The 71,617-nt window shown below is 46.6% G+C and overlaps 2 protein-coding genes across 2 annotated transcripts; both read left to right on the forward strand.

The window, feature by feature from the left end:
- The first annotated feature begins 6,525 nt into the window (after positions 1 to 6,525).
- On the forward strand, positions 6,526 to 10,917 carry HCAR1 (hydroxycarboxylic acid receptor 1). The gene has a single exon (XM_003932150.4). It carries the CDS (start codon positions 7,057 to 7,059, stop codon positions 8,086 to 8,088), a length of 1,032 nt encoding a protein of 343 aa, XP_003932199.1. The 5' UTR covers positions 6,526 to 7,056; the 3' UTR covers positions 8,089 to 10,917.
- Positions 10,918 to 18,463: 7,546 nt separating this feature from the next.
- Positions 18,464 to 20,527, forward strand: LOC101039174 (hydroxycarboxylic acid receptor 2). Its single transcript, XM_003932151.4, has one exon. It carries the CDS (start codon positions 18,547 to 18,549, stop codon positions 19,627 to 19,629), a length of 1,083 nt encoding a protein of 360 aa, XP_003932200.1. The 5' UTR covers positions 18,464 to 18,546; the 3' UTR covers positions 19,630 to 20,527.
- The last annotated feature ends 51,090 nt before the right edge of the window (positions 20,528 to 71,617 follow it).

A 71,617-nucleotide genomic window follows, 5' to 3' on the forward strand; every position in this document is an offset into this window, starting at 1 on the left:
TGCTACAGTCTTACTTGTCCCATGCTCTTCACTTTGTCTGGAAATGTCTGTTCCTTCTTCTGTTCTCCTAGAAATTTTTCTTTTTTTTTGAGATGGGGTCTCGCTCTGTCACCTGGGCTGGAATGCAGTGGTACAATCTTGCCTCACTGCAACCTCCGCCTCCTGGGTTCAAGCAATTCTCATGCCTCAGCCTCCCGGGTAGCTGGAATTACAGGTGCCCACTACCATGCCAGGGCTGATGTTTGTACTTTTAGCAGAGACAGGGTTTCACCATGTTGCCCAGGTGATCTGTAACTCCTGAGCTCAGTCAGTTACCTTGAACTTCCAAAGTGCTAGGATTACAGGCGTGAGCCACCTCACCTGGCCTAAAGTAAAGTTATACCTATGAAATTAAAATATGTGGCTGGGTGTGGTAGCTCACACCTGTAACCCCAGCACTTTTGGAGGCCAAGGTGGGAGTATCACTTGAGCCTGGGAGTTTGAGACCAGCCTGGGCAAATGGCAAGACCTGTCTCTACAAAAAATAATTTAAAAAACCCAGATAGCTGGGTACAGTGGCACATGCCTATAGTCCCAGCTGCTTGGGAGGCTGAAGCAGGAGAATCACTTGAACCCAGGAGGTTGAGGCTGCAGTGAGCAAAGATTATGCCACTGACACCAGCCTGGGCAACAGAATGGGACCCTGTCTCATACAACAAAATAAAATAAAATATGTGTATACATTACTCTGTATCACCTAATAGCATTTCACTTATGTGTGGTGTGTATGATTCATTTTGGAAAATAATTGCTTTAAACCATGTCATCTATTTGTTTTCCTTTATTGGTATGTATCCTAGGCCCTCCTTATCTGTGGTTTTGCTTTCCGGGGTTTTCAGTTACCTGTGGTCAGCCACGGCCCAAAAATATTCAGTGAAAAACTCCAGAAACAAACATAAGTTTTGTTTGGTTTTTTTTTTTGAGACGGAGTTTCACTCTTGTTACCCAGGCTGGAGTGCAATGGCACGATCTTGGCTCACCGCAACCTCTGCCTCCTGGGTTCAGGCAATTCTCCTGCCTCAGCCTCCGGAGTAACTGGGATTACAGGCACGCACCACTGTGCCCAGCTAAATTTCTGTATTTTTTGTAGAGACGGGGTTTCACCATGTTGACCAGGATGGTCTCGATCTTTTGACCTCGTGATCCACCCGCCTCGGCCTCCCAAAGTGCTGGGATTACAGGCTTGAGCCACTGCGCCCGGCCACAAACGTAAGTTTTAAATGGCACAGCATTCTGAGGAGCATAGTGAAGTCTCCCACCATCCCTACTCGGGATGTGAATCCTCTCTTTCCCAGCATATCTACCCTGTAGACGCTACTCCCCTGGTGGTCACTTAGTAGCTGCCTTGGTTCCCAGATCTGAAACCCACAGGGCACGTAAGCTGGGTGCCGTCAGCAGTTTCAGGCATCCACTGGGGTCTTGGACCGTTTCCCCGGCAAAGAAGGGATGACTACTGTTGCTTGTCTTATTTCTCCGGCTCAACACTCTCCTCCGGGCGACAGATAACTTCTTCCTCATTTTAGATGTCCTGAATTATCTAGAAAAGCACTTTAGAGGTTGCTTCAATAAATATATATGTATTTTGCGACAGGATCTGCTTCTGTTGCCCAGGTTGGTGTTCGGGGGCACAATCTTGGCTCACTGCAACCTCCACTTCTTAGGTTCAAGCGATTCTCCTGCCTCGGCCTCCAAAGTAGCTGGGATTGCAGGTGCCCACAACCATGCCTGGCTAAATGTTGTATTTTTTGTAGAGACAGGGTTTCACCATGTTATCCAGGCTGGTCTCTTAACTCCTGGGCTCAAGAGATCCATTCGCCTCAGCCTCCCAAAGTGCTGGGACTACAGGCATAAGCCACTGCACCCGGATCTTTCCTTTTTTTTTTTTTTTTGAGACGGAGTTTCGCTCTTGTTACCCAGGCTGGAGTGCAATGGCGCGATCTCGGCTCACCGCAACCTCCGCCTCCTGGGTTCAGGCAATTCTCCTGCCTCAGCCTCCTGAGTAGCTGGGATTACAGGCATGTGCCACCATGCCCAGCTAATTTTTTGTATTTTTAGTGGAGACGGGGTTTCACCATGTTGACCAGGTTGGTCTTGATCTCTTGACCTCGTGATCCACCCGCCTCAGCCTCCCAAAGTGCTGGGATTACAGGCTTGAGCCACCGCGCCCGGCTTAATTTTTGTATTTTTAGTAGAGACGAGGTTTTGCCATGTTGGTCAGGTTGGCCGAAAACTCCTGACCTCAAGTGATCCACCTGCCTTGGCCTCCCAAAGTGCTGGGATTACAGGTGTGAGCCACTTCACCTGACCTCACCTCGTCTGTCGATAGTGAGTGTCCTTTGAGACACAAAGGTTTTAAATTTTGATGAAGTCCGATTTATCTATTTGTTCTTCTGTTGCTTGTGTGTTTGGTGTCATATCCAAAAATGATTGCCAGAGTCAGTGTCATTAAGCTTTTACCTATGTTTTCTTCTAAGAGTTTTGTTGTTTTGGCTTTTATATCTAGATCTTGGATCTATTTTGAAATACTTTTTCAATTTATTTATTTATTTATTTATTTTTGAGACAGAGTCTTACTCTTGTTGCCCAGGCTGGAATGCAATGGCATGACCTCGGCTCACTGCAATCTCTGCCTCCCAGCTTCAAGCGATTCTCCTGCCTCAGCCTCCCGAGTAGCTGGGACTACAGGCCCCTGCCACCATGCCTGGCTAATTGTTGTATTTTTAGTAGAGCTGCCGTTTCACCATGTTGACCAGGCTGGTCTCAAACTCCTGACCCCAGGTGATTTGCCCTCCTCAGCCTCTCAAAGTGCTGGAATTACAGGCACCTGGACAATTTTTTTTTTTTTTTTTTTTTTTTGAGACAGAGTTTTACTCTGTGGCTCAGATTGGAGTGCAGTGGTGCAATCTTGGCTCACTGCAACCTCTACCTCCTGAGTTCAAGCAATTATTGTGACTCAGCCTCCAGAGTAGCTGGGACTACAGGCATGCCCCACAATGACTGGCTAATTCCTGTCATTTTAGTAGAGATGGGATTTCACCATGCTGGCCAGGCTGGTCTCAAACTCTTGACCTCAAGTGATCCGCCTGCCTCAGCCTCCCAAAGTCCTGAGATTATAGGGGTGAGTCACTGTGCCAGCCTACATAGATCTAAATTTGATGCACAAAAGAATAGGGCACTGGAGCATGATCTTGAGCAGGAAGTCCAAGAAGAGAGAGGCAGCATATTCCTGAAGCCCTGGGATAGAATAAGATCAGATTGTATGTGAAAAAGCAGTAGATTTTTGGGACAGGCACAGTGGCTCACACCTGTAATCCCAGCACTTTGAGAGGCCGAGGCAGGCATATCACTTGAACCCAGCAGTTCGGGATCAGCCTGGCAAGCATGGCGAAACCCTGTCTCTACAAAAAATACAAAAATTAGCCAGGTGTGGTGGTGCATGCCTGTGGTCTCAGCTACTTGTGAGGCTGAGTTGGAAGGATCCCTTGAGCCCGGGAGGCACAGGTTGCAGTAAGCTGCATTTGGGCCACTGCACTCCAGCCCTAGCGACAGAGCCAGACTCTGTCTCAAAACACACAAACCAAAAAACCAATAGACTTTCAGAGGAATAGATACCAGTTTTTTCTTCCTTAATCCTCTGACTTCCAGCTAATTCTACAGTCTCAAAAAAAAAAAAAAAAAAAAAACAGAGAGAGGAAGGTGATTTAATAAGACAAAGGAGTTAGAAAAGAAAGGCAGGTGTTAGTCATGTGGGGAAAAGGGAAGTATTTGTGTTTACAAGAATCCCAACAGTATCTGGGAATGGAGAATGAAGAATATTTTCCATTTGTTGAAAAATTCGTGCTAAGCAGATGAAGTACTCAGGGTTACCCCTCTAGCCTCATATTGGGGTATGTAGCCTACCATAGTTACCCCTGTTAGATTACGCCTTCTCCCAGAATCACAAAGGCCCACAGAATGAAAGTGTTTACTATGAGCTGTCATGAAAAGTAAGAGTTAGGCTTGGCACGGTGGCTTACACCTGTAATCCCAGCACTTTGAGAGGTCAAGGTGGGTAGATCACTTGAGCCCAGGGGTTTGACACCTGCACAACATGGCAAAACCCCATCTCTACAAAAAAATACAAAAAATTCGCTGGGCATGGTGGCATGCGCCCATAGTCCCAGCCACTCAGGAGGCTAAGGTGAGAGTCTGAGATGTTGGGGCTACAGTGAGCCAAGATCGTGCCACTGCACTCCAGCCTGGGCAATCAGAGCCAAACCCTGTCTCAAAAAAAGAAAAAAAAAAAAAAAAAAGAGAGAGAGAGAAAAGTAGGAGTTAGTCATCCTGGCCAAGAGTATGAACTTTTTCTTCAAAGAACTCCTGGACTGTGGGGAAACTAGAGGTACATGTTTGACAGACATGCTTATTTATTAGAAGTTATGAGACTAGCGAGTAGAGTAGATGGAGGAAAGTGGCAGGAAAATGATACTGGAAAGGTAGGTCTGGAACCTCCTGTGAAGGACCTTGTACATCAATCCAAGGAATCTTTAACCTAGAGCAGAGATAACAAACTGAAAATCCCACGGAGACTAGACATGCTAATGAGGAAAGACAACCAGATGTAAGGCAATAGGGAGTGGTGGGGACTGTGGCAAACAGTAGTGCTCATTCTCTGTCTATGCCAGACAGCCACTCTCAGCTCCAGTTGATTGTTGCCATGTGGGAGTGTTGGTCCAGTGTGGCCAGATCTTCCAGTGTTCAAAGAGACAACAGACATCCAGGTTTTTACAGAATGGCACCAGGTTTTAAAAATATATGGGCCAAGCCAGGCTGGGCTTTGAACCAGATATGGTCCACAGGCCATCATTCTGGCGCCTTGGCAGATTGAAGAGAGCTAGTGAAGATTTTTAAGTGAAAAAAGGTATATGATCATATCTGTGCTTTAGAAAAATCAGATTGCTGCCAGGCACAGTGACTCATCCCTGTAATCCAAGCACTTTGGGAGGCCAAGGTGGATGGACCACCTGAGGTTGGGAGTTTGAGACCAGCTTGATCAACATGGACAAACCCCGTCTCTACTAAAAATGTAAAATTAGCCGGGCATGGTGGCGCATGCCTGTAATCCCAGCTACTCAGGAGGCTGAGGCAGGGGAATCGCTTAACCTGGGAGGTGGAGGTTGTGGTGAGCCAAGATCCTGCCATTGCACTCCAGCCTGGGTAACAAGAGGGCAACCCCATCTCAAAAAAAAAAAAAGAAAAGAAAAGAAAGAAAAATCAGATTGTTATGTGGAAGACGGCTTACAGGAAATAGATGAGAGGAAGGGAAACCAGTTAGGAAATTGTTTCAACAGTTCAGGTGGGAGGTGACCGCAGTCTGTGCTAGGGCGAGGCAGGGGAGAATGTTGGTGGACACATTTGGAGTCCAGCATCCACTGGGAAGAATTTAGCTTCAATGTGCACCTAGAAGACAGATACATTCTTTCAATGCACCCCGTCTTTTCCACCCCATTTTCTTTTTCTTTCTTTTTTTAAATTGAGATGGAGTCTCATTCTGTCGCCAGGCTGGAGGGCAGTGGCGCAGTCTTGGTTCACTGCAACCTCCACCTCCCGGGTTCAAGCGACTCTCCTGCCTCAGCCTCCCGAGTAGCTGGGATTACAGATGCGTGCCACCACACCCGGCTGATTTTGTATATTTTTAGTAGAGATGAGGATTCACCATGTTGGCCAGGCTGGTCTCAAACGCCTGACCTCAAGTGATCCACCCACCTCAGCCTCCCAAAATGCTGGGATCACAGGTGCGAGCCACGGCGCCACACTTTTACCCCATTTTCTAAACTGGAAGCTGAAAGGCACAGGGCAGATTGATAATCCTGAAAGCCAAAGGACAGGACATTTCAGCAAAGACTCCAGTTTTCGGTGCAGTCTAATTTTACTCACGATTGCTTTAGAGATAGATTCCTTAACCAACTCCTCCAGTCCTCATCCGCTCCCAGGGGGCAATTTTAATGGATGGGCTCAGCACATAATTGAAATTTAAAAAGTAAATCTCATGGTGTTTGGCTCTCTCCAGCAGCCAGTGGAAACTCAGAGCTAAATCTTGTGAAAGTTCTAGGCTCTGCTTCCCAGCAGAGGGGGAAACCGGCTCCCAAAGAGGCCGTTTCATGGAGACAGACGTATGAGAAGTGGGCTTTGGATCTATTTCATGGTCTTGCTGCTTGTGCAACTGGCCGCTTGGGTTCACGGAAGGATGCAAAGGGAGGGGAGGTGGGAATGGAGGGGAGGAAAGGTGACTCCCGTCGAGGAATGTGTCTCACACCCATCAAGTATCATGATTAGAACTGTTTTCTCCGCAGACTCTTCCAATTTTTGAACGGGGTATTTTTGGGCACAGGAAATGGCCCGGAGGAGCTGCAGAGCAAAGCCTCCCCTCTCTGGCACCGCTTGGGAGTGCCCCGTGGGATGAGGGAGAGGACGAGGCAGTCAGGCAAAGGTTAGGGGAGGGAAGCAAAGGCAGGGACCCAGAACGACTCCAGCAAATGTTTGGATTTCTCCACCAGGAGGGAGGACAAACAAGCTTTTTTCTTGCCTTCTGGGCAGCTCTGTGTGCTCTCCAGCTCGGACTCCGAGGAGGAAGGGCGAAGCTGAAAATAAAAATTATCTGGAGCTGGACCCAACGGCTCCTCCACTGCACGAAGCTCATCGGAGCCCCGCAGCCCGCCGCCTCCCAGAAATGACCACTTTGGCTAAATTGCATGCATTTCCAAGCTTCGTCCGGCTGCAGGCTTCGCCTCTGGGAGAGGCAGGCGGCTTGTGAGCCGGGCTCCAGAGGCAGGACCTCCCTGGGTCTCTCATTTCCTGGCTGAAGTTTCTCTTCTCGGTGCTGTGGCAGCATCCAACCCACACTCGCAGAACCCGCGTCCTGGGTGATGAGGTCAGACACGCAGCAGCTAGGTGAGTGGTGACGCTCAGATAAGCATCTGTGCCTTTGTGGGGACTCCCTGGGCTGCTCCGCACCCGGACACTCGCTCTGTCCCCGCCATGTACAACGGATCGTGCTGCCACATCGAGGGGGACGCCATCTCCCAGGTGATGCCGCCGCTGCTCATCGTGGCGTTTGTGCTGGGCTTGTTGGGCAATGGGGTCGCCCTGTGTGGTTTCTGCTTCCACATGAAGACCTGGAAGCCAAGCACTGTTTACCTTTTCAACTTGGCCGTGGCTGATTTCCTCCTCATGATCTGCCTGCCTTTTCGGACAGACTATTACCTTAGACGTAGACACTGGGCTTTGGGGGACATTCCCTGCCGGGTGGGGCTCTTCACTTTGGCCATGAACCGGGCCGGGAGCATCGTGTTCCTTACGGTGGTGGCGGTGGACAGGTATTTCAAAGTGGTCCATCCCCACCACGCGGTGAACGCCATCTCCAACCGGAAGGCAGCTGGCATCGTCTGCGCCCTGTGGACCCTGGTCATTCTGGGAACGCTGTATCTTCTGCTGGAGAACCATCTCTGTGTGCAAGACACAGCCGTCTCCTGTGAGAGCTTCATCATGGAGTCCGCCAATGGCTGGCACGACATTATGTTCCAGCTGGAGTTCTTTCTGCCCCTTGGCATCATCTTATTTTGCTCCTTCAAGATCGTTTGGAGCCTGAGGCAGAGGCAGCAGCTGGCCAGACAGGCTCGGATGAAGAGGGCGACCCGATTCATCATGGTGGTGGCGGTTGTGTTCATCACATGCTACCTGCCCAGCGTGTCTGCCAGGCTCTATTTCCTCTGGACAGTGCCCTCGAGTGCCTGCGATCCATCTGTCCATGTGGCCCTGCACGTTACCCTCAGCTTCACCTACATGAACAGCATGCTGGATCCCCTGGTGTATTATTTTTCAAGCCCCTGGTTTCCCAGATTCTACAAGAAGCTCAAAATCTGCAGTCTGAAACCCAAGCAGCCAGGACACTCGAAAACACAAAGGCTGGAAGAGATGCCAGTTTCGAGCTTCGGTTGCAAGAGTTCCATCAGTGTGGCAAATAGTTTCCAAACCCTGTCTGACGGGCAGTGGGATCCCCAAATGCGCTGAGTGGCGCTGAACAAACAGACCCACAGGGTTGAGGAAGACAGAGTGGTGACCTAGAGTTAACTCATGCTAAGGGGTTGGGGGCTTTGAAATTGCCACTCCCCTTTCTTATTGCAAGATGGCTTCACACACATGAGCTGCATCCTTCTCATTCTGTCGGAAATGAAATTCACATAACTGTACCTTTTGGGGAGGTTCCAGTTGATTGAAGTGAGTTGACTGCATTTTATCTGATTACAATGGCAGGGGACTGAATGTGCCTGGAGTGGAGTCCGTGTGTACTGGGAGGGCATTAGGAACCGCACACCCCCTGTGTAATGTTTTTTGTTTGTTTTTGTTTTTGTTTTGAGATGGAGTCTTGCTCTGTCACCCAGGCTGGAGTACAGTGGCATGATCTTGGCCCACTGCAACTTCCGCCTCCTGGGTTCAAGCAATTTTCCTGTCTCAGCCTCCTGAGTAACTGGGATTACAGGCTCCAGCCACCAGGCCCTGTACTGTATTTTTAGTGGAGGCAGGGTTTCACCATGTTGGCCAGGCTAGTCTCAAACTCCTGACCTCAGGTGATCCGTCTGCCTCGGCCTTCCAAAGTGGTGGGATTACTGAAGTGAGCCACTACGCTCCGTCTCCCCCGTGTAATTTTAAACCGCTAAGTAAATGGGTGTATGTGTTTAAATGGGTGATATTCTCCCTCTTAGAGGGTGGAGGGGGACAGTTAGCAGTATTTCCTATGAGGGAGTGGGGGGCAGTTAGCAATACTTCCTATCCTCTGAGCTTAAATCATTTCTCATCTCGGGAAACAGGAACCAGACTAAGTCAATACTTTTTATTTCAGGCCAAATGAGGCTCTTTAGATTGGGATGTATTGATCCTATTAATTTTCATCTTTACTGGGTCCCCTCTTTACATTTCTGTGTGATTGTTGTGACTTCCCAGTAGCCCAAGAAGAACAACAGCAAAACCGTCTGCCCTGACCTTCTTCACGTTTGTGTTTCATAGCCAGGTGCTGAGGGATCTGTTCCCCAGCCCTGGCTTCTCCAGTGCCATATGCTGAGTCCAACACAATTGCTTTTGATGACTTGTTATGTGACTGCGAATTGAAATTATTCATTTATTTCTTCTCCAGGTATTTCCTGAATTTGTATTTGGTGGCAGGCACTATACTGTGTAATTTTTGCCAGAGAGTCATTAGTCAACTCTTGTGTGACAGTGAAGTGTTTTGGGGGCTGGGGACAGAGAATTTAAGAACTGTCATCCTTTTATGGAATATAGTTTCTAGACCTTTTCTGTGTGAATATCAATGTTGTCCTTATTGCAAGTTTCCCTCAGGCACAGGAGTTTCCCAAATTGTACCTGGACCACTCAAAACAGAGGACTCTGTGAAATGACAAGCTGCCCCTACCCTGAATTAGGGGGAAACAGTCCAGGTCAACTCTAGCTCCTTTCTCAAGCTGCAAAGTGGTGAACATGGTTCTCAACTCCTTAGTTTATACTCTCTCAAATGCCCAGGGTACTCTCCCCACTTAAGAACTTTGCCAACTTCTAGTTCTTTGGCCTCAAAACACCCCTGTAAGGCTGGGCGTGGTGGCTCACACCTGTAACCCCAGAACTTTGGGAGACCAAGGCAGGCATATTACTTGAGGTCAGAAGTTTGAAACCAGCCTGGTCAACATGGTGAAATCCCATTTCTACTAAAAATACAAAAATTAGCCAGGTGCGGTGGTGGGCACCTGTAATCCCAGCTATTTGGGAGGCTGAGGCAGGAGAATCGCTTAAACCCGGAAGGTGGAGGTTGCCATGAGCCGAGATTGCACCATTGCACTCCAGCCTGAATGACAGAGTGAGACTCCATCTCAAAAACAAAAAACAAAAAACAAAAAACAACTCTTTAGGCTGTCCCTATTGTTCCTTTTTTCAGAGGCACTGCACAGCCTAGTGATGAAAAATACGGGCCACAGAGTGTTAGATGCATCTAAGTTTGAATCTCAGCTCAAGCATGTACTAGACCTGTGATCTTAAGGCAGATTGTTTTTTCAGACACAGAGTCTCGCTGTATTGCCCAGGCTGGAGTGTGTGCCATACTCATTGCTCACTGCAGCCTCAAACTCCTGGGCTCAAGCAATCCTCCTACCTCAGTCTTCCGAATAGTTGGGAGTATAGCCATGACGAGGTCTCACACACTGTGTTGCCCAGGCTGGTCTCAAACTCATGGCATCAAAAAGTCCTCCCATCTTGGCCTCCCAAAGTATTGGGATTACCTGCATGAGCCACTGCACCCAGCCTGGCAGATTCTACTTAACCACTTGTAGCTTCATTTTTCTCGTCTGTCAAACAGGGATAATTATAATACAACTTCAATGTGTCACTGGGCAGATTAAATGAATGTACATTCCTGAAGCATCGGAACTTTGTTCACTGTTATATACCCAATGCCTAAAAGAGGACCTGCACATAGTAGGTGCTCAGTAAATGTTTGGTAAATGAATGAATGAATGCTAAAGTGCATGTAAAGCCTTAAGTACAGAGCCTGGCAGTAAGTGCTCAATATTATGACTTATGATATTAACACGTTTTACACATAAAGAAACGGAGGCAAAGAAGCAATTTCCTTTGGGGTTTAGAGCCCTTAAGTTGCTGCTCTGTTTTCACGCCTGAATTCCCCTGCCTCTCAGTTACCTGGTGAAGAGGGAAGGCAAGAATTCATATCAGCATTAAAGAGTCATACATCCTCCTGATAGGGATCTGTGAAAACCCACACTTCTGCTTTTAGTTCTATTCTTAGAATTATTCCCCAGACTGCTGCTCTTTTGTTGCTTCATCATAATAAAAATGGATTCTGAAAGCAAACCTGTGTCCTGTATGTGGCTCTAGGTCAAAGGAACCGTGTAACTTTGCCCTCCAAGGGGAAAAAAAAGCTAAAATATCCAGACCTGCATGGCAAGCAGGCAGAGGTTCTCACTAAAAAAAAAACACACACACACACACAAAAACAGCATATACAAACAGAGAGAAAAATCAAACCCAAACTGAAATACAGCCTTGATTCTAAATTTGCTTCCCTTTTTAAGTTCTCAGAATGTGACGAAAAATACATCTTAGCAAGAAGTTTCTTTGGAAGACTTAAAGAAGAAGCGTATAGCTTTGTTGACAATACTTCGTTTAAACTATCTGAAACAGGAACATGAATGATTTACATGTCTTGTTCTCTCTCTCTCTCTCTCTCTCTCTCTCTCTCTCTCTCTTTCTTTCTCTCTCTTTTGGTGAGATGGGGTCTCACTGTGTTGCCCAGGCTGGAGTGCAGTGGTGCAATCATGGCTCACTGCAGCCTTGACTTCTGGGTTCAAGCGATCCTCCCACTTCAAACTCCTTAGTAGCTGGGGCCACAGGTACGCCTCACCATGTCTAGCTAATTTTTCTGTATTATTTGTAGAGATGGGGTCTCACTATGCTGCCCAGGCTCATCTCAAATTCCTGGGTCCAAGCGATTCTTTCTCCTTGTTACTCCTTCTAGAGTCTTTCAGGAAAAGTCACATGAAAGCTGGAAGAGCTATTGGGGGCCAGGTAGTCTATAGGGATGATGTGGAAAAAAGAGGTATCTTTTATTCGTGCTGATCGTGGTAAAACTTTCAGTTTTGGTCTATTCGCAGAATGGGTTTCCTTACCCTTTATTAAAACCAAAATGTTGGACAGGCACAGTGACACTTGTCTGTAATCCCAGCACTTTGGGAGGCCGAGGTGGGCAGATCAGAGGTCAGGAGTTTGAGACCAGCCTGGCCAATACAGTGAAACCTCGTCTCTAGTAAAAATACAAAAAATTAGCCAGGTGTGGTGGCAGGTGCCTGTAATCCCAGCGACTCGGGAGGCTGAGGCAGGAGAATCACTTGAACCTGGGAGGCGGAGGTTGCAGTGAGCCGAGATCGCGCCATTGCACTCCAGACTGGGGGAACAAGGCTCTGTCTCAAAAATAAAATAAAGGCATGGCGCAGTGGCTCACGCCTGTAATCCCAGCACTTTGGGAGGCCGAGGCGGGTGGATCACGAAGTCAAGAGATCGAGACCATCCTGGTCAACATGGTGAAACCCCGTCTCTACTAAAAATACAAAAAATTAGCTGGGCATGGTGGCGTGTGCCTGTAATCCCAGCTACTCAGGAGGCTGAGGCAGGAGAATTGCCTGAACCCGGGAGGCGGAGGTTGCGGTGAGCCGAGATCGCGCCATTGCACTCCAGCCTGGGTAACAAGAGCGAAACTCCATCTCAAAAATAAAATAAAATAAAATAAAATAAAAAATAAAATAAAATATGATAAAATTATAAAATTATAAAATAATCCTGTGGGACCCTGCATTGGTCACTTTCACACAGGGTCCCACAGGAGAATCCAGGGCCCTCACTCCTGTCTTAGAGGATGGGGGAAGGCTTCTCAGAGGAAGTCGCTTGCAAACTTGGCTCTGAAGGATGGACAGGAAGCCACCAGGGACACAGTGGGGAAGGGTATTCCGGGCGGATGTAGAGAGGTGAGAAAGAGCAAACTGGGAAGTGCAGGAAGACCAAGAGAGCAGGAATGAAAAGTCCAGGCTGGGGCTGTGACCACCTGGTAAGAGGTGAAGCCATGAGGTCAGCAGAGGAGTGAAAGGTCTATTGTCTATTCTAACCCTTAATGTGGCAAAAGAGTCACGAATAGACTTTCAGATTTCTTTCTCTCTCTCTCTTTCTCTCTCTCTGTTTTTGTTTTGAGACTGAGTCTTGCACTGTCACCCAGGCTGCAGTGCAGTGGCACGATCTCAGCTCACCGCAACCTCCGCCTCCTAGGTTCAAGTGATTCTCCTGCCTCAGCTTCCCAAGTAGCTGGGATTACAGGCACTCACCACCATGTCTGGCTAATTCTTTGTATTTTTTGTAGAGATGGGGGTTTCACTATGTTGGTCAGGCTAGTCTTGAACAACTGACCTTGTGATCCACCTGCCTCGATCTCCCAAAGTGCTGGGATTACAGATGTGAGCCACCGGGCCGGCCACTTTTGTCATTGTTTTTTTGTTTGTTTGTTTTTTGAGATGGAGTTTCACTCTTGTTGCCCAGGCTGGAGTGCAATGGCACGATCTTGGCTCACTGCAACCTCCACCTCCGGGGTTCAAGCGATTCTGCTGCCTTAGCCTCCCAAGTAGCTGGGACTACAGGCACGTGCCACCACACCTGGCTAATTTTTTGTACTTTTAGTAGAGACGGGGTTTTACCATGTTAGCCAGGATGATCTTGATCTCCTGACCTCATAAACCGCCCGCCTCAGCCTCCCAAAGTGCTGTGATCTGCCCACCTCAGCCTAACAAAGTGCTAGGATTCCAGGCGCGAACCACAGAGCCTGGCCTTTTTTTGTTTTGTTTTGAGACAGGGTCTTGGTCTGTCACCCAGGCTGGAGTACACTGGCATCATCTCGGCTCACTGTAACCTTGAAACCCTGGCCTCCAGCAATCATCCCGCCTCAGCCTCCCAAGTATCTGGGATCACAGGCATGTGCCACCATGCCCAGCTAATTTTGCTATTTTTTTTGGAAGGTTCCCAACTCAATGTTATCCCAACTCGGTGTTATCTACACTCTGCAGTGGTGAGTCTCCCAGAATAGCCCCAATGCACTGTGCCACCTGGTGCTCCCCTGCTTAGGCGGCACTTCCTGGTGGAATGTGGACTGGCTCTGTGATTGGCTTTGCCTGATCGAATCCGGTGGAGGTGATGATCGAGGGTTTGCAAGTTCAGGCATTAAGAAGGTCTGCCTGTGTGCTTCCAGAAGCCCTGAGCATGCCCATTTGCGAAGTCCAGACTACTCCATGAAGAGGTTGTATGTAGATGTCATATAGAGGGGCCACACAGAGAGGCCACAGGGACACCATGTAGAGAGGTGTCAAGGCTCTGTGGAGACAGAGAGAAGCCTGGGTGTCCCAGTGTCCTGCTTAAGCATCTGTATGACTCTACCCCAGCTGCCATCTGAGAATCTCCAAATGAGAAGCGTCTAGCTGAGGCCAGCCAAACCAGAGAACCATGAGAGATGACACAGTGGAGGTTGTGTTAAGCCACTACATTTTTTGGCAATTTGTTATGCAGCAATAGATAATTAAAACAGAAATCCTATGGCTGGGTGTGGTGGCTCACACCTGTAATGCCAGCAGTTTGGGAGGCCGAGGCAGGAGGATCACCTGGGCCTAGGAGTTCGAGACCAGACTGGGCAGCACAGTGAGACCCTATCTCTAGTTAAAGAAAAAATAAATAAATAAAACCAAAAATCCCAGCTTAGTTCAAAGACATGATATAGTTAATTACTTAACCTCTTGAAGCCTCAGTTGCTCAGTCTGTAAAATGGAGATGATGATGATAATAATAACACATCTATCACAGGGTTTTTGTGAGGATTAAAGGAGATCACATATGCAAATCTCTCAGTACAATGCAATACTGTTACTATTAATTTTTACAATGGTGCAATCCAGTTTAGTGGCACATATTCAAGTTGTCATAAGATAACCAGGCATGGAGATTCGACTGGGTGAGTCATAAATTTTAAGTGGAGTTTCTACAAAATGCGGTGGGATTACTGCCTTCGCTCTTGCAATGATTCATTAAACAAGTTTCTGTATAACTCATGCACTCGAAAGAAAAAAAATAGTAAACACATAAAAGAAGGACACAAGCAAGACAACACATGCCCACGGTGCAGTGGGAAGACCGGAAATTCCATCGCAGGCACCAGAATCCAACGAGGCTGCAGTTTAGATTCCGCCCGAGGAGTCACGAACTTTGGTTTAGAATCATGCAGTGTGAGAGCTGGGAGGAAGCTCGAAGATCAGCTAATTCCTCATGAGCACACGAGGAGGTGAGGGGTTGAGGTTTCACAGCTAGATAATGAGAGAGCCAGAACATACCCAGAGCTCCAGGTCATTGTACAAACTTATTTGTGGTTGTTCTTTCCCTTTTTTATTTCATTTTGATACGGAGTCTCGCTCTGTCGCCCAGGCTGGAGTGCAGTAGCGCAGTCTTGGTCACTGCAAGCTCCACCTCCCACGTTCAAGCGATTCTCCTGCCTCAGCCTCCTGAGTAGCTGGAACTCCAGGCACCCAAAACCACACCTGGCTAATTTTTGTATTTTTAGTAGAGATGGGGTTTCACCATATTGGGTAGGCTGGTCTTGAACTGCTGACCTTGTGATCTGCCTACTGCAGCTTCCCAGAGTATGGGGATTACAGGCGTGAGCCACTGTGCCTGGACTATGGTTGTTCTTTTTTTTTTTTTTTTTTTTTTTTTTTTTTTTTGAGACAGAATCTTGCCCTGTTGGCCAGGCTGGAGTGCAGTGGCATGATCTTAGCTCATGCAACCTCCACCTCCCAGGTTAGAGCGATTCTCCTGCCTCAGCCTCCTGAGTAGCTGGGATTATAGGCACGCATCACCATGCCCAGCTAATTTTTTGGATTTTCTTTTTCTTTTTTTTTTTTTTCTGAGGCGGGGTTTCGCTCTTGTTACCCAGGCTTGAGTGCAATGGCACGATCTCGGCTCACAGCAACCTCCGCCTCCTGGGTTCAAGCAATTTTCCTGCCTCAGCCTCCCTAGTAGCTGGGATTACAGGCACGCGCCACCATGCCCAGCTAATTTTTGTATTTTTAGTAGAGACGGGGTTTCACCATGTTGACCAGGATGGTCTCGATCTCTTGACCTCGTGATCCACCCGCCTCGGCCTCCCAAAGTGCTGGGATTTCAGGGTTGAGCCACCGCGCCCGGCCTTTTTGTATTTTCAGTAGAGACGGAGTTTCATTGAGGCTGATCTCAAACTCCTGACCTCGTGATCCACCCGCCTCAGCCTCCCAAAGTGCTGGGATTACAAGCGTGAGCCACTGCACTCAGCCTTGGTTGTTCTTTTCTAATTTTATTCATGACTGTTGTTTAAAGAAAAAAAACCCAAAATATTATGAAATGGGAAACTTGGAAAGGGAGAGTCCCTTGCAAATTTCAGTTTCTAGAAATAACTGCTACTGATTTTTCTGACTCTTAGTTAACAATGGCCCTTAGGATTACTTTATGAATGGTATTGAATGGTGTCCACATTCATTCCAGGAAGGAAGCATAGTATTCACAGGCAGCAAGGACAAGAAACAAATGCCAATCATTTCACTAAAGCCTGAATAGTACAACCTCCATCCCAACCACACTCTGAGCAAGATCTTCAACCCTACAGACAAGGCAATAACATAGTAAGAGGCAGTATAGCAAATGGTTAGGGACACAGGCTTTGAAGTCACTGCCAGATCCAAATCCAAGCTCTGCTCTTTTTTTTTTCTTTTATTTTTGAGACACTGTCTCACTCTATCACCCAGGTGGAGTGCAGTGACGTGATCTTGGCTCACAGTAGGCTCGACTTCCCAAGCTCAGGTGATCCTCCCACCTCAGCCTCCCAAGGGACTACAGATGCCTGCTAGGATGCTTGGCTAATTTTTTTGTATGTTTTGTAGAGACGGGGTTTGGCTATATTGCCAAGGCTGGTCTTGAACTCCTGACTTCAAGTTATCTGCCCGCCTCAGCCTCCCAAAGTGCTAGGATTACAGGCGTGAGCCATCACGCCCGGCCTCAAGCTATGCTCTTATGAGCTAGGTGGCTCTGAATATTTTATCACCCTCTCTGAGCTTCACTTTCCTCATTTTGAAATCAGAATCAGTAATAATAATACCTTCCTATGGGCTACAGTCAGGGTGAAACAGGCTACTGACTGTAAAAGCACTGAGCATGGGGTCCGACACATGACATCTCCATAATGCAGGTGTCATCGCCATCATCTTCTTCATCATCATCATCATCATCTCACTTGGATCATCGTCAGGTACTTGTAGTTCTATAGGAATCTAATATTAGGTCATCCTGACTCTAGTTTACTGTGAAGAGTCTATAAGCTCCTATTATTGAACCTGGGTTTGCAGCTAAAGAAGTACATTTACATTTTATGGCCAACCGTGATGGCTCACACCTGTAATCCCAGGACTTTGGGAGGCCAAGGCAGGCAGATTACTTGAAGTCAGGAGTTAGAGACCAGACTGGCCAACTTGGTGAAACTCTATCTCTACTAAAAATATAAAAATTAGCCAGGCATGGTGGCACATGCCTTTAGTCTCAGCTTCTTGGGAAGTTGAGGCAGGAGAATCACTGGAACCCGGGAGGCGGAGGCTACAGTGAGCTTAAATTGTGCTGTTGAACTCCAGCCAGGGCGACAGAGTGAGACTTCGTCTCAAAAAAAAAAAAAAGAAAAAAAAAATTACGTACTTAGTTGGAGAGGTTTTGTGTTATGGAGACAGAGTATAAGGACTGTCCATACTTTCTGCTCAATTTTGCTGTGAACTTAAAACTACCCTAAAAAATAAAATTCATTAAAAGAAAATCACATACTAAGCTCCCAAGGACATAAAACAAGTTAGAGACTTCATCCAGTTTTTTTGTTTGTTTCAGGGACCTGTGGCCAAGTTTGCTACTGACCAGTTTCCTGGGCCATCTAGAACAGCGAGCTTACGGGGTACTAATCCCATGCTCTATCCTAAGGTACCCCTCTTCATGAAGAACAACACAGAAAAACAAATTTGTAGCACAAACTTGGCACACAAAAAAAATCACATACTTAAAAATAAATCACTTGAGCACAGAAGCATATCAAAATCTAATATAAACAAACAAAAAACCCAACTTATTTTAACATGCCACTGAAACTGGGCTCAAGTTTTTAAACATCTTGTGAAATATTATACTTCAAGCAGGCTTTTTTTTTTTCCTAACTGGAGAAAAATGGCAGCGTTCTGGTGTGGAAAGGCAATCCATGTTTGTACAGAGAGGGGACATAGAAAAAGTGGTCAAATTCAACCTGTCTGTCATCAAACAGGTGACTACTGTCTTCTCAACACTTCCAAAGAAATCGTATGTCTGCTCCTGTTTATGTCGTATGCCTGTTCATTTTTCATGCTAATTCTTAGTGTTTCTGGAAAACCTCACTGTTCGACACAGAAAATTATTCTTGCTATTGCTGTTGTATTATTATATAAGCCAAGCAAATGACAGTGAATTAATTCTGCAATGTTGAGTACTCAATTAGCATACAGGCAACCAGCCTTCCAAAGGGATGTCCTTCATGTTTCGGTAATTTTCAAATGACAGTCGGCTTGCCTAAACTTATCCTTTACATTTAACAAATTTCGTGGGTTCCTGTCTGCCCAGGGGATTTTTATTACTTGTTTATGCAAACAGCAGGTTGCATAAGAGCCTTGCTGGCCTTTTTTTTTTTTTTTTTTAAGGGATTTCGTAGTTTCCTGGTAACCATTCAGTCATCTATTTCAACACCCTGACATGACATAAAGGCAGGCGGTGGAACCACACGTTCACCACTCAGACACACACCTCCTTGCTGGAGCATTCGCCCGGGGAGGCGCCCCGTCAGACCAACTAGCTGCACTCATGAATCGGCAGGACCACTTTCTGGAAATAAACCAGAAGAACTGCTGTGTGTTCCGAGATAAGTTTATTTCCAATGTGTTGCCGCCGGTGTTGGGGCTGGAGTTTATCTTTGGGCTTCTGGGCAATGGCCTTGCCCTGTGGATTTTCTGTTTCCACCTCAAGTCCTGGAAATCCAGCCGGATTTTCCTGTTCAACCTGGCGGTGGCTGACTTTCTCCTGATCATCTGCCTGCCGTTCCTGATGGACAATTATGTGAGGCGTTGGGACTGGAAGTTTGGGGATATCCCTTGCCGGCTGATGCTCTTCATGTTGGCCATGAACCGCCAGGGCAGCATCATCTTCCTCACGGTGGTGGCGGTGGACAGGTATTTCCGGGTGGTCCATCCCCACCATGCCCTCAACAAGATCTCCAATCGGACAGCAGCCATCATCTCTTGCTTTCTGTGGGGGATCACGATTGGCCTGACAGTCCACCTCCTGTACAAGAAGATGCTGATCCCGAACGGCAATGCATATCTGTGCAGCAGCTTCAGCATCTGCCAGAATTTCCGGTGGCACGAAGCCATGTTCCTCCTGGAGTTCTTTCTGCCCCTGGGCATCATCCTGTTCTGCTCAGCCAGAATTATCTGGAGCCTGCGGCAGAGACAAATGGATCGGCACGCCAAGATCAAGAGAGCCATCACCTTCATCACGGTGGTGGCCATCGTCTTTGTCATCTGCTTCCTTCCCAGCGTGGCTGTGCGGATCCGCATCTACTGGCTCCTGCACACTTTGGGCACACAGAATTGTGAAGCGTACCGCTCAGTGGACCTGGCGTTCTTCATCACGCTCAGCTTCACCTACATGAACAGCATGCTGGACCCCCTGGTGTACTACTTCTCCAGCCCATCCTTTCCCAACTTCTTCTCCACTTTGATCAACCGCTGCCTCCGGAGGACGACGACAGGTGAACCGGATAATAACCGCAGCACCAGCGTGGAGCTCACGGGGGATCCAACCACAACCAGAGGCGCCCCAGAGGCCTTAATGGCTGACTCCGGAGAGCCGTGGAGCCCCTCTTATCTGGGCCCAGCGTCTCGTTAAATAACCATGCTAAGAAGGGACATTGTCACCAAGAACCAGGATCTCTGGAGAAACAGGTGGGCTGCTGCATCGAGTGGCGTCACTGGACTCGGCCTAAGGTTTCCTGGAACTTCCAGATTCAGAGAATCCGATTTAGGGAAACTGCGGCAGACGAGTGGGAGGCTGGTTGCAAGGTGTGACCGCAGGAATCTTGGGGGAACAGAGAGTAAAGCTTCTAGGCATCTGAAATTTTTGCTTAATCTCTCATGCTTGCAGGACCAAAGATGGGCACATAGTCAGCATCTCCGCTGAGCAGAGTTGGAGCCAGAGATCCACTTGTGCCTTGTTGGCCTTCTTCCCTCACCTGCCTGAGACTGGGAGGGTTCTCAGCTCCTGGGGTGATATCTAGCCTGCCTGTGGGCTCCAGCAGGGATGAGGGGAGCTGAGATTGGAGGGAGTTATGTTGCTCCTGCAGGGAGCCCAGGCATCATTAAACAAGCCAATAGCAGGTCACCTGGCTTCCGTGGACCAATTCATCTTTCAGCCAAGCATTAGCAGAAATGGACTCAGCGAAGAGACTCACGTGCTTTGGTTAATATCTGTGTTTCCAGTGGGTGTAACAGGGGATTAGCCCCAGAAGGTACTGAGCTAAACAGTATTATGAAAGGAAAGGAAATGGCATTGCTGCTTGTCAACCATCGACTAATCCATTCCTCTCTTGTTTATACTAATTGGAGGGCTGAGCAGTTAAAAGGGCTTCAGGATAGAAAGCTGTTTCCCACCTCTGTTTACTTTTACCATTAACAGGGCAATGTGCTGCTGCCCAATGGTTGGAGGGGGGGTCATTCCTCCCGGTTCATTTGCTTGTGTTCTTTACTTCCCATAAATCTATCATTTCAATAAATTTTGATAGGAGACACAGTCTGGTGTTGCTATGTCTGGGTTATGGTTCACAGAAATGGACTTCTTACTTAAGCAGAGACCTTTATGGGTTGTTAACTATGTCCTGGTAGAAAACTACGCTGCAAAGTAAGAAAGACACACAGACACTGAGCGACATCATGAAACAACTAAGCAGAAATTACACCTGTCTGGACAAAGAAAGAGCTGGCATTAAAAATAATTTGGAAGGATACTACAGATATGACTGCAAGAGCACTTACGTCTTGTTAGAGTTTGGTGAACACTGCTGTTAGTATTTGTGCATTAAAATGGAAATCAAGGCAGGGTGCAGTGGCTCACACCTGTAATCCCAGCACTTTGTGGGGGCTGAGACAGGTGGGTCACCTGAAGTCAGGAGTTTGAGATCAGCCTGGCCAACATGGCAAAACCCTGTTTCTAGTAAAAATACAAGAAAAACTCGCTGGTTGTGGTGGTGGGTACCTGTAGTCCCAGCTACTGGGGAGGCTGGGGGAGGGAAAATTGCTTGAACCGGGGAGGCGGAGGTTGCAGTAAGCCAAGATGGTGCCCCTGCACTCCAGCCTGGGTGACAGAGCAAGATGTCATCTCAAATAATAATAATAATAATAACATGAAAAGGGAATCAAGCCAGACGAATATTTTTCCGTAGAAGGGGGAAGAGTGAGCTTCCTATGGAATGGTTTCAGTTCCCAATTAGAAGAAGAAAAGGAGATGTACTGGTTTGAGCCTGTGATCGGTCCAAGTTTCTGTTACGATTTCATTTCCAACTCTGTCACTCCTTGCTTCTTTGGCAAGACGAGGCTTGCTTCAACTTCCTGACATGAACACAGATAAGAGACAGGCTCCCAGCTCTGGGTAAATGGCAGTCAATGAAGAAAGGTGGACGCTCTGGAATTACTTCCGTGCTTTCAGAGCAGTTTGCTTGTCTGTATCACCAAGCAACATGCAGAAGTAAAAACCCAAAAGCAAGAATCACCTTAAAGAGGAACAGCTGTCAGGGATGAGCTCAGTGGAAAAGAGGGATTCCCCCGGCCTCAGAGGCATGAGTCAGTGGGAAGCCTGGTTGTGAATCTTCGATTCTTTCAGGGGATGAGGTGGTTGGGAGTATTCCACAACTCATGGTCATTCACTGATTCAGGCATTCCATCAGTTTTTTGTTTTTTGAGACAGAGGAGTCTCGCTCTGTCACCCTGGCTGGAGTACAGTGATGTGATCTTGACTCACTGCAGCCTCCACCTCCTGGGTTCAAGCGATTCTCCCACCTGAGCCTCCTGAGTAGCTGGGATTACAGGCACGCACCACCACGCCTGGCTAATTTTTTGGATTTTCAGTAGAGACAGGTTTTCGTCATCTTGCCCAGGCTGGTCCCTAACTCCTGACCCTCAAGTGATCTGCCCACCTCAGCCTCCCAAAGTGCTGGGTTTACAGGTGTGAGCCACTGCACTCGGCCCCATTCCATCAGGTTTATGTATTAAGCACCAGCTGTGTGCCAGGTACTGTTCTGGGTGGTGGAAACAGAACAAGCAACAAGGCAACCACCGTCCTCATCAAGCTGCCTTTTGAGGTGAGGAGGCAGGCAGGAGTCAAAAGGGGCCTTGGGATGGGGATGGGTGTCACGACTCTGGTGATATGAGACAACGGGGATAAAAAGCAACTGGGGCTGGGCTGACTGGGATGGCTTCTATGAGGCATTGACCTTGAGCTGAGCCATGAATGACTAAACAGAGGAAGCAATGCAAAAGTCTGGGGGGGGGCAGACACGCCACGCAGAGGGAATGGTAGGTGCAAAGGCCCCGAGGTGAGAATGAGGTTGGTGAGAGTGTGTTCATTTCCTGTCGCTGGGTGGCTTGGAACAATGGAAATGTGTTCTCTCACAGATCCGGAAGCTAGAAGGGCAGAATCAAGGTGCTGGCAGGGCTGCTTCCATCTGGAGGCTAAGGGAAAACCTGTTTCATGCCTCACTCCGAGCTTCAGGAGACTGTGGGCACTCCTGGATGCTCCTCAGCTTGCAGACACTTCACTCGAATCTCTGCCCCTATCTCCACATGGCGGCCCCCTGTGCGTCCTCGCCTCTTCTTATAGACACCTATCTTTTTATTGGGGGGAGGGTCTGTTTTTGAGGCAGAGTATTGCTCTGTCACCCAGGTTGGAGTGCAACGGAATAATCTTGGCTCACCGCAATCTCGGCCTCTCAGGCTCAAGCAATCCTCCTGCCTCAGCCTCTTGCGGTAGCTAGGATTACAGGCACCTGCCACCGCACCTGGCTAATTTTTGTATTTTTAGCAGAGGGAGGGTTTTGCCATGTTGGCCAGGCTGGTCTTGAACTCCCGACTTCAAGTGATCTGCCCGCCTCAGCCTCCCAAAGTGCTGGGATTACAGTTGTGATCCAGCATGCTTGGCCATAAAGATGCCTGTCTTTACGACCCACCCTAATCCAGGACGCTCTCATCTTGAGATCTTTACCTTAGTTATACCTACAAAGACCCTTATTCCAAATAAGGTCACATTCTAAGGTTTCAGGTGAACATAGCTTTTGGGAATCAGAACTTAACCTACTATAGTTAGGAGCAACACGGCCAGCACTATGAGCGCGGGACCTGCCATACCGTGAAAGACTTGAGATGAAGATCACGCTCTTAAATGAAAAAGTTTCTAAACAGAATATGATCTCCGTTTTCTTTTAAAATGTGTACAACTGTGTACTTGTGCATGGAACCACAGACTGTAAGGACACACACCAGGCCACAGTGGCTTACCCCTGTAATCCCAGCACATTGGGAGACCAAAGCGGGTGGATCACGTGAGCCCAGGAGTTCAACACCAGCCTGGGCAACATAGCCAGATTCCTCTGTACAAAAAATTTAAAATATTTGGCCAGGCATGGTGGCACACACACATGCAGTCCTAGCTACTTGAGAGGCTGTGGTGGGGGGATCACTTAAGCCCAGGAGTTTGAGTCTACAGCGAGCTATGATCAGGCCACTGCACTCCAGCCAGGGCAACAGAGGAGGGGCGGGGCAGTGAGGGTAGGGAAGCCAGGGGGAGGGAAAGGGAGGGAAGGGGAGGTGAGGGGAAAGGAGGGAAAGTGAAGGGAAGGGAAGGGAAGAAAGGAAAGAAAGAGAAGAAAGAAAGAAGGAAAGAAAGAAAGAAAGAGAAAAAGGAAATAAGGAAGGGAGGGAGGGAGGGAGGGAGGGAGAGTCTGATACGTAGGCTGAGCCATCGGAAAGTATCTTCTAGCTAGGTGCAGTGATTTATGCCTGTAATCCCAGCACTTTGGGAGGCCAAGGCAGGTGGATCATGAGGTCAGGAGTTCGAGACCAGCCTGACCAACATGGTGAAACCCCCTGTCTACTAAAAATTAAAAAAAAATTAGCCAGGTGTGGTGGCGCTCGCCTGTAATCCCAGCTACTCTGGAGGCTGAAGCAGGAGAATCACGTGAACCAGGGAGGCGGAGGTTGCAGTGAGCCGAGATCTCACCACTGCACTCCAGGCTGGGCAACAGAGTGAGACTCTGTCACAAAAGAAAAAAAAAAGGAAAGTATCTTCTACATTTGCTGTGTATGTGTTTGTGTGTGTGTGAAAGGAGAGGAAGAGGAAGAGAGAATTTGTGTATGTACATCTGTCTATGTGTCTATGTGTTGAAAAAGGTGGTCATAATCATATATGCATCTATTTTGCATTACCGCCTTTAAACCTATCTTGCAGCTGTTTCTTTTGGGGGGCTGCCACTTCTTGGGGTCATGAAGTTCATGAGTTCACTCTCTGCTTTGTAGAGCAGGACTTCCTCACAGCTGTTCTCAACAATCTCTTTCCAGCATCAAGAGATTATCCCTAAGACTAGAGCCATAAAATCGGGGGTGCAAGATCATGTTCATTTCTGATTCTCTGAGCCGCCTTCCCTTTCCAGGTTCATTCGCTTACTTGCCCCACGATGCCTTACCTGGAGTGAGGGTGAAACCGCCTTTGCAAAAAATATAACTGAGAAAATTGTGATGTGAAATAGATCCGAACCGACTCCATCTTGCTTCTAACCTCCAAGGTGTCCTCGTTCCTTCCTGGGTACAGACCAAACTAACTTTGGGAGGAACTTATTTGTAGTTTAACTTTGAGTCAAAGACTGTAACAGCCCTTTCCCAAAACAAACCCCTTTCCTGCCTGAAGACTAGAGTGCCTTTGCAGGACTAACACATTAGCTACAAGTTTAGAAATTATGGTTTAGAAGCCATGCAGCCTCTGGCTGCAAGATTCTGCCCATTCCCAAATTGCTCCTGGGAATAACATCACTGTTGCAAAACCTAAAATCAGTGCCTTAGATATTTTGCAGACCCTGCGTTCTGATGCACAGCTGGCACCACCCAGACCAGCAATCTGGCTCAACCAGTTCCTTCCTCTCACCCAGGAACAGAAGACAGCAAGAAAACTCACTTTGACCCCTATGATTTCATCTCCAACTCGACCAATCAGTACTCCCCACTTCGCAAGCCCCTACCCGCCAAATTAGCCTTAACAACCCTGATCCCCAAATTCTCTGATTTTAGCAATAATAAAACCCCCGTCTCCTATCCAGACAGCCCTGTATGAATTAAACTTTCTCTATTGCAGTTTCCCCCCTTGTTTTTCTTTTGAAACCGAGTTTCACAGGCTGGAGTTCAATGCCATGATCTCGGCTCACTGCAGCTTCTGCCTCCCGGGTTCAAGCTATTCTCCTGCCTCAGCCTCCTGAGTAGCTGGGATTACAGCCATGCGCCACCATACCCAGCTAATTTTATAATTTTAGTAGAGACGGGGTTTCATCGTGTTGGCCAGGCTGGTCTCAAACTCTTGACCTCTGTTTTTGGCTAGATGCTTTCAGGTCATAAACATGGATTCTGTGACTTTTGTAATTGTTCTTCCATGATACAGTTTGGATCTGTGCTCCTGCCCAGATCTCGCATTGCAGTGTAATCCCCAGCGCTGGAGGATGGTCCTGGCGGGAGGTGATTGGATCATGTGGGTGGTTTCTCATGGTTTAAATCCATCCTGCTTCATGCTGTCATTGTGATAGTGAGTTTTGAGTTTTTTTTGTAGGGAGTTCTCATGAGATCTGGTAGTTTAAAAGTGTGTGGCACCTCCCTCTCCCTCTTCCTCCTGCTCTACGCATGTAAGACATGCCTGCTTCTCCTTTGCCTGCTATCACGATTGTAAGTTTCCTGAAGCCTCCTCAGAAGCAGAAGCTGCTGTACAGCCTGTACGCTTCCTGTACAGCCTGCAGAACCATGAGCCAATTAAACCTCTTTTCTTTATAAGTTATCCAGTCTCAGGTATTTCTTTATAACAGTGCAAGAATGCACTAATACATTCGACTTACCTGCTTTAGAGCCCTGAGACTCTGGATAAGGCCTGGGGACGTGTGGAGTTAGCCACGCCTCCTAGCTATGCTGGAAAGAGTCAGACTTTATCTACAGTCTGTGCTGTGGCCTAGGCTTTGCACCTGGTACGTTATTAACGTTGTTTACACTAAAAATAAAAATTATGTGCTCGTGGTAAAAACGCATGGGAATATGGATTTTAAAAAAACTAATTTAGGCCGGGCGCGGTGGCTCAAGCTTGTAATCCCAGCACTTTGGGAGGCCGAGGCGGGTGGATCACGAGGTCAAGAGATCGAGACCATCCTGGTCAACATGGTGAAACCCCGTCTCTACTAAAAATACAAAAAATTAGCTGGTCATGGTGGCTCGTGCCTGTAATCCCAGCTACTTAGGAGGCTGAGGCAGGAGAATTGCCTGAACCCAGGAGGCGGAGGTTGCGGTGAGCCGAGGTCGCGCCATTGCACTCCAGCCTGGGTAACAAAAGCGAAACTCCGCCTCAAAAAAAAACCAAAAAAACAAAAAAACTAATTTAATCTAATTTAGAGAGTTTAAGGATTATTTTCGGTTAAAAGAAAGACAAAATAAAATGGAAAGTTGACCAGGCACAAGTGGCTCACACCTGTAATCCCAGTACTTTGGGAGGCAGAGGTGGGTGGATCACCTGAGGTCAGGAGTTCGAGACCAGGCTGGCCAACATGGTCAAACTCTGTCTCTACCAAAAATACAAAAAAATTAACTGGGCTTGGTGGCAGGTGTCTGTAATCCCAGCTACTTGGGAGGCTGAGACAGGAGAATTGCTTGAACCCAGGAGGCAGAGATTGCAGTGACCTGAGATCATGCCATTGGATTCCAGCCTGGGTGACAAGAGCAAAACTCTGTCTCTAAAACAAACAAACAAAATGGAAAATTTATGTTGTAGAAGGTTTATGAGACATTAGCTAGGCTAGGTGAAATGTGGTGAAACCCCGTCTCTACAAAAAATACAAAAGAATTAGCCAGGTATGGTGGTGTGTGCTTGCAGTCCCAGCTACTTGGGGGCTGAAGAGGGAGGATCACTTGAGCCCAGGAGACAGAGGGGGCAGTGAGCTGGGATTGTGCCACTGCACTCCAGCCTAGGTGACAAAGTGAGACACTGTCTCAAAAAAAAAAGTTATGAAAATCCTACATTATGGTCAAACTAAAATTGGATAAATTCACAAAATTTTATTAAAACTAGCTTTAGCACTAAAGATGCACTAGTGCAAAGATAAAATTCAGTTTTCTCTTATGAAAAAGATTTTTATATAATATTGAGTGACAATAAAAGATTTTTATTTGCCTTTTGAGTAAACTACAAAAAAAAGGAGGGCAAAGAAAAGAGACAGATTCAGCTGGTCTCATGCTACCTTCGTTGGGTCTTGTTTGGAAAGCTGAGTCTCCTATCAGAGTAAAAGTTTTTCCCCTTTTAAAATGTTTTAGTCGGCCGGGCGCGGTGGCTCAAGCCTGTAATCCCAGCACTTTGGGAGGCCGAGGCGGGTGGATCACGAGGTCAAGAGATCGAGACCATCCTGGTCAACATGGTGAAACCCCGTCTCTACTAAAAATACTAAAAAAATTAGCTGGGCATGGTGGCGCGTGCCTGTAATCCCAGCCACTCAGGAGGCTGAGGCAGGAGAAGTAATAGAATAGATCACAACGCTTAAATCCAGACATTATTCCTCATGGCTGCAGGTATTTCTGGTTTGATCCTGTTTTAGGACTCACATGCGAAAAGGTTTTCTGGTTTTGCTCATCAGAATATCTTTTAACCAGATTCTCCTTTGTCTGCTCCTGACTCAACTTATCTCAACTCCCCCATTCAGGAGTCTCTGGGTCTGGGATCAAAGCCATCCCGTATAGTGGCATTTGCTTTGCAAATGTCCCCACAGTTAAACCATTATCTAGGGTACAAGGCAGTCATGCAAGTAAAGAAAAGGTTAAAGCTATTCTTAAAGAATCATAAAAGTTAAGAGCAGAAACTGGTTGCTGGTAGGGAGTCACTCGGTCTAGCAGCACCACATAGTTTAGGCCCAAACGATACCGTGGTTGATATTAGAAACTGATCATCCATCTTTCAGTTCCTTCTTCTCGATAGCTCGACTGCCTCCAGCAGGAAACTGTGTTTGGGATCAAACTCACTGTATAGTGAGACCCGCGCCTTTTGGGGGTCTCACACGGGAATGTCTCCCACACCCGACCCTTTGCCTAGCTCCTAACCATGAATGTGACTCAAGCTCTGAACGCCTGTGCCTCCCAGATTCTCACCAGGGAGAACCCGTTGGTTCACATCACTCTTAATTAAAGGGGTCATGAAGGCAATAGTTGCACTGCAGCTGCATAAAGGGTTTTTGTTTGTTTGTTTGCTTGCTTGCTTGTTTGTTTTTGTTTGAGATGGAGTCTCAATCTGTCACCAGGCTGGAGGGCAGTGGCACGATCTTGGCTCACTGCAACCTCTGCCTCCTGGGTTCAAGCAATTCTCCTGCCTCAGCCTCCTGAGTAACTGGAATTACAGGCGCCCAGCACCACATCTGGCTAATTTTTGTATTTTTAATAGAGACCGGGTTTCACCATGTTGGCCAGGCTGGTCTCGAACTACTGACCTCAGGTGATCCGACCACCTCAGCCTCCCAAAGTGCTGGATTACAGGCATCAGCCACCACGCCTGGCTATAAAGGGTATTTTATTTATCATTTGTTTTCATGCTATTACTGGGGGCCACAGGGGAAGGGGCCTCCTCCCTAACAACAGAGGGTCTCACAGCTTGGGCCCGGGGGGTCCTGGGGTGGCTGGGCAGGTGGGAATGTCCCCATCCTCTTGCAAGGGCACTGGGTGGCTGTGGGGTGGGGCCTGGTGAACCGCGGTGGCACAGGGGTGCAGGCGTGGGCCCACAGAACTATAGGAGGCCCCAGAAGGTGCAGGGCACAGCTAGCTCGGCTCCTTGGCCCAGGACATTCCTAGGAAGGCAGAGTCTCTAGGCCAGGCGTCCCCAAACTACGGCCCACAGGCCGCATGTGACCCCCTGAGGACATTTATCCGGCCCCCCGCCACACTTCAGGAAGGGGCACCTCTTTCATTGGTGGTCAGTGAGAGGAGCACAGTATGTGGCAGCCCTCCAACGGTCTGAGGGACAGTGAACTGGCCCCCTGTATAAAAAGTTTGGGGACGCCTGCTCTAGGCCATCTTGGTCTCGGTGGTCACACAAGAGTATTTTTTCAGCTACTGTTTGTGCGAAGACATGCTATCTGTCAAGCGTTCCTTGGATAACGTATTAGATCACCCTCTATTTCACGAGCATGTTTGGGCTTTCAGTGGAGTCTATCTCAATTCTCTTGCTTCCAAAATTATAGGTGGCTCACATCTGTAATCCCAGCACTTTGGGAGGCTGAGGCAGGAGGATCACCTGAGGCCAGGAGTTCAGCACTTTTTTTTTCTTCTTGAGATGCAGTTTTACTCTGACACCCACGCTGGAGTGCAGTGGCGTGATCTCAGTTTACTGCAACCTCCGCCTTCCAGGCTCAGATGTTCCTCACCCCAGTCTCCTGAGCAGCTGGGACTACAGGCACACGCCACTGAGCCCAGCTAATTTTTGTATTTTTTGTAGAAACAGGATTCAGCTTTGCTGCCTGGGCTGGTCTTGAACTCCTGGGCTCAAGCAATTTGACTGCTTCAGCCTCCCAAAGTGCTGAAATTACAGGTGTGAGCCACTGAGCCTGGCCTGGAGTTTGAGATTAGCCTGGGCAACAGAGCAAGACCCCTCCTCTACCAAAAAAAAATTTAAAAAATTAGCCAAGCATGGTGGCAGGCACTGGTGATTCCAGCCACTTGGGAGGCTGAAGTGGGAGGATTGCTTGAGCCTGGGAGGTTGAGGCTGCAGTGAGCTGTGATCAAGCTACTGAACTTTAGCCGGGGTCACAGAGCCAGACTCTCTCTCAAAAATCATTAAATAAATAAGCAAATGATCTGCCATGCCCTGAAACTATAGTCTCCAAAGAACAGAGGCAATTAATCGACTTTCAGGAAGCAATGGGGTCCATTCTGCCCCAGCTCCATTCATCTGTGGACCTCTGGATACGTGTTCTGGAGCTCCTTGGAAGGTCTTCCTGGAGAATTAAAGTCTCTGCTACTTGTATGTTGCTTAATAAGCTCAGGGCAAAGAAATGCTCCTTGGCAGGTTTGGTTGAAGCTGGTACCTGGCTGTGAAGTTCTGTTCGCTGCTTCTTATCTGCTATGACAGAAGAGACAGGTATTTGGCAATCAGTGCTGGATGATCTTTGGGCTCAAATTTAACATTTGGCCACCCTCCGTCTCTTCAGGGAGAAGGAGTTTGTGTGTGGCATTTCAAACATCAGGGCCTGACCTATAGTCTACAATCTCACGGCCCTGTCCCATGAAAGGCAAGCACTTGTGGGCTCTTAACAAATACTGATAACCTGGAGCTCTTGCCACACCCAGGCGAGGATTTACACCCATCAACAGGTGCGAGGAACAGGATGTTCACACTGCAACTCTGAAAAGAAGAGAAAGTGACTGACCAACTGGTCCTCAGGTTGAAAAACAGTTGGTTTCTTAACAAAATACGTCATAAGCCATGCACAGTGGCTCACACCTGTAATCCGAGCACTTTGGGAGACCAAGGTGGGTGGATCACTTCAAGTCAGGAGTTTGAGACCAGCCTGACCAACGTGGTAAAACACCATCTCTAATTTAAAAAATAAAAAATTAGCCAGGCACAGTGGCGCATGCCTGTAATCCCAGCTACTTAGGAGGCTGAAGCAGGAGAATCGCTTGAACCCAGGAGGTGGAGGTTGCAGTGAGCCAAGATCGCACCATTGCACTGCAGGCTGGGGAACAAGAGAGAAACTCCGTCTCATAAAAAAAAAAAAAAATTAAATTAAATTAAAAAAAGGAAAATGATGTTGCCTGGTTTGGATTTTGGTAAAGCAACATGAATGCAAACATATACACACAGTTAGAGAGATGCTGTATTCATCATTTGACAGCCATCAATTATGATTTTTTAAAAATTTTTAATTAATTTATTTTTATTTTTTTGGAGATGGGATCTCACTGTGTTGCCCAAGCTGGTCTCGAATTCCTGGGCTTAAGCAGTCCTCCTGCCTTGGCCTCTCAAAGTGCTGGGATTACAAGTGTGAGCCACCACACCCAGCCATCATCAATTATGATATCTAAGATTGACTCCGTGGTGTCTGTGAGACACAGCTCTAAGTGTTTTTCATAGATGATCTCATTTAATCATCTCAATAACATTATAGGCTAGGTGCTATTTCTGACTTCATAGATAAGGGAATTGAAGCCCAGAAAGTTTGAAGAACTTGTCCAAGTTAATACAACTGGCGAATGATGAGCCAGGTGAACAAATGCAGGCAATCCGACTCCAGAGTCTTTGCTTTTCAAGTTCTGGGAACATGCAAAGTGAGAGACAGGCAACTTGAACTAAAAAAAAGTAGGGTAAATACTTTGACCTGCTTGGAGTCAGTATTTCCAGCACTTCCCAGGCTGCCCTAGGCTGTACAGGCTGTTCATTAGGCCCCTCCCAAGCCGAGACTGTGATCATATACTTAAGCTGCCTGGCTCGATGCCTAGAACTTAGTGGATACTGTGTTCCTTCTCCAAATCTCACTGAAGGTTGACCCTTTTCTTCCTTGTTAAAGTTCTTATCTTTCTAAAGAAGGTACCACTTCATAAGGAGGCAGATCAAAGATGGTCATTGTGGCTGGGCACAGTGACTCACGCCTGTAATCCCAGCACTTTGGGAGGCCAAGGTAGGTGAATCACCTGAGGTCAGGAGTTCAAGACCAGCCATCATGGCAAAATCCCATCTCTACTAAAAATACAAAAATTAGCAGGGCATGGTGGTACGCACCTGTAATCCCAGCTACTCAGGAGGCTGAGGCAGGAGACTCGCTCGAACCCAGGAAGCAGAGATTGCAGTGAGCCAAAATGTGTCACTGTACTCCAGCCTGGGCAACGAAAGCAAAACTCCATCTCAAAAAAAAAAAAAAAAAAAAAAAGGATGACCATAGCAACATTGTTACAGTTAAAAAAACAAGAAACAAGGGAAATGCCCATTAGTAGGGGAACAGATACAGGTGCCAGGTGCTCACTGGAATACTCTACAGCAGTGAAGAAAAAGGAACCAGAGTTATTTGCATCAACAGGACTGAAACTAGAGCATAATATCTAGAAAAAAGGCGAGTTACCAGAGGATACATGAAATCTGGTAACATCTCTATAAATACTTGAAACATGAAACAAAGCCATACATTGTTTTTGGAAACATCAACACGTAATAACACATACAAATGGATGGATGAGAAGAACGTACACTAAACTTCAAGACAGAAATTACTTTTGCAGAGGAATCCCAGGGAGCAGCATGGAATGGAGGGAGGCTGCAGCTGTATCTGTAACACTTTCACTTTTTTCTTTTTTTTTGGTTTCTTGTTTGTTTGCTTGTTTTGAGACAGAGTCTCGCTGTCACCGAGGCTGGAGTGCAGTGGCAAGATCACAGCTCACTGCAGCTTCAACCTCCCAGGGTTAGGTGATCCTCCCACCTCAGCCTCCCAAGTAGCTGGGACTACAGGGGTTTTGCCATGCTGGCTATGCTGGTCTGGAACTCCTGGGTTCAAGCGAGCCACAGAGGCAGGCAGATCACTTGTAAGTGAGCCACTGAGCACAGTGCTGCTTAGTTTTTTGTTGTTGTTGTTGTTGTTTTTTGAGATGGAGTCCCACTTTGCTGCCCAGGTTGGAGTACAGTGGCATGATCTTGGCTAACTTCAACCTCTGCCTCCCAGGTTCAAGTGAGTCTCCTGCCTCAGCCTCCTGAGTAGCTGGGACTACAGGTGCTCGGCTAATTTTTGTTTTTAATAGAGACGGGGTTTCACCATATTGGCCAGGCTGGTCTTGAATTCCTGACCTCAGGTGATCCACCCACTTCCAGCTCCCAAAATGCTGGAATTACAGGCGTGAGCCACCATGGCTGGCTGCTTAGTTTTAAGAGAATGTTCTGCAAATGTCCTTCAATGGATGAATAGTTAAACAAACTGGTACGTCCATAGCATGGGATCCTACTTAGCAATATAAAAGAAACAAATTATTGACTTATTGATACAGGCAACAACGTGAATGGAACTTTTTTTTTTTGAAACAGAGTTTCACTCTTGTTGCTCAGGCTGGAGTGCAGTGGTGTGATCTCGGCTCACGGCAAACTTTGCCTCCTGGGCTCAAGCAGATCTCTTGCCTCAGCCTCCCGAGTAGCTGGGATTACATGTGCCCACCACCATACCTGGCTATTTTTTTGTATTTTTAGAGATGGGGTTTCACCACGTTGGCCAGGGTGATTACAAACTCCTCAGGTGACCCACTCGCCTCGGCCTCCCAAAGTCCTGAGATTACAGCACCTCGCCCAGCCATACTTGGATGGATCTTAAAACATTGAATTATGCTGAGTGGAGACAGGTGTGGTGGCTCATGCCTGTAATCCCAGCACTTTGAGAGGCCAAGGCAGGTGGGTTACCAGAGGTCAGGAGTTTGAGACCAGCCTGGCCAACATAGTGAAACGCCGTCCCTACTAAACACACTAAAAAAATTAGCTGGGCATGGTGGTGCGTGCCTGTAATCCCAGCTACTCCGGAGGCTGAGACAAGAGAGTCGCTCGAACAGGGAAGGCAGAAGTTACAGTGAGCCAAGACTGTGCCACTGCACACTAGTCTAGGTGACAGAGTAAGACATTGTCTCAAAAAAAAAAAAAAAATTGAGTGGGGAAAAAACAAGCTTTTTTTTTGGTCTCACTCTGTCACCCAGGCTGGAGTGCAGTGGCACCATGATGGCATTTTTGTAGAGATGGGGTTTTGCCATATTGCCCAGGCTGGAAAAAAAGGTTAATTTCAAGAAGTTACTTACTATCTAATTTTACTTACATAATATTCTTAAAAAGGTAAAATTACAGAGATGAAGAAGAACCCCAGTATCTCAGAATGTGACTGTATTTGGAGGCAGGGACTTTAAAGGGTAACTGAGTTAAACTGAGGTCATTAGGGTGGGTCCTAATCCAGAATGACTGATGTCCTTATGAGAAGAGAGCCAGGACACAGACACACCCAGAGGGATGACCAAATGAGGACACAGAGAGAAGATGGCCATCTACAAACCGAGGAGAGAGGCCTCAGAAGAAACCACGCTACCAACAACTGACTGCAGACCTGGAGCCTTCAGAGCTGTGGGAAAGCCCATTTCTATGGATTAAGCCCCTCGGTCTGCAGAACCGTGCTACGGCCTGAGCTGACTCTTACAGCATCTGACCATCTTCCTTAAATGTCTCTGTCAGCCAGAGACATTTAAGACATCAGTTTCAGAGCTCAGCTGGAATACCATATGTGTTTATTTAAAAACCACTTATTACCTATAAATCTGAATCGAATTTTACATAAAGCCTTCTGTGCTACACAGCAGAGAAATTCAACTTTAGAATAAGTAGAATAACATTAAGGACAGATTGACTTTTCATAGGCAAACATTGCCCAACTGCCGCTTCGCTCTCCATTGACCTTCCGTTTAATGATGGAAACAAATCACAGAATCCATTAAAAAACGACATCTTGGCCAGGCGCGGTGGCTCAAGCCTGTAATCCCAGCACTTTGGGAGGCCGAGGCGGGTGGATCACGAGGTCAAGAGATCAAGACCATCCTGGTCAACATGGTGAAACCCCGTCTCTACTAAAAAAAATACAAAACATTAGCTGGGCATGGTGGCACGTGCCTGTAATCCCAGCTACTCAGGAGGCTGAGGCAGAAGAATTGCCTGAACCCAGGAGGCAGAGGTTGCGGTGAGCCGAGATCGCGCCATTGCACTCCAGCCTGGGTAACAAGAGCGAAACTCCGTCTCCGACATCTTTTTGGCCAGGCGAGGTGGCTCACACTCGTAATCCCAGCACTTTGGGAGGCCAAGGCAGGAGCATCCCTTGAGTTCAGGAATTTGAGACCTGTTCAGCCTAGGTGACAGAGTGACAGCCTGTCTCAATGAAATGAAATGAAATAATTTAAAAATTTTAAAAGAGAATTAGAGAGAAAAAAATCCCACTGGTCTCTAGTGTTCTCACAGAGGCCGAACACTGATGTTTTAGTCAAAATTTCAGGCCAGGCTCATCATGCCTGTTATCACAACACTTTGAGAGACTGAGGTGAGAGGATTGCCTGAGCCCAGGAGGTCGAGGCTACAGTGAGCTATGATTGTACCACTGCACTCTGGCCTGGTAGACAGAGTGAAACCTGACTCCTGGCCAAAAAAATTTTTTTTAATGTTTTAAATTATTTTTTCTTTTCCCCTGTTGTTCATGAGCTGTCTCAATTTTTTTTTTTTTTTTTTTTTTTTTTTTTTTTTTTTTTTTTTGAGACGGAGTTTCGCTCTAGTCACCCAAGCTGGACTGCAGTGGCATGATCTTGGCTCACTGCAACCTCCACCTCCCGGGTTCAAGTGATTCTCCTGCCTCAGCCTCCTGAGTAGCTGGGACTCTAGGTGTGTGCCACCATGCCCAGCTAATTTTCGTATTTTTAGTAGAGATGAGGTTTCACCCTGTTGGCCAGGATGATCTTGATCTCTTGACCTCGTGATCTACCTGCCTCGGCTTCCCAAAGTGCTGGGATTACAGGTGTGAGCCGCCACACCCGGTCTTGAATTATGTTTCTTTTCTGCCTCAAAACCCTTCAATTAACAAAAATAACAAAAAGTTCAAATCCCTCAGCATGGCTTTCACTCTCAGGCTACATGGACTATTCACTTGCTGGCTGGCAGAAGTGAAGAAAAATGGCCTTTGGAATTAGATGTCCCTGGGTTGAAATTCTTTCTTGACCACTCATTGGGTGGGTTCGGAGAACCCAAAGGGAATGAGAGAGGGTTATGACTATTTCAGCTCTTAGAGCTTCTGATTTTTTTTCATTGAGATCTTAATTTACCTACTATAAAATTCACTCTTAAGCAAAACTGGGGCTGGTGGCTCATGCCTGTAATCCTGGAACTTTGGGAGGCTGAGGCAGGTGGATCACTTGAGGTCAGAATTTCAAGACTGGTCTGGCCAATATGGTGAAACCCTGTCTCTACTAAAAATACAAAAATTAGCTGGGCATGGTGGTGTGTGCCTGTAGTCTCAGCTACCAGCTACGCAGGAAGCTAAGGCACAAGAATTGCTGAACCCAGGAGGCAGAGGTTGCAGTGAGCTGAGATTGCACCACTGCACTCCAGCCTGGGTGACAGGGTGCGACTGTCTCAAAATGAAAACTAAAACAAAACAAAAGGTCATGTTTGCCTATAGAACACTTTCTTCCATGCAGGAGACTTTCTCTTAGACACATGCCTGGAGGGTCTGGAAGGGACAGGACTGGGCTCACGAATTCAATCGTCTGCCAATCCTCTGCAGGTCTCTCTCGCCAAGGGCTAAGCCAAAATTTCCCCTGTCATCCTATCATCACCACTGCCTGTGGTCAGTCCTCTGTTACCAACAAAGTGAAACAGAATGCAATCGAGGGGAACCAGCTCATTGTGAAAGGAAAGCCTGAGAAACCCCAAGAGTGATGGATCCACAAATTCTGGTGGCCACAGGGACGTCCCCAGTGTCTGGCTACACGCTGGCCGTGATGACCAGGTGTCCTTGGGTAGGTGACGGCTCCAAATGCAGAACGGAGTCCTAGTGACCCAAGTGGTTCTTTGAAAAACCAAGACACGACACAGTTCCCCCAGGACCACGCCACTGAGCTCCCAATCACAATTCAGCTGAGGACACTGTCTTGGACCACCCGGGCCGCCATGACACACAGTGCTTTGGACTGCGTGGCTTACAAACAACAGAAGTGCATTTCCCACGCTTTTGGAGGCTGGAAGTCCAAGATCAAGGCAGCCGCAGATTCAGCGTTTGGGGAGGATGGTGAGGACCTGTCGCTTGGTGCACAGATTTCCTCTCTGTGTCCTCACATAGCAGAAGGGAGAAGGGAACTCTCTGGGGACCTCTTTTATTAGGGCATTTATCCCATTCATAAGAGCTGCACCCTTATGACCCCATCACCTCCCAAAGGCCCAGCCTCCCAATCCTATCATTTAAGGGATTAGGATTTCAAAAGGCAAATTTGGGAGGAGCAAGGAACAGCTTCAGACCACAGCAGAAAACTACTAAAAGCAAATGCTGCTCTTGATCTTAACCAAGAGGCAATAAACTCATTTTTTTTTTTTTTTTTTTTTTTTTTTTTGCAACAGCGTCTTGCTCTGGTGCAATCACAGCTCAGTGCCGCCTCTGCCGCCCAGGCTCAAGTGATTCTCCTGCCTCAGCCTACAGAGTAGCTGGGATTACAGGCACACGCCACCACACCCGACTATTTTTTTTTTCTTTTATACATATAGAAGAATGGGGAAAAGTGGGTACTAATTTTTGTATTTTTTATAGAGACAAGGTCTTGCTATGCTGCTTAGGCTAGTCTGAAATTCCTAGGCTAAAGCAATCTCCCACCTCAGCCTCCCAAAGTGCTAGTGTTACCGGTGTGAGTCACCGCGCCCAGCCAAACCCATTCTCTTTTTCTGAGACAGAGTTTCACTCTTGCTGCCCTGGCTGGAGTATGATGGCATGATCTCGGCTCACCATAACTTTCGCCTCCTCGGTTCAAGTGATTCTCCTGCCTCAGCTTCCTGAGCAGCTGGGATTACAGGCATGTGCCACGGTACCTAGCTAATTTTGTATTTTTAGTAGAGATGGGGTTTCTCCATGTTGGTCAGGCTGGTCTTCAACTCCCAACCTCAGGTGATCCAACCACCTCGGCCTCCCAAAGTGCTGGGATTACAGACATGAGCCAGTGCACCCGTAAAGTATGCAATTCACTCATTTTTTGTATATCCACAAGTTTGTAGAATCACCACCACTATCTAATTTCAGAACTTTTTCATCATCCCAAAAAGAAACTCTGAACCCACTGGCAATCATTGATTCCCCATTCATCCTCTTCCCCAGCCCCCAGCAAACACCGATATATCTATCTCTAGAAGTCATGATTTTATTTTTTAAAATGAAGAAATGCCACAACAGGGTTAGAAAAATTACAGAAAGGGAATTTAGAGTGGGGAAAAAAAGCCCCAAACAAGACTTCCTTCCCTATCTGATTTTAGGCTGCCTGTTCTTCCAGAGTTATACCTCAGAGTGTAAATGCAGCCTTAGTTTCTGTTGGGACCTGGCCAGAAAATTCACATGGAGCTTTCTCTCCTATGTGCCGGGCAGGAGACCACGAAGCAGCAGTTAGCCGAGATATGAAGATCCGTGTGGTCGTTTCAGATATATCGACAACTTCTTTGAAACTTCTCTCTTCAAAAGACAGAGTCTAATTTCCTTCCCCCTTGAATGCAGGCCAGACTTACCGACTTTTTTTTTTTTTTTTTTTTTTTTGAGAAGGAGTCTTACTCTGTCACCAGGCTGGAGTGCCGTGGTACGATCTCAGCCACTGCAATCTCAGCCTCCTGAGTTCAAGCGATTCTCCTGCCTCAGCCTCCCAAGTAGCTGGGATTACAGATGTGTGCGACCACACTCGCTAATATATATATATATATATATGTATATATAATTAATGGGGTTTCACCATGATGGCCAGGCTGGTCTTGAACTCCTAACCTCAGGTGATCCACCCACCTCGGCCTCCCAAAGTGCTAGGATTGCAGGTGTGAGTCACCGCGCCCGGCCTAATTTTTGTATTTTTAAGTAGAGACAGGGTTTTACCATGTTGGCCAGATGGTCTCGATTTCCTGACCTCGTGATCTACCTGCCTCAGCCTCCCAAAGTGCTGGGATTACAGGCATGAGCCACCGCACCTGGCCTGACTTTCTTTTAATGAGAAGAATGTGGTAGATGTGATATTATGTCTCTTTAAAAGCTGAGCATAAAAGGGGTAGGGGGCTGGGCACCGGGGCTCACGCCTGGAATCCCAGCACTTTGGGAGGCCAAGGTGGGAAAATCACTTGAGCCCAGAAGTTTAAGACCAGCCTGGCTCACATAGGGAGACCCTGCCTCTATGAAAAGTAAAAATTAAAAAATTAGCTGGGCACAGTGTTGTGTGCCTGTGCTCCCAGCTGCTCAGGAGGCTGAGGTGGGAGGGTTGCTTGAGTCCAGGAGTTCAAGGCTACAGTGAGCCATGATCATACACCACTGCACCAGCCTGAAAAGAAAAAGACACTGGCTTCTCTCTCTCTCTCTTTTTCTTTCTCTCTCCCCCTCTGTCTCTCTGTCTCTCTCTGTTTTGGCCCGCCATGCTGGGAGGAAGCCCAGGTCTCATGGGGAGACCCTGTGGGGCTGCTCTGGTTGATACTTTGAGCTAGGCCCTCAGCTGACAGCCCGTAGACAAGCTTCACAGACGTGTGGCCTAGCATCAGACACAGGGCTGGGTGCTGAGTAGGGCCCCTGGCCCATTTCAATACTCTGCTATCACCATCTTGAAATTCTTCATAATTTTTTTTTTTTGAGACAGAGTTTCACTCTTGTTACCCAGGCTGGAGTGCAATGGTTCGATCTCGGCTCACCACAACCACCGCCTCCTGGGTTCAGGCAATTCTCCTGCCTCAGCCTCCTGAGTAGCTGGGATTACAGGCACGTGCCACCATGCCCAGCTAATTTTTGGTATTTTTAGTAGAGACGGGGTTTCACTATGTTGACCAGGATGGTCTCGATCTCTTGACCTCATGATCCACCTGCCTCAACCTCCCAAAGTGCTGGGATTACAGGCTTGAGCCACCACGCCCAGCGCAATTCTTCATAATTTTTAAACAGCTTGATTGAGATACAATGCATATACTATAAACTTCACCCATTGAAAGGGTACCATTCAGTGGTCTGGAGCATATTCACCAAATTGTGCAAACATCACTACATTCCATTTCCAGTACTAATCGCTCTCCATCTCTACTCCCAGTACATTCTTCATCATTTCTTAACCAGGGCCCTGCATTTCACTGTTCGCTGAAAACTGTAAATTATGAAGCCTTCCTGACAGCTGGACTTAAACATGACTGTGCCTTCAGATGGGGCCAGCCCCAGCCTTTGGGTCTTCCAGCTGAGGTCCCAGACATGTATAGGAGAGACCTGAATTCCTGACTCCTAGATGCCACCAGAGACAGTGTAGGCTATTACATCTTGAGCTAATTTATTATGTACCAATAGATAAGTAGAATAAGGAGAAAACCGTAGGGCCGTGTGCAGTGGCTCATACCTGTAACCCCAGCTCTTCAGGAGGCCAAGCCAGGAGGACACCTTGAGCCCAGGAGTTCTAGACTAGCCCAGGCAACACAGTGAGATCTTATCTCTACAAAAAAAAACAAAAGTAAAATTAGCCGGGCATGGTGGCACATACTTGTAGTCCCAGCTACTCAGGAGGCTGAGGCAGGAGGATTGTTTGAGCTCAGGATTTTGAGGCTGCAGTGAGCTGTGATCACAACAATTCAGCCTGGCAACAGAGTGAGACCTCAGCTCTGAAAAATAAAAAGAAAAGAGACACCAGACTGGGCACAGTGGCTCATACTTGTAATCCCAACACTTTGGAAGGCCAAGGCAGGCAGCTCACTGGAGGCCAGGAGTTTGAGACCAGCCTGGCCAACGTAGTAAAACCCTGTCTCTACTAGAAATAAAATAAAATAAAAAATTAGCTGCATGTGGTGACATGAGCCTGTAATCCCAGCTACTCTGGAGGCTAAGGCACGAGAATTGCTTGAGCCTGAGAGGCAGAGGTTGCAGTGAGCTGAGGTTGCACCACTGCACTCCAGCCTGGGCAACACAGCAAGACGAAAGAAGAGAGAAAGAGAAAGAAGGAAGGAAGGAAGGAAGGAGGGAGGGAAAGAAAAGACATGCCAGATATCAAGACTAGCCACACACAAATATTTCACTCCTATTAATCAAAACCTTGCAGAAGTGATCAACAGTGATTTTTACCATTCACCCAATGACACTGCACAGAGAGAGAGGCTGGGACCCTACCTGGTAAGAAATTCTCACCTTTTTGGCAGCTGACCTGGTTCCTGGGTTCCCTTCTCTGCAGCTTCCAGAAGAGCAGAGCAGCCTTAGTGACCCCGCTCGCTACACGGAAGTGGACGTCCTCTGAAAAGTCAACTCACAGAAGGCAAATGAATAGGAGAAAAGGCATATACATTTATTTAACATGTAGATACAGAAGCCTTTGGAATGAAGACCAAAAGTTACGGGGGAAATTGTCTACTTTTATGCTTAGGTTTAACAAACTATGAACAGCTGTGTAGAAATATGACCGGACAAAGGGAGTACGACCCAGGTCGGGCGCGGCGGTCCACGCCTGTAAGCCCAGCTCTTTGGGAGGCTGAGGTAGGCAGCTCACGAGGTCAGGAGTTCAAGACCAGCCTAGCCTACATGCTGAAACCCCGTCTCTAATAAAAATACAAAAAGTAGCCAGTTGTGGTGGTACACACCTGTAATCCCAGCTACTCAGGAGGCTGAGGCAGGAGAATCTCTTTTTTTTTTTTTTCTTTTTTCTTTTCTTTTTTTTTTTTTTGAGACCGAGTTTCGCTCTTGTTGCCCAGGCTGGAGTGCAATGGCGCGATCTCAGCTCACCGCAACCTCCGCCTCCCGGGTTCAGGCAATTCTTCTGCCTCAGCCTCCTGAGTAGCTGGGATTACAGGCACGCGCCACCACGCCCAGCTAATTTTTTGTATTTTTAGTAGAGATGGGGTTTCACCATGTTGACCAGGATGGTCTCCATCTCTTGACCTCGTGATCCACCCGCCTCGGCCTCCCAAAGTGCTGGGATTACAGGCTTGAGCCACCGCGCCCGGCCAGGAGAATCTCTTGAACCCGAGAGGCAGAGGTTGCAGTGAGCCGAGATTGCACCAATGCACTCCACACTGAGCAACAGAGCAAGACTCCATCTAAAAAAAAAAATGTGGCCGGGCGCGGTGGCTCAAGCCTGTAATCCCAGCACTTTGGGAGACCGAGGCGGGTGGATCACGAGGTCAAGAGATCGAGACCATCCTGGTCAACAAGGTGAAACCCTGTCTCTACTAAAAATACAAAAAATTAGCTGGGCATGGTGGCGCGTGCCTGTAATCCCAGCTACTCAGGAGGCTGAGGCAGGAGAATTGCCTGAACCCAGGAGGCGGAGGTTGCGGTGAGCCGAGATCGAGCCATTGCACTCCAGCCTGGGTAACAAGAGCGAAACTCCGTCTCAAAAAAAAAAAAAAAAAAAAAAAAAAAATGACCTAACGCGTTTGGACTAAGTGGGCCTCAGTGTGAAGGGACAGCAAGGCCTGTCGGAATGGATTCTTCTTGGCCTCTCTTGAGCAGCGTTCCTTCCTCCAGGGTGTGGGGCAGGACGTGCTCTGGAATGGGGTCTTAGGACCTCCAGTGAAACAAGGTGGGTCAGATTATGTTTCAATGGCCAGTTTTGATACAGAAAGATGGAGGGAAACTTAGAGTCGTATTTTTAGGTTTTATGTCTGGCTTTGGAAAGGGGGTTTTGGCTTCAGTGACCTGCCTTAGAGAAGACGAATGCTAGTTTCTCTGGCCAGCCTTCGGAGAAGAACAGGACTTCGAGGCAGGAGGACAGGGGAGGGTCAGGGAGAAGCTTTTGCTTCTGAGGCTGCGGATGAGGGCTTCATTTCGGGGTACTGTTTTCTGAGCCCCAACAGAATTCTACCAGCTCCTATATCCCAAGCCCGTGGCAGTAGAGGCTGTTCCGCCTATTTCTACCTGGGGACTTACCACAGGTACGAAAGCATCAACAACTGAGCTTGACTGACCCAGTGACTGACCAAGAGGATTCACCACCCACTGAAGGGCCCCGCCCCCAGACACAGGAGCTGATACAGCAATCAGAACCCACAGCACTGAAGCAGATAGGGGCATCTGTGAACTAAAAACAGTAATAAACAAGAACACTTGAGGAAATCCAAATACAGCATAGAAATGACCTTTCAGGCTGGGCACAGTGGCTCACGCCTGTAATCCCAGCACTTTGGGAGGCAGAGATAGGTGGATCACTTGAGGTCAGGAGTTTGAGACCATCCTGGCCAACGTGGTGAAACTCATCTCTACTAAAAATACAAAACTTAGCCGGGTGTGGTGGCGGGCAAACCTGTAATCCCAGCTACTTGGGAGGCTGAGGCAGGAGAATCGCTTGAACCTGGGAGGCGGAGGTTGCAGTGAGCCGAGATTGCACCATTGCACTCCAGCCTGGGCTACAAGAGTGACACTCTGTCTCAAAAAAAAAAAAAAAAAAAAAAAAAGAAGAAAGAATAAAAGAAAGAAATGACCTTTCTGAGCTAAAATACATGATTATTTTAGCTCTAAGAAACTCCATTAATAATTAAAAGCCAGTAGGGCCTCCACTGAGACCCAAATTAGTCTGGGAGATAAAGTACAAGAAATATCTCAAAACAAAGCAACATTACAAAGAGACGGAAATTTCATGAGAAAATACGAGCTGGAGTGTAGCTCCTCCCGAAGAACTAATGCACGTAGTAGGAGTTCTAAAATGAGACGATGCCACAGATAAATCATGGAGGCAAAGTTCTTCAAAATTAATAAAGATCTGAGACTGCAGATTAAAAGAGCTTACTGAGTTTCTGGCTGCACCAAGAAGATTATTCTGGAGGCACATTCTGGTAAATATTCAGAAAAATTTAAAAAAAAAAAAAAACTGTTTACAAGGGTCAAGTAGAGAAAGAAGCTACTCACGAAAGAAAAAAATCTTAGGCTAGTATCAGCGAGAGCAATCTATACGTCTTATCCACAGCGAAGACAGAGAACGGACAGCAATCTAAGAATCCCCTATTCTGTTCTCACAATATTTTTTTTGGTGGGACATGGTGGCTCACACCTGTAATCCCAGCACTTTGGGAGGCCAAGGTGGGTGGATCACTTGAGGTCAGGAGTTTGAGACCAGCCTGACCAACATGGTAAAACCCCGTCTCTAATAAAAATACAAAAATTAGGGCCTAGTGTGGTGGCTCACACCTGTAGTTCTAGCACTTTGGGAGGCTGAGGTGGGTGGATAACCTGAGGTCAGGAGTTTGAGACCAGCGTGACCAACATGGAGAAACCCATCTCTACTAAAAATACAAAAAATTAGCTGGGCATGGTGGCGCATGCCTATAATCCCAGCTACTCAGGAGGCTGAGGCAGGAGAATCACTTGAACCCAGGAGGCAGAGGTTGCAATGAGCCAAGATCTCACCACTGCACTCCAGCCTGGGCAACAAGAGTGAAAACTCCATCTCAAAAAAAAAAAAAAAAAAAAAAATTAGCTGGGTGTGGTGGTGGGCACCTGTAACCCCTGATACTCTGGGGGCTGAGGTAGGAGAATCACTTGAACCCAGTAGGCAGAGGTTGCAGTGAGTCGAGATTGCACCACTGTACTCTAGCCTGGTCAATAGAGCCATACTCCAGCTCAAAAAAAAAATTTTGTTTTTCGATTGAAGCAAAAGGTAGATTTTCAAGGATACTCAATAAATCAGGCCAGCTGTGGTGGCTCTTACCTATAATCCCAAGACTCTGGGAGGCTGAGGTGGGAGGATCACTTGAGCTCAGGAGTTTGAGTCCAGCCTAGACAACATGGTGAGACCCTGTCTCTACAAAATATACAAAAAAATTTGCCAAGGGTGGTAGTGTGTGCCTGTAATCCCAGCTACTTGGAGGGCTGAGTTGAGAGGATCCCTTGAGCCCAGGAGACTGAGGCTGCAGTGAGCCGTGATTGCGCCACTACACTCCTGCCTGGGCAACAGAGCAAGACCCTGGTCTCAAAAAAGAAAAAAAAATATTCAGAGAGAATAACCACGGGGCGCCCTCCATCTGATAGGCACTACTTGGAAAAGACCTCATTAAACTGCAAATAGCCCTGAAAAGACGACTCGGGAAGGGGAAAGAAGAAAAAAAAAGAGAAAAACATGTTCCGAACATAGGCAGGGCTGGGTTTGGTGGCTCACACCTATAATCCCAGCACTTTGAGAGGCCAAGGTGGGCAGATCACTTGAGGTCAGGTGTTCAAGACCAGCCTGGCCAACATGACCAAACCCCATCTCTACTAAAAATACAAAAATTACCCAGATGTGGTGGTGCACACCTGTAATCCCAGCTACTCGGGAGGCTGAGGCAGGAGAATCGCTTGAACCCGGTGGCGGAGGTTGCAGTGAGCTGAGACGACGCCAGCCTGGGTGGCGGATTGAGACTCCATCACACACACACACACACACACACACACACACACACACACAAAGGAAAAGAAAAAGAACATAGGCAGATGATATTTAAAATCAAAATGGAACAGGATAGACTGGGATTTGTGTAATAGAGAAGGACCCTTAGAAAAGAGGATGATTGAAACCAAATGGATATCCTGTAAGATAAAGTACAAGAAATACTAGATTATCTCAGCCAAACCTCAGAGAGTTGGGTGCGGAATAGATGTATTTCATGAGTCTCATCAGGGAACATGGGCAGGGGAAGTGGAAGAGAGCGGAAGCAGAAGTGCTCAAAAGTTCTCATCTCACTGGGGTGAGGGAGAAGGGGAATGTGACTGGAGAAATATACATTTGATCTCTGCCCTTCGTTTCTAACACAGAGCCTCTAAAGCCCTTGCAACTTCCTGAGTGACAGCGGAATGTGTTTTGCGAATTTTGAGTCTTAATCTCCAGAGCTATCAGCTCCACCCCTTGACCTCTGGGAGGGGAGAGGGGCTGGAAATTGACTATTGATCATCAATGGCCAATGGTTTGGTTTGGTTTTGTTTTGAGGCAAGGCATTGCTCTATCACCCAGGCTGGAGTGCAGTGGCACAATCATAGCTCACTGCAGCCTTGACTTCTCCAGGCTCAAGCAATCCTCCTACCTTAGCCTCCCGTGTAGCTAGAACTGTACCTGCACACCACCAGCTAATTTTTGTATTTTTTGTAGAGACGGGGTTTCACCATGTTGCCCAGTCTGGTCTCGAACTCCTGGGGTCAAGTGATCCATCTCTCTTGGCCTCCCAAAGTGCTTCGATTACAGGGATGAACCACAAGGCTCCTTAATGATCAATGATCATTTAATCAGTCATGACTCCATATGAAGTTTCCGCAAAATCCCTAGAAGATAGAGTTCTGAGAGCTTCTGAGTTGGTGAACACATTGAAGTGGTAGAGGTACACACGAGAGGGGGCATGGAAGCTCTGCACACTCCCCGCCCCATACTATCCTCCATGCATCTCTTTCCACCTGGCAGTTTCTTAGTTGCATTCTATTTTATTTATTTATTTATTTTTTTTTTTTGAGACAGAATCTTCCTCTGTCACCCAGGAGGCTGCAATACAATGGAGCAATCTCAGCTCACTGGAACCTCTGCCTCCCAGGTTCAAGTGATTCTCCTGCCTCAGCCTCCCAAGTAGCTGGGATTACAGGTGCCTGCCACCACACCCAGCTAATTTTTGTATTTTTTAGTAGAGACAGGGTTTCGCCATTTGGTCAGGCTGGTCTCAAATTCCTGACCTCAGGTGATCTGCCCGCCTCGGCCTCCCAAAGTGTTGGGATTACAGGCATGAGCCACCATTCCTGGCCTCTTAGTGGCGTTCTTTATGACAAACCAATAAACATAAGTAAAGTGTTTTCCCAAGTTTTGTGAGCCATTCTAGCAAATTACTGAACCTGAGGATTGGGCTGTAGGAACTCTTAATTTTTATTGGATCAGTTGGAAGTACAGGTGTATCAGATTTAAAAAATCTAGTATATATACACCATGGAATACTATGCAGCCATAAGAAAGACTGAAATCAGCCAGGCATGGTGACCCATGCCTGTAATCCTAGCACTTTGGGAAGCTGAGGTGGAAGGATCAGTTGAGCCCAGGAGTTCTAGACCAGCCTGGGCAAAATAGTGAGACCCCTGTCTCTACAAAAAACTAAAAAGCAAAAAACAAAAAATTAGGCATGGTGGTTCATGCAGTAGTCCCAGCTACTCAGGAGGCTGAGGCAGGAGAATTGCCTGAGCCCAGGAGGTGGAGGTTGCAGTGAGCCGAGATCGCGCCATTGCACTCCAGCCTGGGTAACAAGAGCAAAACTCCGTCTCAAAAAAAAAAAAAAAAAACACAAAACAAAAATAAAAAAACAACGAATGAATGAAACATGTCCTTTGTAGCAGCAGCAACATAGATGGAGCTGGAGGCCATTACCCTAAGTGAACTAACACAGGAACAGGAAACCAAATACCACCTGTTCTCACTTATAAGTGGGAGCTAAACATTGAGTACATGTGGACACAAATAAAAAAAACAAGACATCAGGGCCTAGTGGAGGGTGAAGTGGGGAGGAAGGTGAGGATCTAAAAACTACCTATCAGGTACTATGCTCATGACCCTCGTGACCAAACCATCTGTACACCAAACATCAGCAACGTTTACCCATGGAAAGAACCTGCACACATATCCTCTGAACCTCAAATAAAAGTTGGAAAGGGAAAAAGCAGAAGTACAGGTGGGAGCCTGGGACTTGTGATTGGGGTCTGGAGTGGATGGAAGTCACCTTGAGAGACCAGGCCCTTTCACTTGTAGGATCTGATGCTAACTCCAGGCTGACAGTGCCAGATTTTTTTTTTTTTTTTTTTTTTTTTTTTTTTTTTTTTGACGGAGTCTTGCTCTGTCACCAGACTGGAGTTCAGTGGCGCCATCTCAGCTCACTGCAACCTCCGCCCCCCCGGGTTCAAGCAACTTTCCTGCCTCAGCCTCCTGAGTAGCTGGGACTACAGGTGTGCGCCACCATGTCCAGCAAATTTTTCGTATTTTAGTAGAGACAGGGTTTCACCACGTTGGCTGTTGTGATCTGCCCGCCTCAGCCTCCCAAAGTGCTGGGATTACAGGTGTGAGCCACCGAGCCCAGCTGACAATGTCAGATTTGACTTGAATCGTAGGACACCCAATCAGTGTCCAAGGAGAATTGGAGAGTTGCTTGGTGTGGAAATCTCATACATTTGGCGTCAGAAGTTTTGTGAGTGTATAGAAAAATAGTTTATTTTTTTCTTTTAGGGATGAAATAGATCAAGGAGGGCTGGGCGTGGTAGCTCATGGCTGTATTTGAACCCAGGAGTTTGAGACCAGCCTGGACAACATGGCAAAACCCCATCTCTTAAAAAAAAAAAAAATACAAAAATTAGCCAGGCATGGTGGTGCACACCTGTAGTTCCAGCTGCTTGGGAGGGTGAGCTCCCATGCTTGAGCATGGGAGGTTGAGGCTGCAGTGAGCTGAGATCGTGCCACTGCACTTCAGCCTAGACAAATGAGAAACCCTGCTAAGAAAAGAAAAAAAAAGAAAAGAGGGGAGGGAACGGGAGGGGAGAGGAGGGGAGATAGATCAAGGAGTCCAGAGGACGGTGTACTTCAGTGAGGAAAACAATAGATCCTACATCTCTGATTTTAAGAGCGAGATAAATTAGTCATGAAGGAAACAGGGAGACGTTCTTCACCAAGCCTGGGAACTCAGAAGCTAGAGGGAAAAAAAGACGGATATATTTGATCATATAAACACTGAAACATTTTGTGTGACAAGGGATACCAGAAATAAAATACCAGGGATTCAAATGATGGAGCTGAAAAAATATTTGTAATACAAATAATAGTCACCGACTTCTATTGACGAACTTATTGTATGCCAGGCTGAATTCTATGCACTTGGCACGCATTAACTCATTTATCTCTAACAGCACTATGAAGGAGGAATTACCATGATGATGGTGATGATGATCACTGTTTTATTGTTGAGTACACTGAGGTTAAATAACGAAGGTAAATAATTTGCTGAGGTCACGTGGCCAGTCAGGGCGCAGTCAAGATGTGACCTTGGCAGGCTGCCCCGGCACCAACCCTCTTAATCACTTTGTAGAGGAAAGCCAAAAGCCAAATGGACACTATATAAAGAGCTTTTACAAATTGTCCAGAAAAAGAGAAACAACCAATACAGAAATGGACATAGACTATAAATAGACCATTTGTGGAGGAGCAAGACCAAATGGGTGACAAATACTGTGAAGAGACCCTCAAATTTACAGGAGTCAGACACTTGCAAGTGAAAGCAGCAATGAAATATCACTTTACATTCCTCAGATTAAACTGATTGATTTATCAAGCTAAAACAGAAAAAAAAATCTCAAATGCTGGCAGAAATCTGGAGAAAAGGGCACGCTCAGACATGTGAAGTTTTACAGCCATTTGGGAAAGCAATTTGGCAACATCTGTTGAAATGGAAACTCAACATACCCTTTGACCTGCTAATCCCACTCTTGAGAATCTGTGCAAAGAAATAAAAACACCAATACTTAAGGACAAGAATGTGCATTGGAGCACTATATGCGCATGTGGCAGAAAACTGGCCACAAAGTGAGCGCCTAGCAAAAAGAAAAGGCACAATGAATTATGCTACTTCCAGTCTATGGAATCTCATGTAGCCATTAAAAGGAATCAATGCCTCTGACTGGCAAAGTTTCCGCAAATTATTGTGAAGTGTGGAAAGCATGATACAAAAAATGTGTACATTGTCTCCCATTTTTATGAAACAAAAAATATCTATACATAGAGGACTTTATGCAGACTCAGGAAAGCACAGAGAACGCATACTGGTTGTTGATATCTGTTACTTGTAGGGAGGGGCTGGAAGACTGATGTGGGTGGAGCTGGAAAAAGAAGAGTCAGATGAAGAAAAGCTTTACCAGGGATGGCAAACTACAGCCCACAGCCAAACCAGCCTGACACCTTTTATAAATAAAGTTTTTTTAAAAAATAAATAAAATCTTTATAAATAAAGTTTTATTGGAACATAACTATTCACAGGGCCAGGACTAGGGAGAGGCTGAACCATTCACTCATTCTCAGCACCACCCCTGCATTTTCAGGACCTGAGATGAGTGTCTCCTTAGAGTGTGGATCCCAGAGGCCTCCATCTTCTCACCCTAGAGTATTTGCATTCATTTACATATGATCTGTGGCTTCTTTGTCACTACAAGGCAGAGTTGAGTAGTTGGGACAGAGGCTGTATGACTTGCAAGCCTGAAATATTTACAGCACAGGTAAAGTTTGCAGGACTAAGTTTGCCTGGAGTAGTCTAAAATAAAATTAGGTATATGGGCCAGATGTAGTGGTTCCAGCCTATAATCCTAGCACTTTAGGAGTCTGAGGTGGGTAAATCACCTGAATCCAGGAATTCAAGATCAGCCTAGACAACATGGCAAAACCCATCTCTACAAAAAAAAAAAAAAAAAAAGAAAAAAGAAAATTACCCCAGGTGTGGTGGTATGTGCCTGTGGTACCAGCTACTCAGGAGGCTGAGGTGGGAGGATCGCTTGAGCCTGAAAGGTGGAAGTTGCAGTGATCTGAGATCAAGCCACTGTATTCTAGCCTGGGTAACAAAGTGAGACCCTATCTTAAAAAACAAAAAGAAAAAATCCCTGGGGAAGATGGGAGGCGTGTTGACTAACCAGTAGCAGATACTAACCTCACATCTCTTGCTCTCCCCAAGTTAAAAAAAAAAAAAAAAAAAATGGCCAGTCATGGTGGCTCATGCCTGTAATTTGAACAATTTGTGGGAGGCCAAGGTGGGTGGATCACCAGAGGTCAGGAGTTCGAGATGAGCCTGGCCAACATGGTGAAACACTATCTTTTCTAAAATACAAAAATTAGCCAGGCATGGTGGCGCATGCCTGTAATCCCAGCTACTCAGGAGGCTGAGGCAGGAGAATCGCTTGACCCCAGGAGGTGGAGGTTGCAGTGAGCCGAGATCACGCCACTGCACTCCAGCCTGGGCGACAGAGTGATATTTCATTTCAAAAAAGAAAAAAATATTAATATATGAACACATTAACATACCCAATAAAAGGTTCTGTGTCTGTCTCTATATAAATTTTAATAAAATAAGATCAATCTGAGTCTTTAATCTGGTAGCCTACTGGCCCAAAGGGCTGGCTGTTGTGTTTTTGGTGAGCCAGCAGTAATTTCATAAATTCTGAATCTGTGTTCCCTGCAAATGTTTCCATTAGACACAGGTCTGCCCTCCAAAGGGCCATAGTACGTAAACAAACACACAGTCTATCTGTGGAACTTTTTTTTGTAAGCTGAATTCTCACTCTATTGCCCAGGCTGGAGTGCAGTGGCATGATCGCAGCTCACTGCAACCTCCACCTCTCGGGTTCAAGCAATTCTCCCGCCTCCCCCTTGCTAGTAGCTGGGATTATAGGTGCATACCACTATCTCCAGCTAAGTTTTGTATTTTTAGTAGAGATGGGGTTTCATGTTGGCCAGGGTGGTATCAAACTCCTGGCCTCAGGTGATCCACCCACCTCAGCCTCCCGAAGTGCTGGGATTACAGGTGTGAGCCAACGAGACTGGGTTGTGGAATTAAAATCCATGGGGCAGCTGGGTGTGGTGGCTCATGCTTATAATCCCAGCACTTGGGAGGCCAAGGTGGGCATATTACTTGAGGCCAGGCATTCCAGACCAGCTGCCCAACAGGGTGAAACCCCGTCTCTACCACAAATACAAAAATTAGCCTGGCATGGTGGCACATGCTTGTAATCCCAGCTACTCAGGAGGCTGAGGCAGGAGAATCCCTTGAACCTGGGAGCTTGCAGTGAGCCAAGATCATGCCACCGCACTCCAGCCTGAGCAACGGAGCAAGACTCTCTCTCAAAAAAAAAAAAAAAAAAAATTCCATAGGGCAAAGGGCAGTGGCTCACATCTGTAATCCCAGCACTTTGGGAGGCCAAGATGGGAGGACTGCTTGAACCCAGGAGTTTGAAACCAGCCTGGGTGGCATAGCAAGACCCCATCTCTACAAAAGTTAAAATAAAAAATAACTTGGGGGGCTGAGGTAGGAGCCGGGGAATTTGAAGCTGCAGTGAGCTTTGATCATATCACTGCACTCCGGCCTGAGCAACAGAGTGAGACCCTGTCTCAAATAAATAAATAAAAATTTAAAATTAGCTGAGTATAACATGGTGAAACCCCGTCTCTACTAAAAATACAAAAAAAAAAAAAAAATAGCTGGGCATGGTGGCGCATGCCTGTAATCCCAGCTACTCAGGAGGCTGAGGCAGGAGAATTGCCTGAACCCAGGAGGTGGAGGTTGCGGTGAGCCGAGATCGAGCCATTGCACTCCAGCCTGGGTAACAAGAGCGAAACTCCGTCTCAAAAAAAAAAAAAAAAAAAAAAAAATTAGCTGAGTATGGTAGTACTTCCCTGTTGTCCCAGCTACCCAGGAGGCTGACACGGGAGGATGGCTTGAGTCCAGGAGTTGGAGGCTACAGTGAGCCATGATTGCACCAGTGCACTCCAGACTGGGCAACAGGGAGAGTTCCTTTCTCAAAATAAAACCAAATAAATAAATAAAATGAAATAAAACCGCATGGGAGGAGGGGTGTTGGCGAGGGGATGTGGAGAAACTGGAACCTCGTGCGTTGCTGGTGGGACTGTGGTGTGACGCAGCCGCTGCGGAGAACAGTTTGGCAGGTTCGCAGTCAGCTAAACAGAGAATTGCCATGTTACCCAGCAACTCAACTCCTAGGAAAAGATCCAAAAGATCGAAAACAGGTGTTCAAACAAACTTTTGAATACATATATTGACTATTCTCAATAGCCAGAAAGTGAAAACAACCCGATCCAAATGTCCATCAACCGATGAATGGATAAACAAAAGGCAGTCTCTCACACAAAGGAATACTACTCAGCCATGAAAAGGAATGAAGTACTGAAGACAAGGAATGCTGCATCATGGATGAATCTTGAAACATTATGCTGACTGAGAGACACAAGCCAGGTGCAGTGGCTCAAGCCTGTTACCCCAGCACTTTGGGAGGCTGAGGTGGGTGGATCACTTGAGCCCAGGAGTTCAAGACCAGCCTGGACTACATAGCGAGACCCCATCTCTAAAAAAAAAAATTACAAAAATTAGCTGGGCATGGTAATGCATGCCTGTAGTCCCAGCTACTTGGGGGCTAAGGTGGGAGGCTCACCTGAGCCTGGGGAGGTCAAGGCTTCACTGAGCTATGCTGACACCACTGCACTGAAAGAGCGAGAAGAAATCCTGTCATTTCCCACAACTTGAATGAACCTGGATGACTTTTTGTTAAGTGACGTAAGACAGGCACAGAAAGACTACATGATCTCCCTTACATATGAATCTTAAAAAGTGGAACTCATGGCTGGGTGCAGTGGTTCACCCAGCACTTGTGGAAACAGAGGCAGGCGGATCATGAGGTCAGGAGTTCAAGACCAGCCTGACCAACATGGTGAAACCCCGTCTGTCTCTACTAAAAATTTAAAAAATTAGCCAGGAGTGGTGGCACATGCCTGTAATCCCAGCTACTCAGGGGGCTGAGACAGGAGAATCACTTGAAGCTGGGAAGCAGAAGTTGCAGTGAGCTGAGATCACACCATTGCACTCTAACCTGAGCAACAGAGCAAGTCTCCATCTCAAAAAAAAAAAAAAAAAATTGAACTCATAGAAGCAGAGGGTAAAATGGTGAAATGGTGGTTACCAGGAGTTGGAGGTGGGTGGGTGGGTTGGGGAGATGTTGATCAAAGGGTACAAATGTTCTGTTAGACAGGAAGAATAAGTTCAAGAGATTCATTGTACACCATGGTGACTATAGTCAATGATGGCTGGACACAGAGGCTTTGGAAAGCCGAGGCAGGAGAATCTCTTGAGGCCAGGAGTTCAAGATCAGCCTGGGCAACATAGAAAGACCCCATTTCTATAATAAATAAGAGTCAATAACAATAGATTGTGTCCTTGAAAATTGCCAAGAGTAGATTTTAAATATTCTTGTCACAAAAAAATAATGAGTGATAATGCATATGTTAATTAGCTCATTTTAGCCATTCCACAATGTATACCTATTCCAAAACACCATGCTGTACACCATAAACATATACAATTTTTTTTTGAGACAGAGTTTCACTCTTGTTGTCCAGGCTAGAGTGCAATGATGCGATCTCCGCTCACTGCAACTTCCATCTCCCGGGTTCAAGTAATTCTCCTGCCTCAGCCTCCCAAGTAGCTGGGATTACAGGCATGTGGCACCTCACCCAGCTAATTTTGTATTTTTAGTAGAGATTGGGTTTCTCCACGTTGGTAAGGCTGGTCTTGAACTCCTGACCTCAGGTGATCTGCCTGGCTCAGCCTTCCAAAGTGCTAGGATTACAGGCGTAATATATACAGCCTAAATATATACAATTTTTAAAAAAAAAAATTTCTACTTTTATTTAACTAGAACATTAAGATTTAATATAAGCCGGGTGCGGTGGCTCAAGCCTGTAATCCCAGCACTTTGGGAGGCTGAGGCGGGTGGATCACGAGGTCAAGAGATCGAGACCATCCCGGTCAACATAGTGAAACCCCGTCTCTACTAAAAATACAAAAAAATTAGCTGGGCATGGTGGCGCGTGCCTGTAATCCCAGCCACTCAGGAGGCTGAGGCAGGAGAATTGCCTGAACCCAGGAGGCGGAGGTTGTGGTGAGCCGAGATCGAGCCATTGCACTCCAGCCTGGGTAACAAGAGCAAAACTCCGTCTCAAAAAAAAAAAACAAAAAACAAAAAAAAACACACACACACACACACAAAAAGATTTAATATATACAATTTCTATGCCTCAATTAATAATTTTTTTTGTAAGTAAAAAGGCACCTGTGATCCCAGCTACTCAGGAGGCCGAGGCTGGAGGATCGCTGAATCCAGGAGTTTGAGACCAAATAAATACATAAATAAAGTAAAAATGACGATGTCAGAGAAACTGGTTGATGAGGACACTCTTACAACACCTCCACATTTTGAATCTGGCTCTCTGACCTCTCTCCAGTGCACACACTTTAAGGTCTGTGTTTTTTGCCTGCTGCTTTCCTCCACTGCTGTCCTCGAGGCAGAGAGTTCAGAGTCTCTAAAAAACCTACTGGCTCTTGGCACAGTTCCTAGGCTGGCTCAGCCTCCTCTGACTCTGCCTGTGAGAACGCGGCCAAATGCATCTGACCCCTGGATTCTTAGGAGTGAAGAGGGCTCCGCAGTGTTCCCAAGCCACTGACGCCTACTCTGCACGTGGGGATCGTGACGCTCTTGGAATTCACCTACCTTTGGGCAACACCAGCAACCTCAGGGCTGCTGCGCGATCAAAAGCAGCAAGGCAGACACTGTCTATTGCTAGACACACTCCACAATGTCAAAATGTGTGTGGGGGGCCGGGAAGGGGGCCTCTTCAAATTGATGAAATGTGGTTGCCGGGACAAACTCAGGCCTTGCCACCGACTTCATGGCACTGCTCCCTTGATTGTGGCTCTGACTTCTGACTTGGTTTCCTCCTCACCGCCTGGCTTTTCCTTATCCATAGTCTCTACCAATTGTCCTCTTTCCGGCCTCTGCACAACTCCAGTGGTGGTGTCAATTTCTTACATGTTTTGAGTTCAGACCTCCATGAAGAGAAGACCCCACTGGATTGCTGCCAGGTCCAGCAAAGACCGTCCCCCGTGGGCAGGGGATGGGAGTCCAGTAGTCACTAGCCAACTGTAGTGAGTTGAAGGATGGCTCCCCAAAAGACATGTCCACATCCTAACCCCAGGAGGTTTCTTTGTGAATGTGACCTCATTTGGAAAAAGGGGTCTTGGCACATGATTACATTTCAGATCTCAAGATGAGGTCATCCTGGATTGCCTGGATGGGCCCGAAATCCAATGACAAGTGTCTCTATAAAATACACAGAGGTGCCCAGGCATGGTGGCTCATGCCTGTAATCCCAGGACTTTGAGAGGCGAAGGCAGGAGGAATCACCTGAGGTCAGGAGTTCAAGACCAGCTTGGCCAGCATGATGAAACCCCATCTTTTCTAAAAATACGAAAATCAGCTGCACGTGGTGGTGGGCGCCTGTAGTTCCAGCTACTCAGGAGGCTGAGGCAGGAGAATTGCTTGAACCTGGGAGGAGCAGGTTGCCACTGCACTCCAGCCTAGGCGGTAGAGCGAGATTCTGTCTCAAAAAAGAAAACACACACACACACATAGAGGAGACACACAGAGAAGGTGATATGAAGGTAAAGGCAGAGATGCGAGTGACGCAGCTGCTAACCAGAGAAAACCTGGAGCCACCAGGGGCTGGAAGAGGCAAAAAATACACTCTTCCAGAGCCTTTGGAGGTAGTGTGGCCCAACCCACCCTTTGTGTGTGTACTTCCGGCCTCCAGAACTGTGAGAGAATGAAGTTCTGCAGTTGTTTGTCTGTTTCGAAACAGAGTTTTGCTCTGTCGCCCAGGCTGGAGGGCAATGGCACCATCTCATCTCACTGCAACCTCCGCCTCTAGGGTTCAAGTGATTCTCCTGCCTCAGCCTCCCGAATAGCTGGGATTATAGGCACCCACCACCATGCCGGCTAATTTTTTTGTATTTGTAGTAGAGACGGGGTTTCACCATGTTGGCCAGGCTGGCCTCGAACTCCTGACCTCAGGTGATCCACCCATCTCGGCCTCCTAAAGTGCTGGGATTACCTGCGTGAGCCACTGTGCCCGACAGCTATGTAGTTTTAAGTCACTAAGTGTGTGGTGATCTGTTTCAGTAGCTATAGGAAGCTATGTTCAAGTATACAGTGCCCTTTTGAGCAAAGCTTTTATACCAGGCCACTTCATGGGCTTCTGGCCAGCCTGTGGATGACTTCCTGGGTACAGGTGACAATAGCTGTTCCAGTCAACTGAAGCCAAATGGTCACGTGACACCGTATTTGAGCCACAGACTTCTCTTTCAGCACTGCTCAGAAAGACTGACACGAGGAACTGCAGTGAGATTTGTACGAACTAACCCTGCTTTGGCCTTTGTGGGCTGATAACAATCATTTGTCCCCACATATTGTTTTTCCTATAAACATTAAGTTAAAAACAAATGAGTTGTCACTGTGCTTTAAGAAGTGTCCCTGGAATCTGCACCTGGCCTCACTTGCTCCTTGAAGGACCTCAGTGACAGAGCCCAGTCAGACCGCTTTCCCCTAAACACGTCCTTATCATGAACAGCTGTTAATTTCCCTTTTTTTTTTTTTTTTTTTGGAACTCAGTATATATTTATCAAAAGAAAGAATGGGCCGGGCGCGGTGGCTCAAGCCTGTAATCCCAGCACTTTGGGAGGCCAAGGCGGGTGGATCACAAAGTCAAGAGATCGAGACCATCCTGGTCAACATGGTGAAACCCCGTCTCCATTGAAAATACAAAAAATTAGCTGGGCATGGTGGCGCGTGCCTGTAATCCCAGCTACTCAGGAGGCTGAGGCAGGGGAATTGCCTGAACCCAGGAGGCGGAGGTTGCGGTGAGCCAAGATCGCGCCATTGCACTCCAGCCTGGGTAACAAGAGCGAAACTCCGTCTCGGAAAAAAAAAAAAAAGAAAAAATGAAATGTCTCGTCACAAAAGAAAATAGACACTGTAGACCCTGTTTACAGGCTTGAGCTTTTTGGAGAACATAAATGCATGAACTCTACAGTTGACGGACTCCGCAGCGTGAGGCTGCTCCATGTCCTCATGTACTTATTCCCATAAGCTATGTCCTAAAGATAGGTGGCTGCCATGTCATTAAACTGTTGTAGTTTTTTTTTTTTTCTTTGAGATAGAATCTCACTCTGTCACCCAAGCTAGTGTACAGTGGCATGATCTCGGCTCACTGCAACCTCTGCCTCCTGGGTTTTCAGCGATTCTCCTGCTTCCGTCTCCCAAGTAGCTGGGATTGCAGGGGCACACCACCATGCCCGGCTAATTTTTGTATTTTTAGGAGAGATGGGGTTTTGCCATGCTGGCCAGACTGGTCTCAAACTCCTAGTCTTAAGTAATCTGCCCGTCTCTGACTCCCAAAATGCTGGGATTATAGGCATAAGGCACCACATCTGGCCAATTTTTAAAAAATAGGTGAGAATTTACTATAAAATTTTCATATGAATAGTAGTTTATGGATTGCAAAGGATATAAATTGTTCTCATGAGTTTATTACATATTAGAGCAGGTAATACTACTTCCATCTTACAGATAGAAGCTGACGCTTCAAGTCGTTAAGTGCAAGTTGACAGAACTGACCAATAGCAAGGAGAGAAGAAAACTCTTCTTTGACTTTCTTTTTTTTTTTTTCCGAGACAGAGTTTCGCTCTTGTCGCCCAGTCTGGAGTGCAATGGCAAGATCTCAGCTCACTGCAACCTCCGCCACCTGGGTTCAAGCAATTCTTCTGCCTCAGCCTCCCCAGTAGCTGAGATTACAGGTATCTGCCACCATGCTCAGCTCATTTTTTTGTGTGTGTATCTACATATGTGTCTGTGTGTGTGTGTATGTGTGTGTATATATATATATTTTTTTTTTTAGACAGAGTCTCACTCTGTCTCACTCTGGAGTGCAGCGGCACAATCTCAGCTCACTTCAACCTCCATCCCCCAGAGCCATTGTGCCCAGCCTGTAATTATTTTAATATAGCACCTAAAGCCAGTCTCTCCTGTTTTTTGAAACACTAAGGCTGGTTAGAGATAACTGGGAATATGAGACCTGGGTTAATCTTGGGAATCACATACACACACACACACACACACACACACACACTCACAATCCTTGTCTAACCCTGAGAAGTAAATACTTTTGAGAATTCACCATTAGTTATTTACCTACAAGATGAAAAAGCTCAGCTGGGCATGGCGGCTCATGCCTGTAATCTAGCACTTTGGGAGGCCTAGGTGGGTGGATCCCTTGAGCCCAGAAGTTCGAGACCAGCCTGGGCAACATAGCGAGACCCCCTTCTCTAAAAAAAAAAAAAAAAAAAAAAAAGTACAAAAATTAAGCAGGTGTGATGGCACATGCTACTCAGGAGGCTGAAGCAGGGAGTTAGAGGCTGCATGAGCTGTGATTGTGCCACTGCATTTTAGCCTGCACCGCTAAGACCTTGTCTGCTCCCAGTCAAGATGAAAAACCTCATTTCTTTCACTTTTGCTGTAGCAACGCATTGTGTCATCATTTCTGTCCAGTGAGGGCCATGTAGGGATGGGAAGGGGACCACTGTCAGTCTTGGGATTCTTGTTCTCATTGGATAAAACTAACACCTTGGCTTGCTTTTTCAGAACCTCGAAATCTGTGTCAATTAGGGTGCTTTTGGCTACAAGTAATAGAAAGCGGTCCAGAGTTTCCTGAACGGGCCAATGTCACGGCTGAGATCCCTCTACCTTCTCACCCTCCAGCCTCTGCATGCCGGTTTGTTCTTTGCTTGTCTCCTCACAATGCAAAAAGGCTGGGCCACTCCAAACCTTCTAGTCTTGCAAGAATTTTCTAACATCCTTTAAAAAAAAATGAGGTGAAATTCACATAACATAAAAGTCATCATTTTATTTTTTAAAAAATTCATCTCCAGAGGGGGTGGGGAAAGAAGAAAAAAAAATTCATCTCCAGCCACGTCCCTTTGAAAGACTAATCATTTTTAAACTGGTTATTCTAGTTAGCAAAAAGGAAAAAGAAAAAAAAAAAAGAAAAACCAATCATTTTCAAGTGAAAAACGCAAACCAGACGCAGTGGCTCACATCTGTAATCCCAGCACTTCGGGAGGCCAAAGCAGGAGAATCACTTGAACCCGGGAGGTGGAGTTACAGTGAGCAGAGATCATGCCACTTCACTCCAGCCTGGGCGACAGAGCAATACTCTGTCTCAAAATAAATAAGTAAAAATAAGATAAAATGAAAATTCTGTGGCAATTAGTACATTCACAGTGTTGTGCAGCCACCGCCTAGTTCCAAAACATTTTCATCACACCCAAAGGAAACCCCATACCCCTCAAAAACACTCCTCCCCATTTCCTGACTCTCAGCTAATCTGATTCCTAAGTATTTGCTTATTCCGACATGTCGTAGAAATGGAGTCACACCCTGCAGGGCCTTTGGTGCCTGGCTTTTTTCACTTAACGTCACGTTTTCAAGGTTCCTCCATGGGACAGCTTGTGTCAGTGCTTTATTCCATTTTAAGACCTAAATAACAATAGATTCTGATGTACAGAGAGACCACATTTTGTTCATCAGTTGACGGGCTGTTGGCTGGCTTCCACTTTTTCGCTGTGGTGCATAGTATTGCTATGTACATGCCGGTACATGTATCTGAGTAACCTGCTTTCAACTCTTTTGGGCATGTGACTAAAAACGGGACTGCTGGGTCATGTGATCATTCTATGTTTAATTTTTTTAGGAACTGCCAAACCAAAAGGTCCTCTTGAAAAGTGAAGAAAGCCGAGGCGGGTGGATCACGAGGTCGAGAGATCGAGACCATCCTGGTCAACACGGTGAAACCCCGTCTCTACTAAAAATACAAAAAACTAGCTGGGCATGGTGGCGCGTGCCTGTAATCCCAGCTACTCAGGAGGCTGAGGCAGGAGAATTGCCTGAACCCAGGAGGCGGAGGTTGCGGTGAGCCGAGATCGCGCCATTGCACTCCAGCCTGGGTAACGAGAGCGAAACTCCGTCTCAAAAAAAAAAAAAAAAAAAAAAAAAAGTGAAGAAAATGTTCTGAAAAGCGTCCCTGGAAGACTTCCCCAATACCTTACTGGCCAGAATGACATCACTTTTCCATGCCTATAACATGGTGTTGGCAAGGCGAGTGATACCACCACAATTGGCTTAAACTGATCAAGACTCAGTTTCTGTGCTGTTTGGCACCCAGTCACCTCTGAAGGACACGGTTGCTTGGAGGAGGGTCACTTCTAGAAGGTGGTGACACAGCTATGTGAGTTCTCTGTCGACCACCGCCCCCACCCCCTCCCCCAGCATTATTAGAGCAATTTGTATTTCATCCAAGGGCATGATCTGGTCTGTTCTAGCAGCCAGGCAGCCTCCCTTTAGGGATTGTGTAGCTGTCTTTGTTCATTGGTGTGTTTATTCTGCAAACATCTGTCTTAATGAAGAAGTCTGGGAACAAGAGTCATGACCAACAGCAAGAGGATCAAGGCTGTGTGAAACAGAAGCTCGGCCGGGCGCGGTGGCTCAAGCTTGTAATCCCAGCACTTTGGGAGGCCGAGGCGGGCGGATCACGAGGTTGAGAGATCGCGACCATCCTGGTCAACATGGTGAAACCCCGTCTCTACTAAAAATACAGAAAATTAGCTGGGCATGGTGGCGCATGCCTGTAATCCCAGCTACTCAGGAGGCTGAGGCAGGAGAATTGCCTGAGCCCAGGAGGCGGAGGTTGCGGTGAGCCGAGATCGTGCCATTGCACTCCAGCCTGGGTAACAAGAGTGAAACTCCGTCTCAAAAAAAAAAAAAAAAAGAAAAAAAAAAAAGAAACAGAAGCTCAAGAAATATCAGAGGAGGAGTCTGGTGCAGTGGTGCATGCCTGTAATGCCAGCACTTTGGGAGGCTGAGGCAGGAGGATCACTTGAGGTCACGAGTTGGAGACCAGCCTGGGCAACATGGTGAGACCTCATCTCTAAACAAATAAAAAATTAGATGAATGTGGTGGTACACACCTGTAGTCCCAGCTACTTGGAAGGCTGAGTTGGGAGGACTGCCTGAGCCTGGGAAGTCAAGGCTGCACTGAGCCATGATCACACCACTCACTGCACTCCAGCCTGGGGGAAAGTGTGAGGCCTTGTCTCTAAAAAATAAATAAATATAAGAAGAGAGAAATACCAGAAGAAGGATCCTGAATGGTATGAGGTGTGTGTTCCCTCATAATGCCCTTGCAGAGATGCTGGGAATGTATTTCAAGACCCCCATTTATGGCCAGGTGTGGTGGCTTATGCCTATAATCCCAGTACTTTCGGAGGAAGATGAAGGCCTATCACCTGAGTTCAGGAGTTTGAGACCAGCCTGGCTAACATGGCAAAACACCATCTCTACTAAAAATAAAAATAAAAAATTAGCCGGGCCTGGTGGCTCACTGTTGTAATCCCAGCTATTTGGGTGGGTGAGGCACAAGAATCGCTTGAACTTGAGAGGTGGAGGTTGCAGTGAGCCAAGACTGCACCACTGCAGTCCAGTCTGGGTGACAGAGTGGGACTCCGTCTCAAAAAAAAAAAAAAAAAAGACCATCATTTATATAACTGTCTCCTAGATTCCAGTCTGTGTGCCTGGATTTGTGTTTGCCTCCGCCATCAAGTCATATGGAAATTACTTATTCATCTACTCAACCAATCATGTACCTACTCTGGGTCAGATATTGGGGAAATGATAACCAGAGACCGTTAGTTCCTGTCCTCATGGAGCTTATAGTACGGTGGGAGAGATTGATGTTCAATAAATAATTGTGCAAATAGTTTTTTAACTAACATCATGATAAATGCTGTGAAGAAGAAAATATAAGATGTACTATGAAAGTATAGAAGGCTGGGCACGGTGACTCACACCTGTAATCCCAGCACTTTAGGAGGCCAAGGTAGGCAGATCACCTGAGGTCAGGAGTTCCAGACCAGCCTGGCCAACATGGTGAAATCCCCTCTCTACTAAAAATACAAAAATTATCTGGGTGTGGTGGCATGCATCTGTAATCTCAGCTACTTGGGGGGCTGAGGCTGGAGAATCTCTTGAATTGGGAGGTGGAGGTTGCAGTGAGCCAAGATCATGCGACTGCACTTCAGCCTGGGTGGCAGAGCAAGACTCTGTCCCCCTCCAAAAAAAATAAATAAGTAAAAAGCTGGGCATGGTGTCTCATGCCTGTAATCCCAGCACTTTGGGAGGCCGAGGTGGGTGGATCACCTGAGGTCAAGAGTTCAAGACCAGCCTGACCAGCATGGTGAAACGCCATCTCTACTAAAAATGCAAACCAGGCTTGGTGGCAGGCCCCTGTAATCCCAGTAACTCAGGAGGCTGAGGCAGGAGAATTGCTTCAACCCAGGAGGCGGAGGTTGCAGTGAGCTCAGACCAAGATATTGCATTCCTGGGCAGCAAGAGTGTAATTCCACCTCAAACAAAAACAAAAACAAACAAACAAACAAAAAAAGAAAGAAAAAGAAATGTGGAAGAGGAAGAATTCTGATTGGATCCTTTGTGGCAATAAACACAGGTAAGAAAGTCAAAGACGGCCAGATGCAGCGGCTCACGCTTGTAATCCCAGCACTTTGGGAGGCCAAGGCGGGTGGATCAGCTGAGGTGAGGAGTTCGAGACCAGCCTGGCCAACATGGTGAAACCCCATCTCTACTAAAAATAAAAAAAATTCCTGGGCATGGTGGCAGGCGTCTGTAATCCCAGATACTCTGGAGGCTTAGGGAGGAGAATCGCTTGAATTGAGGAGATGGAGGTTGCAGTGAGCTGAGATCACATTATTGCACCCCAGCCCAGGCAATGAGAGCAAAACTCCACCTCAAAAAAACCGAAAAACAAAAATTAGCCAGGTGTGGTGGTGTGTGCCAGTAATCCCAGCTACTCAAGAGGCTGAGGCAGGAGAATCTTTTGAACCCGGGAGGCAGAGGTTGCAGTCAGCCGAGATAGCACCACAGCATTCCAGCCTGGGCGACAGAGTGAGACTCGGTTTCTTAAGATTAATACTTTGCAAGTGTTGTTGGAATTGATCTTGCTCTCACTCTATTTCTTGGCTCTTAGATAGAAGTCATTGTGTAATGTGTAAACTATGAAAATAAATTACTGAATTCACCTACAGTAAAAGCCTGTTTGGCAGCTGACGGATTAAGGGAAATAGGTCCTGTGCCCATGCTGATTAAGGTGCTATACTTGTTTATAAAGGTTGAAGGAAATTAGCCAGGATGAGAATGAATTCAGATTTCTCTCTCTGAGAATTTCTAATAGGGCTATGAAACTACATTCCTCTTTATCTTCACATCTTGGGTTTTTTTTTCCTACTCAGCTGGAAATTCACATATTCAGTGGGTCTTATCTAGAAAGAGGTGAGTTGTTTAGTCTTAAATCAGCCAGGTGTGGTGGATCACGCCTGAAATCCTAGCACTTCGGGAGGCCAGGCAGGTAAACTGCTTGAGCCCAGCAGTTCGAGACCAGCCTGGGCAACATGATGAAACCCTGCCTCTACAAAAAACACAAAAATAGCCAGGCATGATTGTGGGCACCTGTAGTCTCAGCAACTTGGGAGGCTGAGGTGGGAGGGCCGCTTGAGCCTAGAAAATGAAGGTTACAGTGAGCCAACATCACACCATTATATGACAGAGTGAGACCTTGTCTGAGAGAAAAAAAAAAAAAAAAAGGCCAGGCATGGTGGCTCACACCTGTAATCTCAGCACTTTGGGAGGCCGTGGTGGGCTAATCACTTGAGGTCGGGAGTTTGAGACCAGCCTGGCCAACATGGCGAAACCTCATCTCTACTAAAAATACAAAAATTAGCTGGGTGTTGGCTGGGCAGTGGCTCATGCCTGTAATTCCAGCACTTTGGTTGGCTGAGGTGGGTAGATCACCTGAGGTCAGGAGTTCAAGAGCAGCCTGGCTAACATGGAGAAACCCTGTCTCTACTAAAAATACAAAAATTAGCTGGGCGTGGTGGCACATGCCTGTAGTTCCAGCTTCACGGGAGGCTGAGGCAAGAAAATCACTTGAACCCAGGAGGCGGAGGTTGCAGTGAGCTGAGATCATGCCACTGCACTCCAGCCTGGGTAACAGAGCAAGACTCCATTTCCCTCCTGCCCCCTGCAAAAAAAAAACAACAAAAAAATTAGCCAGTTGTGTTGGTGCATGCCTGTAGTCCCAGCTACTTGGGAGGCTGAGATGGGAGGATCACTTGAACCCAGGAAGTAGAGGCTGCAGTGAACTGAGATTGCACCACTGTATTCTAGCCTGGGTAACACAGTGAGATCCTGTCTCGAAAAAAAAAAAAAAAGTCTTAAATCGCCTGGAATGTGAGATATTTCCAAAACAATGAGTAAGTGTGCTAAAATAAAAGGAAACAAAACACAAAATCCTGCTGACTTTCCGAGGGACTGCCAGGACGAGCACATCGAATTAAAACTAAACAATTGCCAGGGGCCTGTGGGGTCCGACTGTGACCCAGCTGCAAAGAAAGGAAAGAGGAAGAAACGACCATTAAGAATCTCTCCTCCAGCTGCTCGAAGCCACTTTGGAAACCTGCTGATTCTGTAGCTTTTCTACAGAATCAGTTGGATAATTAAAATGTACGAGACCAGCTACGCACAGTGGGTCACACCTATAATCCCAGCACTTTGGGAGGCTGAGGTGGATCACATGAGGTCAGGAGTTCGAGACCAGCCTGGCTAACATGGTGAAACCTTATATCTACTAAAAATACAAAACTTAGCCAGGGCCAGGCGCAGTGGCTCATGTGTATAGTCTTACCACTTTGCTAGGCCAAGGTGGGCAGATCACTTGAGGTCATGAGTTCAAAATCAGCCTGGTCCACATGGTGAAACTTTGTTTCTACTAAAAATACAAAAAAAATTAGCTGGGTGTGGTGATGCGCACCTGTATTTCCAGCTACCCAGGAGGCCGAGGCAGGAGAATCACTTAAACCCAGGAGGCAGAGGTTGTAGTGAGCCAAGTTCATGCCCAAGATTGCACCACTGCACTCCAGCCTGGGCAACAGAGAGACTTCATCTCAGAAAAAAAAAAAAATGTACATGAGATTGATTAACATTGCTAAAATCTCAGGACTCCAGGCAGAGGGCTAGGTTCTGGTTTGAAAACCTAAAAAACTAATATCGGCTGGGCATGGCGGCTCAAGCCTGTAATCCCAGTCCTTTGGGAGGCCAAGACAGGTGGAACACGAGCCTAGCACCTTGATTGCTGAATTCTGGCCTTCAGAGCTGTGAGAGAATACATTTCTGTTGTTTTGGCCAGGCATGGTGGCTCACACATGTAATCCCAGGACTTTGGGAGGCCAAGGCAGGTGGATCACTTGAGGTCAGGAGTTCAAGAACAGCCTGAACAACATGGTGAAACCCTGCCTCTGCTAAAAAGTAGGCAGGTGTGGTGGCAGGCACCTGCAATTCCAGCTACTCGGGAGGCTGAGGCAGGAGAATTACTTGAACTCGGGAGGCAGAGGTTGCGGTGAGCCGAGGTCGTACCACGGCACGCCAGTTGGGGTGACAAGAGTGAAACTCCGTCTCAAAACAACAACAACAAAGCCAACAAAAACCACCTTTTCTATTCTTACAACCTTTATTACTTGCATTTTCATTTCGCCCTTGCTGTCAGCTATTTTTTCCTTCCGAAAGCACAGAAGTAAAAATGAAATCATAGAAAAACTTCACCAGTAATCTAGACTGAACCAAAAGAATGTACCTTCCTTAGAAAAGACCACCCATCAATAGATCAGCATGCAGGAATCTGGTGTTTACCTGGCAAACTCGTGAATGGTAGAGCTGTCACCCTAAATGTGATGGGTGGTCGTTTCTAAGGAAGGTACATTCTTTTGGTTCAGTCTAGATTACTGGTGAAGTTTTTCTATGATTTCATTTTTACTTCTGTGCTTTCGGAAGGAAAAAATAGCTGACAGCAAGGGCGAAATGAAAATGCAAGTAATAAAGGTTGTAAGAATAGAAAAGGTGGTTTTTGTTGGCTTTGTTGTTGTTGTTTTGAGACGGAGTTTCACTCTTGTCGCCCCAACTGGCGTGCCGTGGTACGACCTCGGCTCACCGCAACCTCAGCCAACCCTGTGGCTGATTATGAGTCACTAAAAAAGAGGGAGATTCACCAGCACATGTGTTCATATTGTTCGATGATGAAAGTTTCCTTAGATCTGACCAAAACACCAAGTGCAAGGCACATGATATCATGGAGGAGGGGGAGGGAAGAAGTTTTGTAAATTACCACTTCTTCTTTTGAGGTGTGAAATATAGTATGGGTTATGAGTAATGTACTCTTTTAAGACATGACAAAATTACCAAGTCTGTATAAATAACATCAGAAAACATGAGTTGACAATAATTTCGTTTTGAGGTAATAACATTTCCTCCTGATTCATGACATTAGCTCTTTGAATATAAGGAATATCCTAATGCTTCCTACATATATGTATATTCGTATTAAATGAGATGGCCTCAAGCAATTCAAGGAACTTGGATATTAAGTAACTATCACGTCATAAAGAGAGAATGGGAGCAAAGACTTGAAACTGCAGGAAACCTGCAAACAATTGTATCCCAGATACAAGGCAGGCAGTGAAAAAATCTGACCAGAGAGTCGTTTTTTGTTGTTAATTTTTATTTCTATTTATTTACTTATTTTTGAACTGGAGTCTTGCTCTGTCACCCAGGCGGAGTGCAGTGGCGTGATCTCAGCTCACTGCAACTTCCACCTCATGGGTTTAAGCAATTCTCCTGCCTCAGCCTCCCCAGTAGCTGGGATTACAGGCATGCACCACCACACCCAGCTAATTTTTTTATTGAAAGGGAGTTTTGCTCGTTGCCCAGGCTGACGTGCAGTGGCTTGATCTCGGCTCACTGCAACCTCCGCCTTCTGGTTTCAAGCGATTCTCCTGCCTCAGTCTCCCGAGCAGCTGGGATTACAGGCACCTGCCACCACGCCTGGCTAATTTTTGTATTTTTAGTAGAGTTGGGGATTCACCATGTTGGCCAGGCTGGTCTCAAACTCCTGACCTCAAGTGATCCACCTGCCTCAGCCTCCCAAAGTGCTGAGATTACAGGCATGAGCCACCTCGCCCAGCCATCAATACATCCTTTGTAATAATCTAGTAAGTCACCTGTTTTCCTGGGTTCTGTGAGCTGCCCTAGCAAATTATAGAACCAAATACAGGGACATGAGAATCTCTGATTTGTAGCCAAGTTGAGCAAAAGTTGCAAAAAACCTAGGAACTCACCACTTGTGATTGGCGTCTCAAATGGGGGGCAGTCTTGTGGGACTGAGTTGGTAACCAGTGGGATCTCATGCCATCTCTAACTCCGGGTAAAGAGTGCAAGTTAAGGTCTGCAGAGAAGTGGAGAATTGTTTGGTGTGGTTAAAAAAAACCCTAATATCTGGTGACAGAAGCGTTCTGTGTTGAGTGTGTATTAGTAGAAAACTGTTTTTCCCCCATCCAAACCCAAATGTTATTTGATGGATGAATGGATAAACAAAATGCAGTCTAGCCACACGATGGAGCATTATTCTGCCATAAAAAGGAATGATGCTGTCATCCCTGCTACAGCATGAATGAACCTTGAAAAGCTTAAGAGAAACAAGCCTGACCCAAAGGCCACATATAGTACAATTCCATTTATAGAAAATGTCTGGAATAGGCAAATCCACCGAGACAGGAAGCAGAATAGGGGTTGCTTAAGAATTGGGGTGGGGGTTAGGGGACAGTAGTTGAAGGTTTTCTTTTAGAGGTGATGAAAATGTCCTAAAATTGTGATAATGGTTACATGTATCTGTGAATATACTAAACACTATTGAATTGCAAACTTTATTTATTCATATAGTTTATACAATCTAACAACCAGGCAGGAGTACAGTGGCAAGATCATGGCTCACTTCAGCCTTGACCTCCCGGGCTTAAGCAATCCTCTGGCTTCAGCCTTACAAGTAGCTGAGACTATACGAGTAACTGAGACTATAAGTGCATGCCAAAGGCTGGGTGCAGTGGCTCACACCTGTAATCCTAACACTTTGGGAGGCCGAGGCAGGAGGATCACTTGAGGTCAGGAATTCAAGATCACCCTGGCCAACATGATGAAACCTCATCTCTACTAAAAATACAAAAATTAGCTGGGTGTGGTGGTGTGCACCTGTAATCCCAGGTACTTTGGTGGCTGAGGCAGGAGAATTGTTTGAACCCAAGAAGTGGAGGTTGCAGTGAACTGAGTCTCACCATTACACTCCAGCCTGGGCAACAGAGTAAGACTCCATCTCAAAAAAAAAAAAAAAAAAAAAGCGTGTGCCACCACACCAGCTATTTTTTTTTTCTTTGAGACAGAGTCTCACTCTGTTGCCCAAGCTGGAGTGCAGTGGCACGATCTCAGCTCACTGCAACCTCCGCCTCCCGAGTTCAAGCAATTCTCCTGCCTCAGCCTCCTGAGTACCTGGGACTACAGATGTGTGCCACCACAGCCAGCTAATTTTTGTATTTTTAGTAGAGACAGGATTTCATCATGTTGGCTAGACTGGTTTCAAACTCTTGATTTCAGGTAATCCACCCACCTCAGCCTCCCAAAGTGCTGGGATTACAGGTGTGAGCCACATTGCCTGGCCTGAACTGCAGACTTTAAATGAGTGAATTGTATGGTATATGATCTATATCTCAAGAAAGCTGTTTTTCTTTTTCTTTCTTTTTTTTTTTTTTAAGACTTATCAAGAAAAGTCAGTTCAGGCCGGGCACCTAGGCTCATGCCTGTAATCCCAGCACTTTGGGAGGCCAAGGCAGGTGGATTACCTGAGGTCAGGAGTTCAAGAACAACCTGGAAAACATGGCAAAACCCCATCTTTACTCAAAATACAAAAATTAGCCAAGTGTGGTGTCACATGTCTGTAGTCCCAGCTACTAGGGAGGCTGAGGCTGGAGAATCGCTTGAACCTAGGAGGTGGAGGTTGCAGTGAGCCAAGATTACGCCACTGCACTCCAGCCTGGGTGACGAAGTAAGACTCTTTAAAAAAAAAAAAGTAACCCAGCTTCACACTTAAAGATTTGTGTGGCTGAGTACAGTGGCTCACGCCTATAATCCCAGCACATAACGGGGCATCAGCAGAAGAACTGTTTGAGGCCAGGAGTTTGAGACTAGCCTGGGCAACGTAGTGAGACCTCATTTCTAAAAAAAAAAAAAAAAAAAAAAAAAAAAAAAAAAAAAAATTAAAATTAACCAGGCGTGGTGGTGCACACCTGGAGTCCTAGCTGCTGCAGGAGGATTGCTTGAGTCTAGAAGTTTGCATCAACCATTTGAGGCTGCAGTGAGCTATGATGGTACCACTGCACTCCAGCCTGTGTGACAGAGCAAGACTCTTAAAAAAAAAAGATACATGTATATGTGTGCATTATTGCATGTAAATTACACCTCAGTATTAAGAGTATTGTAAGATAAAGTCGTCTCTCCCAGTAGCTTCCAAGTGGTGTGCACAGATCAATCCACTGGGTTCAGGAAGAAAACACCAGAAATTCTACCTTGTTCTTTTTAATATTTCTGGGCTGAGCATGGTGGCTTGCACCTGTAATTCCAGCAGTTTGGGAGGTTGAGGTGGGTGGATCATCTGAGGTCAGGAGTTCAAGACCAGCCTGGCCAACACGGCAAAAGCCCATCTCTATTAAATGTACAAAAAATTAGCTAAGTGTGACGGCAGCTGCCTATAATTCCAGCTACTATGGAGGATGAGGCAGGAGAATCGATTGAACCCAGAGGGGCCAGGACAGAGGTTTTAATGAGCCTAGATCACGCCACTTCACTCCAGTGTGGGTGAAAGAGCAAAACTCTGTCTCAAAAAAGAAAAAAAATTTCTACCAAAGTAATATATATGGAAAGATATTGGGAGTTTGTGCTCAAAAGTTTCCACTGAGGAGCATGCAAAAAAAAAAAAAAAGTTGGGGTCACTGGTCTGTTCTTCCTGGGACACCAGTAGTGCATAAAAAAGCTATTAGTTACTCCAAGCACATCTTTATACTTACGTGGCTACCCCCATCTGGATAGAAACAATCAACAAAATTATTCAGTCTCATTCTTTTACTTAAAAATAACTTAAAAACTACCCAAGGGAGGGATCCAATGTGTTTATGTAAGCATAGATAATGTATTCCAAATCTCTGGGCCCTAGGAGAAATAGCAGAAAGAATCTTGAATATCTTTTGTCTCATTGAGCCAGGTTTTCCATCACTACAAAGTGAAATGAGAACAACCCACTAATTAATTCTCTACTCTAAATAGAGAAAAAGAATTTGGCTGCTTCATTCCAGGCAAGAGATGGTGGAAGGAGGTCCTTGAGTCTTGAAAATTAGAGTGTCTTCATGTATTTAGTGGTTGCTAACTTTCCCCATTTTTCTAATATGTAATGAGGTGCTGCTATTTGTTCATGTGATCATGAAACATCCAAGGAAGGGATTTTACCCTGAAAACGCATAGCTGAAATTGATTAATTTCATGATTACTTAAGAGTCTGCCACATGTCAGGAACTGTTCTGGGGTTGGGGGATATGAATACCATGGTAAGGTCCCTTTTCTTGAGTCAGAGTATTGCTCTGTCAGGCTGGAGTGCAATGGCATGATCTTGGCTTATTGCAACCTCCACCTCCTGGGTTCAAGTGTTTCTATTGCCTCCGGAGTAGCTGGGACTACAGGCATCTGCTACCATGCCCAGCTAATTTTTTGGACTTTAGTAGAGACAGGGTGTCACCACATTGACCAGGCTGGTCTTGATCTCCTGACCTCAGGTGATCCACCCACCTCGGCCTCCCAAAGTGCTGGGATTACAGGCATGAGCCACCATGCCCGGCCAATTTTTGTATTTTTAAAAGAAATGGGGTTTCACCGTGTTGGACAGACTGGTCTTGAACTCCTGACCTCAGGTGATCTGCCTGCCTCCCAAAGTGCTGGGATTACAGGTATAAGCCATTGTGCCCAGCCAACATTCTAGTGAGCTAGTCAAGAAACAAATTAACAAAGATAACCCCGGACGACAGCGGGAAGTTGGTGAATAGAGTGATGTCACAGCAAGAGACTGGGGACATCGGGTGGCAACTAGCTGGGCTGGTTGGGGTAGGTTAGACAGAAGGCTAGTCTGGGAGATGGCAGGAGTGGCAGGTGTTGAGGCTGGAAAAACCGGCAGGGACTAAATCTTACCGACCTTATAAGCCACGGTGTGGA

Source organism: Saimiri boliviensis, chromosome 7, assembly GCF_048565385.1.
Source record: "Saimiri boliviensis isolate mSaiBol1 chromosome 7, mSaiBol1.pri, whole genome shotgun sequence".
Classification (NCBI taxonomy): Eukaryota; Metazoa; Chordata; class Mammalia; order Primates; family Cebidae; genus Saimiri; species Saimiri boliviensis.

Coding starts and splice junctions, on each gene's coding strand:
- HCAR1 (XM_003932150.4), top strand. CDS start 7,057: ATGTACAACGGATCGTGCTGCCACATCGAGGGGGACGCCATCTCCCAG.
- LOC101039174 (XM_003932151.4), top strand. CDS start 18,547: ATGAATCGGCAGGACCACTTTCTGGAAATAAACCAGAAGAACTGCTGT.